Source organism: Spermophilus citellus (genome assembly GCF_964194105.1).
Source record: "Spermophilus citellus genome assembly, chromosome: 6".
Classification (NCBI taxonomy): domain Eukaryota; kingdom Metazoa; phylum Chordata; class Mammalia; order Rodentia; family Sciuridae; genus Spermophilus; species Spermophilus citellus.
The window spans coordinates 160,303,004-160,375,092 of NC_138187.1; the positions used below are offsets into that span (position 1 = coordinate 160,303,004).

Consider the following 72,089-nt stretch of genomic DNA (forward strand, 5'->3'; position numbering starts at 1 on the left):
TCATGAGATCTAAAAGACTGCACATGGAAGGACACAGCACCTGCATAAGACTCAGCATGTAAAGCTTCCTCCACAAATTTAAGTCTTCTTCCCTACTTCCAATACAACTCCATCTCTACCAAACCGCCTACTACTGTACCTATCACTTTTCACTGCTGGAATGTGTGCAAGGTTTGTGTCCTAAAGGTCTTGTAGTTTAAGGGCTGAGCACAGCGCCTGGAACTCAGTGAGCACTGGACAACTACTATAAGCAGACATCACTGAAGCCACATGCGTTGCCTATTCCACAGGGACGCAGAGACAGCGGGGCACACTCAGTGTCTGACTACTAAAAGACACTATTCCAATAGGGATTGTTAATTAAAGGATGCGCTGGGATGGGAGGCCTTTTCAACGGAAACCTTTCAGAGACTATCTGTAAAGTTATCTTTTAGCTAGAATGATGCACGGAATCCTGAAAGTGTGGTCCAAGCAGGGTCCTCACGCCTGCCCGCCCAGAGCAGGACTGCTGTCATCAGCTCCCACCTTTCCCAGTGCACACACAGGGCTGCAGGCCGCGCTCCTTACCCTTTCCCTGGGCTTGATGTATTTGTGTAGCACCCCGCACAGTTCCAGGTAGGTTCCGTACCACTCGAACGCTTTCTTTCCCCGCTGCTGGAAGAACTTCTCCCAATAGTCTGCAGAGCCAAACTCCTTGGAGCTCTTAGGTAAGAGATTCATGTTCCCACTGCCCAAGCGGCGTCCGGAAGACCACTTACTCCCTGCGAGGTACCATCTGAGGGGCTCCCCTCCAGGCCGGCCCGGGACTCGGCAGTGGCAGTTCTCTCCACCGACGAACCGCCACACTGACTTGTTTCCCCGACTCCAAACCCAAAGGGATGACGCCTACTCGGCAAAGCACGCACTAGACGCCGAACTGAACACACGCCACCCCTCCAGGCGCCCGCCGCGCCGCCCACGTGGGGAGCCCCTCACACTCTCTCCCAGCAGCGCTCCGAACCCAGCAACCACTTCCGAGTGCGAGGCCTCATGATTGGCCAGCCTCCGGGACCGACCCGGCAACTCATTGGTCGCGGCTTTTCATCTCTGACGCCCCATTGGCTGAGGCGCGGGCGCCCTTCGCTCCCTGGGAACGAGGCGGAGGGGGCGGGACCGCGGGCCGGGCCGGGGCGGAAGGGCGGCTGCCCCAGCCAATCGCGTCCGGAACCTGTGCAGCCGCAGCAGCCCGACCGCGTCCTACTGACTCGCGTCTTGGCGCGCTCCGAGCGCTGCAGGAGCACCCCGGAGAGAAGCCCCGTGTCCCGAGGCGCGGATGAGGACTGCACGGGCCGACCCGGTCCTCTCTCTGCGCTCCCCGCCGCACTTGCACAATTCCGGTCTCATTTGCAGCGAAAAGGCTGTGCGTTTTCTGCACCGGAATACGGGGCTCCGCTACCAAGGTGTAATCCGCGAACCTCCAAGAGGAGAAACTAACAGCTAGGTGTTCGCAGGGGCCTCAGTTCTCACCCCATAGCCAGGACGCGAGACTCGGCCTCCTGTGGTTGTCAGTCAGATAACTCTGTCTCTGGGCATTTGATGGACATGTTGCTCTTTTACATGTTTTTATGCTAATAGTGTGAGGAAGTTCGCTGTTCACAAAGGAGGCTATTTTTAAAAGGTTAAGTACGTGTGCCATTGAGTCTTTCATAGCAAAATACACTGCAGGAGGGACATACAGATGGAGGAGGGCAGGCGGTTCTTGGGTACTGGACAAACCCGCAGAGCGCGCACAGACGTTCCGAGTAGGGTAAAGTGGACCTAGTTTAAGAGTCGTCCTCAAGGTTAGGTGTGCATCCGAATCTCCTGGGGGACCTCTTTAAAAACGGATCGCTGGGTCAGAAGTGAGATCCAAGTGTTTGGGTTTCTAATAAGTTGCCTAGTGGTGATGATGACGTCGTCCAGGGGCCACCCTTGGAGAAGCACTGTTTTAAAGTACAGTTAAGGAGGAGTCAAAATGGAGATGGTTCTAGCTTCACGGTTTTAAAAGGTTAACCTAAAAGCCCTCCACAAGTAGCATCAAAGAAAATCTGTTTGGTGCTCCCCTCACCGAGTTCATATTGTTTCCTCTCCACCCAAGTAGCACTGGAAGGAGACTTGTGACTTCAGCTACTACATTGTGCACGGTTCCTAAAGATGATGATTCAGGTCCTGTCACCACAGTGCTGAGACCATCCCTGTGCTTGAAGGGCTATATAATACCCAAGACCGTGGCTTCATTCAATTCAACAAATATTTTAAGTGTCTGATGTGGCTGTGGTGGAAGCTCAGGGTGTGGATGCAGTGCCAAGCAAGGCAGGTACAACGAAGACACGTTAAACGTCCACAAAGATATCTGTGATGTGTTCACAGGCATCAAGGAGAACTGTAAGATTCCATGATAGCAGATACCTTTGATATCTCTCCTGATCTAGGGGATGGTCCGAGGAAGGGAGAAAAAGATTCTGTAATCTGCTTTGGTGAAACCTGAACACCTGAACTTGCTCTAATAAAACTAGCATGACACATTTAAGAACCAAAAGTCAGCTCGCCTCTGGTGACCTCATGAGAACTTTGAGTTTTCCTTTTGTCTTCATTGTCCTAACAGTGAAGGGCATGATATTGGAAAGAACACTAGCCGTGTACCACCGAGTGACTCTATCACACCACAGGCTTCAGCCCCTGATGTAACACCCTAAAACTATAATTTCTGTTCGCAGTAGGTTTCACATCAAGAAAGTAGCTTACTTTTCTCCATCAGTGCCTACCTTCCTTCTTTGAGCTTAAGAAAATAGAAAACAGACCCCTTTACCTGCTAGAGGTTTTCTAAAATTGTACAAATATTTTAGAGGGAGGTACTGGGGAACAAAATTGATCAAATTTTATTGTTCTATTGTGTGCATGTACAAATGCGTAACAATCCCACTATAATATATAGTTGTAATGCACCAAAAATAAATAGGTAAATAATTATTTTATTATTCACATTAGGTTCTGGCACTAGTCTTTTCAAATACTTATTTGAAACATTTCTTTCAAAGATTGTGAAATATGATTGATAGTATGTATTATCATTAGTAGAGTTAGCGTAAGCCAACTGGATGTTAAAATGCTTTGTTTTATTAGGATCCCCAGAGCCATTACCTATATGATTTAAAATACAGACTGAGTTTAGATAAAGCCATGCAGCACTGTAGAGTTTGTTTCTAAAAATATAAATTCAAACCCCTGCATATGTAATTTTTAGATCAATCTTCTTAATTAAAATATAAACATAAGGATTTGGTAACAATGTTCAGTTAGTTGTGCTAAGATTAACTGTGAAATATGGAATAGGAAATTAAAAGCATTAAAACGCATTGCTCACCATCTTGGGGGCAAAGGACGGGAGAGAACATGTGATAGGTGGAATATTCTCCAAATCCTAATCCCCAGAACCTGTGAATAGGTTACATGGCAAAAGGAAATTAAGGTTACACATGCGATTAAGGTTGCTAATCAGACGACATTAAAATAGGGAAGCAGCCTAGATAATCCAGGTGAGCCCAGTATAATCACAAGGGTCCTTTAAAGTGGAAGAAGGACAATCAGAGAGATGTAGCATGCGAAGGACTTGGCCTGGCATTGCTGGCTTTGAGAAGGGAGGAAGGAGCCCATGAATCAAGGAAAGCAGACAGCCTCTGGAACCTGGATAAGGAAAGGAAACTGATTCTCCTGTAGAGCCTCAGAAGGAACACCCCGACACTTGATGGTCCAGGAGACCCTTGTTGGACTCGTGGCCTCCAGAACTGTCAGGTATTAAATTCACATTGTTTGGGGCACACAGTTTTTGGTAATTCATTACAAAAGTAATAGAAAATTAATACAGAACATAAGAGGGGGAAACAACATGTATGAAGAGGTTTACAGGGAAGAAGTTTACAGTGGGAGAAAAGCAGTTTCTTTTTCATTGGTCTTTATTTTTTTAGTTATACGTGACAGTAGAATCCATTTTGACATGATTTATAAAAGCATGTAATAAATCTTGTTCTAATTCAGACTCCATTACCTCTCCTTCCCCTTCTCTTCCCTCTGTTGATCTTCCTGCCATTTATCCATACTTTATTTTTTAAAATTAATTTCCTGTGGATATACACAATGGTGAGACTGGTATATGTATATATGTACATATATTCATGTATATACATAGGGAAATTATTCAGATTCTTTCCACTGTCTTTCCTTTTCTTATCCCCCTCCCTTCCCTTCTTTCCCCTTTGTCTACTCCACTGAATTTCTCCCCTTATTGTGGGTTAGCTTCCACATATCAGAGAAAACATTTGACCTTTGGGTTTGGGGGATTCATTTATTGCACTTAGCATGATAGTCTCCAGATCTATCCCTTTACTGGCAAATGTCATAAAGTCATTCTTTTTAGCTGAGTAATATTCCATTGTGTATATCTATCCATTTTCTTTATCCATTCATCTGTTGAAGGGCACCTAGTTTGGTTCCACAGCTTAGCTATTGTGAATTGTGTTGCTATAAACAATGATGTGGCTGTATCACTGTAGTATGCTGATTTTAAATCCTTTGGATATATACTGAGGAGTGGGATAACTGGGTCAAAATGTGGTTCCTACAATTTTCTGAAGAAACTTCCTAGTGGGAAAGCAGAGTTAGAAACTGAGTTAAAGGGAAGGTCTTGAAAGGTCTTCAATTCCAGGCATTTAGCTTACGCCTGTCAGGCCAGCATAAGCCAAGAGTTTCAGGGTCATGATAGCTGGGAAGAAATTATCCAAGAGAGGTTCTTGGGGAGGACTGATGTGCTTGGTGACTAATTAAATATAAGGAACAAAAGACTGAGAGACTCAAAATGGTTCCCACATTGGCCTCTAGATGACTTGAGAAGTCATCTGTAGAAAGAACCAGCATCCTCTGTAGAACTATTGCTTGAAAGGAATGTAGAGGTCACAATGCCAGTGAAACCCGAGCCAGAGCTAGCAGCCAGTCTCCCCCCTGCACGCTCATCCTGGGTCATGCCCTTGTCACATTCTGCAGTGGCGTCCAATTGAAATTATGGTCCAAGACCAGAAAATGCTTCATGAGTGGGGTTTAAATTGGGTAAAGGAAAGCTCTCCTTGGAGTACAGGGAGTGGCTCATATAATACTGGAAACTATTTCGTCCTGGCAATCTTGGCAAATAGGTTTGTTTTCCACATTTGGGAAGTTAAGAAAGGAAGGCGGGCATAACAACCTGGGGTAATATTATACCCTTTTATTAGCTGGGTGTCAACACTTTTCTTGACATATTGCTGAACTAAGAAGTAATCCTCAAGCTTATATTGGATTACTAATATTGGAATAACATAAGAATATTTTAGTCTGTATATAGCATTTGTGATTTGATAAGAATGTTTCTCATACATTGAGTTCATGGGAAGGAGATTCAGAGCTGTAGTGTGAATTTTGACATTGGCAGATATGACCCCTTTTACTGGAAGAATATAACAGTCTTATAAAAGACTAGTGAAGTTAGCATCATCCTAGGAGATGACCACACACTGGTTTCTTAAATGTGTGTGTGTGTCTCTGCATATATATATGTGTGTGTGTGTGTGTGTGTATAATTTTCATGTGCACACAAGCACACTCATAGTTGAGGCAAATCTCAAGGTGATTGAAAGTAAACTGAAAAGTTATTGATGACTGATTGAGTGAATTCAGCCACAACCACCTCTGGCATTGTATTTGATCCCCAGGATTCTCCTGGTCACTGGCGACGTCTGAAGGTGCCCTGGTTTCCATGTGTGTAGACTGCAGACATTTGTATCCACTCTGACGGAGGAAGTAAAGAGCATATCATACAGGGCAAGTTGTTCACCTTTGGGGCCAGAGGGCCACAACACTTTGAAACTGGAAAGCCATAGGAGATGAGGGAATGACACCAAGGTCCATGGCCTGGGCCTGGGGCATTGGACCCTCCATGGGGGGCCTCAGAAGACCTCCTTTTGGATCCCACGTGCAGTCTGAGCACTGGGGAAGATTATAGGGTGAATAATTAGAATTTTTCTCCATAATTTTATCTAAAATTTAGTTTTTTTGCAGGGAAAGAAAACTTGGAAAACAACTTGTTTTTCTCTTAAACTCCAGCTCTCACCTCAATCAACCATGAGATCTCATGTGTCCCATATTTTTGGATGATCTCTGTCCTTAGCCCATAACAAAATATTTTTCTGGATTTCAAGGAAGAATTTAATAAATAAAATTCATTTTAAAACTCCACCCAACACATTTATTTTAGCATTCATATCCAGAATCGTCAAGAAGCAAGGAGAACAAAATTCCCTTTAGTCCAATAAAGTTGTTATATGCAATCTTTCTCTAAAGCTAAAGCTGTTTCCTTGCCATGAAGAATCTCAAATTATGATGCCAAAGTTTTTACTGTCTTTAATGCATTTCATATTTGAATAGCAATTTTTATCCCATTGCTCTGACACATGGTAAAAAGGTTTTGCCAGTATAAGGAAATTACATTCAACCTGCATCTCTACTGTTTGACGACTTAACAGAGAAATGTCCTGTGGCCATTCCTGGAGATAGATGGCAAGACAGCAGTCCCTTGGCTAAAATCCTTAGAGCATATAAGTCCAGAAGGTGGTATCTAGAATCAGAAACATCTACTTCTTTCTCACTGTGAATCTGGTCAAAATTCCTGACTGTGTGTTCATGCCTAATGACCTTCTTTGCTTTCTGTCTTGCTCACCACAATCCATTTACCACACAACAGCCAAAGTGGTTTTATAAAAATATAGCATTTTAAAAATTGAGACATAATCCATGTAACATAAATTAGTCATTTAAAAGTATATACTTAGGGGCTGGGGCTGTAGCTCAGTGGTAGAGCATTTGCCTTGCATGTGTGAGGCACTGGGTTCAATCCTCAGCACCACAGAAAAACAAATAAATAAAATAAAGGTATCGTGTCTGTCTACAACTAAAAAAAAAAATTAAGTATATACTTCAGTGTTTTGGGGGATGTTTATGATGTTTTGTAACCATCACCATGTGACTTCAGGACGTTTCCGAAACCAAACATGAAACTCTGTGTGAGCAGTCACTCCTGTTCCCCCTCCTGCTCTTTCTATTTTCCCTCTCTATAGATTTGCCCCAAGTGCTTCACACAGATACAAGTACGTGGTGTATGGTCTTTTGTGATCGGCTTCTTTCCCTGAGCACAATTCATGGTGTCGCATGAAGTAACAGAACTTCATTCCATCTTATTGCTGAATAATATTTCATTGTGTGAATAAATGCCACATGGCATATCCATTCATCAAGAAATGGACACTGAGTTTTTTTCCCACTTTGGGGCTGTTTATAAATAATACTGCTCTTAACATTCATATGCAACTGTTTTTGTGAACAGATGCTGTCATTATCTAAGATGCATACCTCGGAATGAGTATTCTGGATCAGATGGTATCCCTATATTGAACTCTTGAGGAACACATTCATTTAAGAGTGCATTCCATTTGTGTCACTCTCTAGTAGTTTCACAGTTCATTAGAATAAAATCTAGACTCTTGGCATGCACTAGAGTTCCTTCACCGCCCAGTCTCATATTCTACCATTCTCCCAATTTACCAAGCTCCAGGCAACTGGCCTCCCCTTTCTTTCTCAAAAATACCAAATTCACTAGTATTAGGAAAACTGGAAAAAACATGTCATACGATGAGTTAGACCCTTACCTTATACCTTCCACAAAAATTAACTTAAAGTGGAATAAGGACCTAAAACTATAAAATTTCTAGAAGAAAACAAAAGGGAGAAACTTTATAACATTGAATATGGCAGTGATTCCTAGAATATAACTCTAAGTATTGGTAACAGAATCAAAATTAGTCAAATAGGATTATTATTAAACTTAAAACCTCTATAGGAAGGAAAATAATAAAGTGAAAAGACAATCTATAGGTAGGATAGGATAAAAAATCTATAAATCATATCTGATAAGGGATTAATATGCATAATATGTAAACAGCTCCTACAACTTAACACCAACAAAATATTTTTTTTTAAATAGAAAAAGTTCTTGAATATATTTCTCCAAATAGATATACAAATATTCCACATCATCTGAAAAGATGTTCAACATCACTAGCCATTAAAGAAATGCAAATTAAACAATGAGATACCACCTCACACGCATGAGGATGGCTGCTAAAAAAAAGAAAATAGTAAATAACTGCTGTTGTTTAGGTTGTGGAGAAACTGGAATCCCTATGCACATTGGTAGGAATATAAAATGGTGCAGTCAGTAGGAAGGTTCTTCAAATATTAAAAATTGAGTTATCATAAGATCCTGGAGGCCCACTTCTAGGTGTGTATCCAAAAAAAAATTGCAAGGAGAATCTTGAAGGGATATTTACATATTTATACACCTATGTTCATAGCAGTATCATTTACCATAGGCAAGAGATAGATCCAAATGTCCATCAACAGAGTGAAGCATAAACAAAATGTAGCACATACATACAATGGAATATTATTGGGTAAATAGACAAAATGTGGTAAAAATATACTTTAGAATGTTATTCAGCCTTAAAAGAAAAAGAAAATCCTGTCACATGCTGCAACATAGATGAACTTTAAATACATGCAATGTGAAGCAAGCCAATTGCAAAAAGACACTGAGCTGGGCATGGTGGTGCATGCCTGTAAACCCAGCGGCTTGGAAGGCTGAGGTGGGAGGATAGCAAGTTCAAAGCCAGCCTCAGCAATTTAGCAAGGCTCTAAGCAACTCAGTGAAACCCTGTCTCAAAAAATTATTAAAAAGGGCTGGGAATGTGGCTCAGTGATAAAGCACCCTGGGTTCAATCCCCAATACAAAAAAATAAATAAATAAATAAATAATAATTTTAAAACAGACACTATGTGAATCCACTTACATGAGGTATCCGGAGTGGTCAACTACATAGATGCAGGAAGTAGAATTGTAACTGCAAGGGGCTGTGGCTGTGGAGGAGAAATGGGGAATTTTTTTCAACGAGTGTAGACTCAGTTTTGAAAGATAAAGAATACATGCTAGAGATCTGTTGCATGCCAACACAAATGAAGTTGACATCATTAAATTGTAGACTTAAAATAGTTAAGGTGTTAAATTTTATGTGATTTTTAATACAACTTTTAAAATAATGATTTTTTTTCAAATGCCAACTTCTGGGGCTGGGTTGTGGCTCAGTGGTAGAGCGCTTGCCTAGCACGTATAAGGCAGTGGGTACCACATATAAATAAATAAAATAAAGGTCGACTGACAACTAAAAAAAAAAAAAATTAAATTAAATAAAGGCCCGGGGCTGGGATTGTGGCTCAGTGGTAGAGAGCTCACCTTGCACATGGGAGGCCCTGGATTCTATCCTCAGCACCATATAAAAATAAATAAATAAAGATATTTGTCCAGTTACAACCAAAAAATAAATATTAAAAAAATAAAATAAAGGCCCACTGACAACTAAAAAAAAATTTTTTTTTAAATGCCAACTTCTTGGCCTGGGCTGGGCTGTGGCTCAGAAGTAAAGTACTTGGGCTGGGGATGTGGCTCAAGCGGTAACACGCTCACTTGGCATGCGCGGGGCGCTGGGTTCGATCCTCAGCACCACATACAAATAAAATAAAGATGTTGTGTCCACCGAACCTGAAAAATAAATATTAAAAAATTCTCTCTCTCTCTCTCTCTCTCTCGTCTCTCTCTTTAAAAAAAAAAAAGAAGTACTTGCCTAGCATGCGCGAGGCACTGGGTTCATCCTCCACACCACTTAAAGATAAAATAAAGATATTGGGTCCACCTATAACTAAAAAATAAATTTTTTTTAAAGAGAGAGTGAGAGAGGAGAGAGAGAGAGAATTTTTTAATATTTATTTTTTAGTTCTCGGCGGACACAACATCTTTGTTGGTATGTGGTGCTGAGGATCGAACCCGGGCCGCACACATGCCAGGCGAGCACGCTACTGCTTGAGCCACATCTCCAGCCCAAAATAAATATTTTTTAAAACGCCAACTTCTTTCATGCCTAACGGCCTTTGCTCTTGCTCCTCTTACTGTCTGGAACAGTCTTTCTCTTGCCCGTTGCATGATTGGCTCTTTTCATACTTCTAGTTTCAGCTTAAACACTATCTCAAACTATTGTTTGAAATAGGTCCCCCTTGACTCTCAGTCTCAGTCACTTATTTGCTCTTTTTGAAATACTTATCACAATTTGTTATAATTTATTTATTTTTGTCTTTCTTGCCAGAATATGAAGTCTATGAGGATAACAACTGTGCCTGTATTTTAAACAGCACACCTGTCTTAGAACTGAGATGTGCAGTAGATATCCAATATATTTTTTCTGAGTGATCAAATAAGTCTTTGTAAACCTGGAAGAGTAACATTTGCATCTTGGGGTTGCTTGGAGAGCCAGATACAGTCATATACATGACACAGGACCTGACATATAACAACTTGGTCATATTTTTAAGGCAGCCGCCCCGCAGTGGTTCTAAAGTTGGTTTAAATGTGAGGTGGCGCCCAAGAATTTTCAGAGTTGAAATGACTAGATTATGAGAGCTATAATCTAATGGATTGGCTAATCCACTGATACAGCTTAACTGTGCAGAAGGCAATAAGTATCTGGGGACGTGCCTTTTTTTCTGTGGTGCTGGAGATTGAACCCAGGGCCTTGTGCATGCAAGGCAAGCATTCTACCAACTCAGCTATGTCCCCAGTCCTCTTCGAGGTTTTTTGTTTTATCCTGTTGAGTGGAGCTTTCTCTCTGCTTCCTGGTACCACATCCTGAGCTGCTTTCCTCCACCACACCCTTCCACCATGATGTGTGGGCTTACCTCAGGCCCGGAGCTTTGGAGATGGCCATCTATGAACTTAGACCTCTGAAACTGTGAGCCCTGAAATACATTTTTCCTTTTCTACATTTTTCTTGTTAGGTCTTTTTGGTCACAGCAATGGACAAGCTGCCTAAAACAGACCCCAAGGCCCAGCACATGCTAAGCGCACACTCTACCACTGAGCTACATGCCCCTTCAGGATATTTTCACTACACCAGATGATCTTTAAATGTCAATCCAGCCCCAAGATTCTCAGGAATGATATAAAACAATCTTGTGAGGACTCGTAAGCAGAGCACCTGCATTCTAAGGAAGTAAACCTTGCCAACAAGTAGAATCTGTCATGCCGGCAACCTATAAATGCCAAAGTCTTTGTTCTTTAGAAGTTCAGAACATCCGAGTACCCTCAGGACTATCTACCCCTTGTGAAAAAGGATGAAACACTTAAAGTAAGAGTTATAAATGTAGGGGCCTTTTGAGGAGCCATGGATAGAATTCAAAGGGTCTATGAATTTGGATGGGGAAAAAAATGATGTTCTTGATGTCATGAAAATCTAATAAAAATTTAGCATTTCTTTCTATTATACATGTAACTCCCCCTCAAACAAAGTTAAAAGCCCTCAGTGATACTAGCTATATCTACAATTTTTAAAAAATATTTTTTAGTTGTAGATGGACACAATACCTTTATTTTATTTTTATGTGGTCCAGAGGATTGAACTCAGGGCCTCACACATGCCAGGCAAGCGCTCAATCACTAAGCCACAACCCCAGCTCCTGTACTTACAATTTTGTTACCAATAGAAATCACTAAGATTTTCATATAATCATAACTGCTTTGTAATATTCTTATGTTTATTAATAACTCAAAAATATGATCAATAACACTGTGTGAAAAAAACCCAGACTTTATTTTCTTTTGGAAGTCTTTATTTTCTTTTGTGACAGGGTCTCACTAAGTTTCTGAGGCTAACTTATGATCCTTCTGACTCAGCCTCTGCAGTCACTGGGATTACAGGCAAGTGCCACCGTGCCTGGCTCAACAGACATCAATGACGAGTCCTCATCTCTTACTACTTCACCCATGTATTTCCATACATCCTACTCAGAGCTAGTTAAAAAGAAAAATTACCTAAAAATTAGTTTAAAGTTCTAAATGGCTTTTTCTAGGGTTATTTCAAAGTTTTCTCACAGGACTCACACATAGGACACTTCTATGCTGCTCTGGTAAATGAAGCCCCTTCTATAATGGGGTGCTGTGAACCTCCAATTTTTTGGAAAACTGGCACATTTCCAAGTTTGATGACATGGCACATCGTTCCAGTAATTCCATTCTGCTTTGGTCAGTCCAAAGGGTGGCTTCCCTAAGCTCAGTACCAAGCTATCTTCTTTTCTTAGAATCTAGACCCATTTTTATGAGATCCCAGTGCCTGAAAATATTAATAAAAGCTATGTGCTTTTCCCCAAAAACCAATAGCCAATAGATGTTGCTGTTTAACAAACCAATTAAAATAGATGTTGCTGTTTAACAAACCAATTAAAATGCATATATCTCAATATATTACAAATTCTGTTTTAAAAATGTTTGATAACATTATAGAAATGTACTTGTATTACTTTGTGATTCTGTGTTTTATTTTAATGCATTCAGGAACATTCTAAGAAATCCATAGACTTTACCAAATTGCCAAAAGGGTTTTTGGTACCTAAATGTTAACTATACATAATGCTTGTCATGTAATAGGTTTCCATGAATGATTCTTCATGGTCATAAGAATTCATTTGATATATGTTATACCTTGGGTTCTACCTTGAATCTGTGCTTATATGAAGAGTAAAGCAAAAAGGCCATTTTGGTCCTTAGGGAAAACTTAACTTACTTTACACTTTCAAAAACCTTTTAGAGACTATTGTTTCTTTTGAATTTTTCATCCTCTGAAGAAAGTGTGGAATGTAAGGTATTTGCTGACACCATTCCATGCCTTCTAAATAACTGCTCACACCCTGCTCCTACCCTAGCACATGAGGAAGGAGCCATAATGGAGTGCTTGGTTCTGTGGTGTCACTTTAACTCAATGAAATGTCACAATGAGTCTGAGGCCAACTTTTTGTGGATTTGTTTTAGAATTTCAAAGCAACGTCTTTGCTTAAAAAAAAAAAAGGTTAAGATTGAAAACAGAAAGGCATTCTCTAACAAAGAGACACCACAGTGACCTATGAGTACGTAGAAACAAACGTGATGTAAAAGGAGCTCCTTCTTTTCTTCTTGCCATTGTGTTGTGCTTCTTTTTCTTTTTTTAATATTTTGTTTTAGTTGTGGTTGGACACAATACCTTGATTTTGTTTGTATGTGGTTCTGAGGATCAAACCTTCAATTTTTTGGAAAACTGGCACATGCTGGGCCAGTGCTCTCCTGCTGAGCCCCTAACACAACCCCTACCCCTGTGTAGTGCTTATTAAATGGTGCTGATTGGGGCTGGGGATGTGGCTCAAGTGGTAGCGCGCTCGCCTGGCATGCGTGCAGCCCGGGTTCGATCCTCAGCACCACATACAAACAAAGATGTTGTGTCCGCCGAGAACTAAAAAATAAATATTAAAAATTCTCTCTCTCTCTCTCTCTCTCTCTCTCTCTCTCTCTCCCCTCTATCTTTAAAATAAATAAATAAATAAATAAATAAATGGTGCTGATTAAGTGGGCCTCTATCTAGAGTGAAGAAACAGGATTCCTTCCTTGCTCTGGCTTACCTCCCAATGAGGTCCTATTATAAGTAACACAGAGGACCTGACTATCCAGATGCATCTGGAAGAACATAAGTGACTCTCCCTTTTTAAGACCTCTCTTTCCTACTGACCTATTCAGTCATTCAGTTGCTTGGGAGTCTGAGGAGTAGCTCAGCAGTAAAGCACAGGCTCAGCATGCCTGAGGTCAATCCTGCTACTGTTGGGATAGTGTCTCCCAAATGCTCATGGGTTAAAGACTTGGTTGACATCCTGTGGTGCTACTAGGAAGTGGTGGATCCGTTAGAGGTGGGGCCTTGTCACTGGAGGCATGCCCTTAAAGGGGATATTGAAACCCTAGTACTTTCTTCTTTGTCTTTTGCTTCTACCATGAGGTGAGCATCTTCCTCTGCCACACACTGACTATAATGTACCATCTCACCACGGGCCCAAAAGCCATGGGCCAACCATGGACTGAACCTCCAAAACTGTGAGCAAACATAGACTTTTCCTTTTCTTAACCTGATTACCTTAGGTGTTCTGTTACAATAATGGAAAGCTGAGTCAAACAAATCCTCAGCACAAAATAGAAAGAAAAGATGGATGGAGGGAGGGAGGGAAGAAGGGAAGAAGAGAAGAAGGGAGGGAGGGATGGAAGGAAGGAAGGGAGAGATGGGGGTGGGGTGGGGGTGGGGAGCAGAGCAGAGGGAGAGGGGAGGCTTGGCTTCAAGTAGGATGGAGTAGGTTGAAGCAGTCTATTTCTCCCTCTAAGAACAAATCGAAAAGCCAGATAAATACCAAACACATCTGTGTAAAGCAGTCAGAGAACCAGTAAGACAATAAATGAAGATCAAGATTCCAGACGAGGAACTGAGTAAAGGCAAGCTGACCTGCTCTAGCTACTTACTTTCTGGGGTTCTTGTAGGACAAGATCTGGGCTTTGCTTTGGCCAAGGCTCATCACTAGGATACAAAATTAGTGAAACTGAATTCTCACAGGGCTGGAAAGACAAAACTGGAATCTTAGCCAAGATCCCAGGAAAAAGGACAGAGTGAAACACTGAGGCTGACTCAGAGGATTTCTCCTCAAACCATCTGCTGAATTCTGAAGCCAGGTAGGGTAGAAGGTAGAGACACATCGTCCCTGTTTTCCAGAGGCTTCTGCTTAGCAGCACCTTTGTTTTCTTAGCAGAGGAGAGAATGACTCTTCTTTGGAAAAGGATACCACCACATGGATATTCTTTCTTATACTCAACATTTTATACTCAATTTTTAATATATGCCTATTTTATACATAATATTTTAGGTGCAATACTCAATGTTGAATGAATGTCAGATGCTATTAGGCATGCCAAGAGAGAGTCAAAAGACCCCAAACCAAGAAAACTAATAGACAGTAAAAATAAGCCCACAGGTAAACCAGGTATTCCATTAGCAGACAAGGCCTTTGGTTAAAATGTTCAAAGAAATAGAGTAGAAGATGGAAAATTTCACCAGAAAAATCAGAAACCATTTTATAATTTTTAAAGGAACTTTTAATTAAAAGAATATGTTTAAAACATAGAAACTGTGAAACAAAAAATAGAATAAAATAAATAACTAAAAGTAAGAGCACCCTGGGAAATCAGGTGAGGGGTGACAAACCAGGCCAGGCAGATGGGGACGGGTGGCCAGGCCTGTGGATACTGATGCTGAGTCAGTACATTGCTGGCTGCATCTCTCTGGAGCCCTGGGTCAGCGCCAGAACCACGAGAAGCAGTGCAGATTCAAAGGGTTGTAGACACATTAAGAAAGAAAAAGCATTTGAAATGTAGACTTGAACATCCTCAAGAGCACACTCCAATACTATGCTATAGCATTAAATGGGTGCCAAGACACAATGATGAGTTCTGTCGAAAATAATTCTTCAAAATTATTCTAAGCACAAGTATATGTTTAAATTTACTATCATTTTAGAAGACAGTGGGAACATTTGTTATTGTTGTATTTGTAAAGGATTGAGAATAAAAGGCACCGCAATTGCTAAAAAGCTTTCTGTACATTATTCCATAAGGATGGTGGCCACTGAGGACCAGATTTCCTCAGTTAACCTCTCATTCTGTGTTTCAGACTAGACTGTAATATCATGAATTCAGAACAACAACAAAAAAATCCTATGAAGTTTTCTAGTTAAATTATTCCCTTTTTAATAAGAGGATATGGGTATTACAACAAACAACAAAACCAGAGCCACAGGAAAAGTGGTTTATTATTAATGATGAAAGGCTGACATGCAATCTACCACAGCCCCAGGAAACTGGACATACAACATGGCAAACCGTGCTTTAGAAAATCGTTTTCCGGGGCTGGGCTCAGCAGGTGGAGTGCTCACCCAGAACATGTGAAGCCTGGGTTCGATCCTCAGCTCCAAATAAAAACAAATAAATAAAATAAAGCTATCATGTCCAACTACAACTAAAAAATAAATATTTTTTTTAACAAAAAGAAAATTGTTTTCCAGTTAGCACTTAAAAAATACTTTATTTATACTTTGTTACTAAAATACAAAAGGGAAGTAAAGTACCTCAAGGAAATAGATTATGAAATTAAAATGTAACTTCACATATACTGATAAGGTGGAATGACTGTATGGAGTCCCAATACAAATATTTTTTAAATAAAATTATATTGACTGAGTTTTAAAGTAGTCAATCTACCCTTCTGTTTCCTTTTATTTCTGTAAGGCACAAATTTTCAATGCTCATATTCCTATTTCCTCTGCTATTGTCTTGAAATACCAAAAGAAAAAAAAAATCAGTGCCACAGGCCAGACTCTTGCTAACCAATCTACAATAATAATAAAACAGTGCAGAGAAGAGAAGCAAATCCATAAAAATTCTATATTATCTTGTCTATAAGGTGGAAATTCTATATTATCTTGTCTATAAGGTGGCTAGAAGAGTTGCAAATATATTACTAAGAGCTTGTGATATTCTTAGACAAGAAACAGGCAGAGACTGTTCTCCCTTTCTGCTGCCTGAGAAATGACAGCAGTGTTGAAAAAGTCATTCTGTCAAAGTCATTAAGAAACTAAAGTACCTCTGGGCGACCTGTGCCCTGGGAATGCTAAAACACCCTCTTTGCCCCTCACTTCCTTAGTTTCTTGTTCTCTTGTCTTTTCCTCTCAAAAACAGACTAAATAACATCAATTCAACAAATATTTATTGTGGGCTTGATCTGTGCTAGGTACCATGGAGGCTCAAAAGGAGTCCAAGTCAGCGCCCTTGATTTAAGGAGCAGTTAAAACCACCAAGGAAATCCAACTTGAAGCCACCTTGTGTGTTTCCATTTCAAAATCTCCTATCACCAGTAGTTCCTTTCCCTCTAGCCTCCAAGGAAAGATGGTCCTTCCACCTGCCCAGAGCTCACTCACTCTTGCATTCCCAAGTCCCCGTCCTCTCACCTTTGCAGAGATGTCACCGGCCATTGTTTCTTGTTTTTTTATTTGGATTTATAATCTCAGTTTCATATGGGCCTCCTCCTTAGTAAATACAACTTGCTTATTTCCGATGGTACGTTAACCACTGCAAGATACAGCGTGCTATGTCTTTACCCTTCTCATTGAGTTTCTTGAAAAAGAAACCTGTGAATCCATTAAAAATGAAACCTTGACAATATTTGGCCTCCACTTCTGTGATGTTCCTGAAACACTTCTGGAAGATCCATCATGGGTAAGTCCGTGAATCAAAAGGGGTTCTCTAGCCTCTGATCCCACCCTCCCCATTTCTCTCAAGTTGGAGGGTACTGACCACTCACTGTCCCCTCCTCTTCTCCACACTGCCCCATGCTCACAGTTCTCCTCCAGAGCTCTGGCCATCAACTGCTTACCCTCTCACCTCTAAGTGCTAAGACATTCCCCTAATTCCTGCTTTCTTTCTTTGCTACAATTTGGATATGATTTAGTGTGTCCCTCGAGGGCTCCTGTGTTGAGAGCTTGATGCTCAGTGTGGCATGGAATCTTTAGGAGATGGAGCTTCGGAGCTTTGCATAAGGTGATTATGTCATTCAGGTGGCTACCACTGGAAGGGATTGATACTAGTCTCATGGAGTGAATTATTACAAAAGAGCAAGACTGGCCACTTCCTGTTCTGGCTTCCTGTCTTGTCACGTGACTTCTCCCTCTCAGAAATATTCCCAACATGATACCATCTACCATGATATGATGTAGCTAAGGGGGCCTTCACCAGAGGGCAACATAACAGGGCTGCCTGATCTTGGACTTTCAATCTTCAAAACTAAAAAGCTAAATGAGCATCTTTTCTTTATAAAGCATCCAGATTCCAATATTTTGCTATAGCAATGGAAAACAAACTAAAACCTTTATGTATATATTCTTCCTTGGCTTCTCTTCATAGATGATAGTTGGGAGGATTTCCAAGCTCTGAGAATACTAAATCACTGTCTTCAAAGATAAGTGCCGAAAAAGAAAAGGGCAGACTTCTTGCTTTCCATCTTCCATTACAATTCACTTAGTTGGCAAGAGAAGTGGGAAGAAAAGGTCAGGGTAGTGTTAGCAATGGCTGCATCCCTCTCTCAGCCAGGCTTTCTCCTACAGCCTTGACTTTTGCTTTGTTCTATTAACCCTATGCTTGCAGGAATAGGGTGATGCCTGGGAATTGTAACGGCCTCCTCCTATCGCTTTTCCCAAGATACAGTAGCATTCCTATTAGATTCCATTTGTAGTTTTATTTATTATCAAATTCCAACAAGTATATTCCTTCCATGGTTCATTTGATTCTAAAATTGACCTCATTAAATTTAGTCATGTGAGTCAGCTTTTCATCACAGAAACAAAATAAAAAGGAAAAAAAAAAACAACCTTAAAGGAGGAAAGATTTATTGGTTCACACTTTCAGAGGTTTCAGACCATGATCTGCTTGCTCCACCACATTGGGCCTGGCAGAGCAAAGCTGCTCACCTGATGTCAGCGGGAAGCAGGGCCATTGTGTGGGAGGGTGGTCCAGGGACAATATAACCTTCAAAGGCCTGCCCCCAGTAACTTACTTCCTCCAACTGGGTCCCACCTCCTGATAGCCCACTCTGCTGTTGAGAAACTGACGTGACTCCATTTTTTAAAAAAGCTTCTACCTCAAAGCCTGTCCAAGGAAGGGAGCGTGACCCTTGTCCTTGGAAAAATCCACAGAGAGCTCCTAGGCACATACCCACCCTGCTGAGTTGTTTGTCTGCAAATAACAGGAGAGATCTGTGGCACCTGGTGTCCCTGACTCAGGCTAGGTGAGGACCCATAGCAATCCCCTAGCAACCACCAATCAGCATGAGACAGGGAAAATACCTGGGATGCCAGATGACCCCCCAGTAGCTTATGGTGGTTGATAACATGCTGGGGCACGTACATCCCTTATGGCTTAAACCAATCTGTTCAAACAAATCCCCCTCTTGTACTAGCCAATCACCCCTACCCAACTTGTTCCCGCCAGTGAATGTGCTAATCAATGTTAAGAGCTGTTGTTTGACTTTTCCGAGGTGTGAAATGATTTGCTGTGTGATATTGTGATGCATAGAGTATCCCCCAGAACCTATAAAATCTCACTGAACAAAGGACCAGGGCTCACTCCCTGGGACCACTGCATCGGAACAGTTGTGAGTCCAGGCTCGAGCTTGCAATAAAGACTCTTGTGTAATTGCATTGGATTCGGCACCTGGAGGTCTATTGGGGTCCCATGAATCTGGCATTACACTATGAGCTCATCAATGGATTAGTCCACTGATGAGGTTGTCACCCCAAAGCCCCACTCTGCTGCACTGGGGACCAAGCCTTCAACGCATTAACCTTCAGGGAACATTCCAGATCTAAACCATAACAGTGCTCTAATTTGGATCTTAAACGCCCACTAAAGGCCCATGTGTTGGAGGCTTATTCCTCACAGTGGTGCTATCAGGAGACGTAGAGGCTTTAGTAGGTGGGACCTACTTGGAGGTCTCAGGTCACTGGGAATGTATCCTAAAAGGGTTTGGGGCTGAGGATGAGAGCCTCAGCCCCAGACCCTTTTAGGACAGTCTCTTCCACTGTCTTAGCTTCCTAGCCACCATAAGGTGAGCACCACAGGCTCCTTGTCATGATATGCGGCTCTGCCACAGACCCCAAAGCAATAGGGTCAAACAATTGACCCTGACTGAAACCTGTAAAACTGTCACTCAATACATACCTTCTCTTTTTTATGTTGATTTCACAGATTCCACCCCCCCACACACTGTTTTTTTTTTTTTTTTCCTAGTACAGGGGATTGAACACAGGGGCACTTAACCATGAACCACATCCCCAGCCATTTTTAAAAAGTATTTTATCTAGAGATAGGGTCTTGCTGAGTTGCTCGGTGCCTCGCTAAGTTGCTGAGGGTGGCTTTGAACTTGCCATATTCCTGCTCAGCCTCCTGAGCTGCTGGGAGTACATGCATGCACCACCACACCCTGTGGTTATCTCAGATTTTTAATTCCAGTAACAGCAAACTAACATATTAGGCTTGTTTTCCTGTGTAAAATTGTTTTTTGGAGGACACCAAACACTCTTTACCATCTTTGCATCCATAGACTTAAATAGAATACCTATCATACATATCTGATGAATTGATTCATTTTGTTATACCATCCAAGATTAATAGTACTACCTTCAACAACAAAGTAATGTTGTAGTTGACCTTCAGACTAAAGCCTCCTAAATCAAATGAGATCATTACATTAAACTTGATAGAGCTCATCCATATGATGCTTTAAAAACCAACCAATTTCTATTTTAGGGCAGAGTATGTGGCCCATTTAGATGAAATATTTATCTTGCCTTAATTTAAGCATATAGCTATGCAATATTTACTAATGTGTCCATTCTCTAACCTTGGACAAATTACATTATGTCATCTTGTAACCTTGGTTTCCAAATCAATAAAATGAGGAAAATTATAACATCAGAGGGTAGTTGTGAAGAAATACAGTAACACATGCTGATCATTAAGATAATGCTTTAAAAGAGGCATTTGATAAATGGTGGCCATTTTTAACTTTCAGAGAAATAGTAAAATAAATTTGTAACACAATTAAAGCATATTACTACACAAGTGTCATGATGTTACCATCTTTGTGGGAAGCAATTTTTCTAAGATAATATATTTGTGATGAATCCTTACATCAACAAACAAGAAGAGTTAGGAAAGAAACAAGTACCCCTGTGGGTCCATCTCACAATGTCACAGCTAACATTTTACAAGGAAGGTATCAGAGTACACCTTATATATCCTTTAAGAAAAATTAAACTATAATCAAACCTGTCTGTAAAGAACAGATTCCACTTACCATTTGCTCTTTTACTCATTATTCTCCATAACTGAGATACTGGCAAACTTTGATGCTTTATTAGAAAGAATTAATGTATCAATGTCTGAATTAGACAATTGTCTGAATTAGACAACTGAATTGCAGTTATGAAGAGAATGTTCTTGTTCTTAGGAAACACCTGCTGAAGTACTGAGGGATAAAGAGGCACGATGTCTACAACTAACTCTCAAATAACTGGTGGGGGGAGGGTATACATTTAGTGGAACAGAGAATAAACAACTGATGTAAAACATTAAGAAGCCACAGAAACTCTCTGGCCCTCAGTCTTCATGTTAGAAGAGGGCTGTTTTATTCACACTGTGAGTGATGATACCCATCTACAGGTTAAGGTCAGCATTAGAAAAATGTTAGTCTGGATACTGGGTTTACATCAGTTCTTGGTACTTATTCTTCAGTAACTTTTAGACTGTTTCAAGATCAAGACGAAAACACTTCCTAACTCAGTCGGCTGAGTGCAAGAGGCCCACGTGCTTCTCTCCAAACCACAGAGCTGGGTGCTTTCAAGAGCTGGTTTATATTTGTACCCTAAAATAGCTATGCCTAGTAGAGTCTAATTAAGTGTTTAAGCTAATGAAATATATACAGTTATTGCTTCATGAAAATTCAATCCATAAAAAGTGAAAACAGGAAGTGGGTGGAATGAAGCAGACATTATCACCCTACATACACGTGTGCTCACACTGCCCGTGTGACTGCACCAGGTTCAGGCAGAGCAAGGCGAAGCTGGGCTCCGTTTGTGTACAGTGTGTCAAAATGCATTCTGTTGTCATGTGTAATAACTAATTAAAACAACCTTTTTAAAAATCTCAAAAAGTGAACAAGAAATTACTATAGAGCTAGACATGGGAAAGACAAACCTATACAACTCTGGGAAAATTTGTTCAAAATCCCGACCAGCTTGGCAGTCCATTTCCTGAGATGTGTGTGAGTTTTTATTCTACTCTGAGGAAATGAAACGGGAAGTCCCAAGCCTGGCGGATCATAACAAAGGGAGGGAATGAATCCTGGGCTGCCGACTGCAAGCCCGGTGGAAAGACGGTCTCGGAGCTGCTTCCTAAGCCTTCCGCTGGGCCTGGCCGCCGGGCTGCGCAGCGCCACTTCTCGTCTCCCACGCCGCCCCGAGCCACCCGCGCACGGCCGACCCAGCGACCCCGGCGACGCCTCCCCAGCACGCGACTCCCAGGCTGCGGAGGAGGCCTGGGCGCAGAAGAGGCGGGATCGACTCGCTCGGCGGTCTCCGCCCCGGTCCCGCCCCCCGCCCGCGCCGCCGCCGAGCGCCGATCGGCTCGATGAGCGGGGGTGCTGCGGCCGAGGCGGTCGGCGCCGCGGCCTCCCCTCCCGCCTGGCTCTTCGCCCCGCTCGGCTTCCCTCTCCCCGCCCGGCGCCGCGGAGCTCCCCGGCTCGCAGGTACCGGCGCCGGCCTGCCCGGTAGGGGCGGGCGAGCGGAGGCGGGGAGGAGGCGACGCCCCCGCGCCGGCGCCAACGTCCCCGGCCTCGGGTCGGGCGCTCGGCCAGACGGGGCCGGGGGCGGTTGAGAGGCCCCGGGGCCGCGGGGTGCAGGGCGGCGGAGGGGCGGCCTGGAACGCGGGGTGGGAACCGGCGCCGCCCGGTGCGCGCAGGAGGACGGCCTCCGCCCAGGGCCGGCGCCTGCGGACGCGGAGCGCGGCGGGCGGGTGGTCGGCGGTGGTGGAGCAAGATCAGTGAATAGGTGCGAGTTGGTGTGCGCAGAGCCATTGCGGAGGCCCGGGGCCGCTCCCGAGCACGCGTGCGTGACGTTCCGGGCGTCCGGCGGGGCGGGCGTGTGCACACGGGCCCGGGCGGTGGGCTTCTGGGAGGTCTTACCCAGGACGTCCACGCCGCCTCCCCGAGCGCGACGCGTTGCCTTGGTGGGTCGGTACCCATTGCGTCGGTTGATCCGCCGGTGGCGACCTGCCTGCTGCTTTGCCGGTGGCCCTCTCTTTGTGGAGCTGGGCTCACTCTGTTCCCAGCTGGTCCCCTGGCTCTGATGGCGGGGTCTGCTGTTTAAGGTTTTAGCTTTGCTGTGCGTCGCTTGCAGACTTCATAGGAGTCTGTCTGGTTTGTCGGGGGGCTGTTGAGCACCCTAGCACCCTTTTGTAGGATTTAAAATACGATTGAAGAAAAGCTCACGTTCTCCGATGGTTTGCTGTCGTCTGTTTTCCCATGCATTCTGTAACATTTCTGCATGAGTGAATTATCCTGAAATCAAAGTATGAGGCATAAAATGGGCCAGGTGTACATGATGGAAATATTGTGGAATGAGAAACTCTGGAGCTGTGATTTAGGTACAAGAGTTTAGTGAGGTTACAGAAGGTTAAATTTCTGTTTAACATTTCGTTGAATATGAAGCTAGACACTTTTTTTTTAAGTGAATGACATTAAACAACAAACTAATATCTAACTGTACTTAATCTGAAGATCTCAGATGCTTCTTCCTGAAGAGGATGTAGGGCTACTGGGTTGTTACAGGGAAGTATGTCTTTCTCAGGTAGAACTGTGTGATCTGATGGCAACCAATTGAATAAATACTAAAACTGATAACGCACAACCATTGATTTAGGCCTGTATCTCTGCTATTTCAATAAGTGAAGTGACCAACACTTTTTTTTTTTTTTTACTAAGTCTTTTCTCTTAGTTTCTTGGTTCTTACCTCAATGGTATGCATAAAAAATAAAAGAAAACATGCATGTGTAACTCTGAGCACTAAAACTGCTCTGCATCACTGAGAAAATTGCACTTCTATGTGCCCAACACAGAAAGCATACATTTGAGCTATTCTGAGTTCTTAGGTGTTCAGCCATCATCTGATCCAAAAATACTGAAAATTCATATTTGCATATGACACTTTTTCTCAAAACATTTTATTGTTACATACACATTTTCTTGGAAAAAATCACAGTACTTATTAGCATGTAAAAAGCTGTGAGGTGGTTCTATAACAAAGAAAACTGGCTTTGTTTAACTCAGTTCTTTTGATGTGAGAGACAAACTGGTTTTCTCCTACTTTCATAATACATACACCTCTGTGACCCCAGAATGTGTGGAGATTTTTCTCTACCAGAAAGCAAGTAATTTTTGCAGCAGATTCTCTAGGACATACCATCTGGGTGTCCTCTAATTCATTTCATTTCTAACACTATCTGGAGATAGCAGTCCATCCCACAAGTTGAGGGTTCAGTCCTATGAGACTGCCCCCCCCCCAGGTGTCAATCACAAGCTCCAGGATGTTATACCTGTGTTTCTGATTGGTCTGCTATGAATTGGGGCAGCCACAATCCCTTTTGGAGGTTCAATTAATTTGCCAGAGTGGCTCACAGAACTCAGGGAAACACTTTACTTATGTTTACCAGTTCATTATAAAGTTTATTAGGAAGTATACAGATGAATAGTCAGATGGAATAGAGGTACAGAGCAACGTATGCAGAAGGAACCAGGAGCTTCCATGGCCCTTCAGGCACGCCACCCTCCAAGAACCTTCATGTGTCCAGCCATCTGGAAACTCTGGAAGCCTGTCCTATTAGGTTTTTACATAAGCTTTATTATGCAAAATAGACTACTGTTATTGGGCTGTTGGTGATTGACTCAACTTTCACAACCTTTAGTCCTTCTGCCCTCCCCAAAGTGGGAGCTGCAATATCCCAACCTTTTAATCATGCCTTGCTCTTTCTTGTAGCTAGCTGCCTTTCTGAAGCTAGTCATCTCATTAGCATACAAAAACAAACAAACAAAAACCACACTTAGGACTCTCTGAGATTCTGAGGGTATTAGGAATTGTATGTTAGGAAATAGGATGAAGACCCAAGGCAAATGTATCTTAAGTTATGTGTGTGTGTGTGTGTGTAAAATCAAAGTATCAAACCAGGACTTAAGAAACTTAACCCTTTTCATGGAATACCAGTGGGACACTATGTAGGTTGCAAATTTTTTTGCATGTATGATCTGATTGGACCACCTCAATTACATGCAAAATCATAGAAATTCCTATTTTACAGATGAGGAAATAGAATCATTACTTAAGCTTCTGACTTCAAGTTAAAATCATAAAGCATTTTAGGATTTTCAAGGAACTTCTTTCTATTTTTTCTGCTCCTGTACTATCTGCGCTTTCATTTTATAAAATCCTTAATTCACTCATTTCTTCCACATGTTTTCTTTGGGAAACTACTTGATTTTATCATGTGTTTAACTGTTCCTTACGTGTTCAGGTGTAAAGTCACTGGAGTAGAGCAGGTGACAGGGGAGTAGCTGAAGTCACCAAAATGGGGGGGGGGGTGGCATCGTCTCTCATACAGGCCTTCTGTCTGCTTTAAGTACTTTAGTTTACATCCAAAAGTCTAATGATTGTTTTTTTTTTCTCCTTAAGGTGGTGAATATTTTATTCAGCTGGGAAATAGAAGAGTACTCTGAGTAAAAATATGCCTCCCAAGTTCAAACGCCACCTCAATGATGATGATGTCACTGGTTCTGTGAAAAGTGAAAGGGTAAGTTTAGAATCTTAAGTTTTAGAACAAGAAAGAGTCAACATGTTTTCACCCCCTTTGTAAATAATAGAAAAGAATCTAAAGTTTATGGCTACTGTAGGAGCAGCAAAGTAACGATCCTTTCCTGCTCATACTGAAGGATCATAGCTGATACCCCATAACAAAAAACAGGTTAACAAGAGGAACATTGAACAGATTTATATGTTCATAGTTTTGTATGTGTCAACAGGACCCAAAGACCCAGAGTGAATTATACATTTTTATGCTCAGGTTTGATGAAGTAAGGGCAGCCATGTAGAAATAGGGTTGAACTAAAGGGTGTTTCTAACAGTAATAGACTCAGGGGAGGGAGGGAGGCCAGCAAGGCCTGTCTGCTCGAACTTTCCTTGGCCTCTCCGCAGCAGTCCTTCCTTCTGAGTATGGGGCAGTCAAAGAAGGTAGGTTAGTGAATGTTTTATGGCCAACTTTTACATAGAAAGGAGAAGATTAGGTTAATATTTTTAGGTTTTATGACAGTATTTGGGGAAAGGGGGTTCTGGGTTTTGTGACCTACTTTGGGGAAAGGAACTGTGGTCCCTGTAGCTTGCCTTAGGGGAAAACTTGATAGCAGGGGACAGTCAGAGAGAAACCTTGCTATGAGGCTGCTTGTGAAGCTTTTACTTCAGGATGTCAATTTCTGAACCCTATCACCACCGTATTCTAATCTTACTTTTTTCAACTTCATAGTAAATGTATTAAAAAATATATGTTGCTTAGATTGATGATAGTATTTCAAGGAAAAAAAAATTTTGGTACCTGGGATTGAATTCAGGAGCATGCGACCACTGAGCCATATCCCCAGCTATTTTGTATTTTATTTAGAGAGGGGGTCTCATTGAGTTGCTTAGCACCTGGCTTTTGCTGAGGCTGGCTTTGAACTCATGATCCTCCTGCCTCAGCCCCCTGATACGCTGGGATTACAGGCGTGCGCCACCATGCCAAGCTCAGGGAAAATTTTATACAACTATATAATGTCTTATTCAGAACTCTGGAGCCAAATATATTTGAAATTTAGAGTTTTTCAGATTTAAGAAAGGTAGTTGAGTATATAGCCTTTAGGGGTCTGAACTAACACCTCCAAACATATTAATATTTCTTAGTGAAATATATGGGTTATCTATATAAATAAAATAGCTAAAGTCAATTCAAGTCAGGTTTTCCTCCAAATGAGTTTTTTTTTTTTTTTTTTTTTTTTTTTTTTTTTTTTTTTTGGCAGGGATTGAGTACTGGGGATTGAACTCAGGGATACTCAACCGCTGAGTCACATCCCCGGCCCTATTTTGTATTTTATTTAGAGACAGGGTCTTTCTGAGTTGCTTAGCACTTTGTGGTTGCAGAGGCTGGCTTTGAACTCATGATCCTCCTGTCTTAGTCTCCCAAGCCACTAGGATTACAGGCATGCACCACTGCACCCAGCCCAAATGAGTTTTGACACCTTATCAAAGCTTTTTGGCTTATTGAACTTTTTAGATTTTGAAATTATATATGATAGATCCTGGACCTGTGACTGTCTCAGAGTCTAGAATGCCTTGTTCATGATGCTTCAATTTCCAGTTCATTTTAGAAATACACTATATTTAGGGATTGGGGGTATAGCTCAGTTTTAGAATGCTTTCCTAGCATGCATGAGGCCCTGTGTTTAATCCACTTCACTGCAAATAAGAGAGAAGGTGGTGGGATAGATAGATACATAAATAAATAAATAAATCAGGGTATTGTGCAGCATCTTGAAAGACAGCTTATCATGTGACTATTATAGATAGAATAATTCTATAGATAGAATAAGTGTTCTATCTATAGAATATTTTTTGAGAGAAGGAAATATATTCTTTTCCTTTTTTAATCTGGTAAACGGAAGCCTCCCTTACTTCCTTTCTTCTTGTCATCCTTCTGTTTACTGATCCATTCCACAAGTACTTATTAACAACCTACTGCGTGCTAGGCATGGTGTTAGAACCTAGGGGGCTCAGTTGCTGCCCTTAAGAGTGCTTGGTCTGTTTAACTTTATTTATTTATTTTTAATTTTAATTTTTTTAATATTCTCATTTTTTTTAGCTTTTTTTTTTTAAGAGAAAGAGAGAGGAGAGAGAGAGAATTTTTTTAATATTTATTTTTTAGTTATTGGTGGACACAACATTTTTGTTTGTATGTGGTGCTGAGGATCGAACCCAAGCCGCACGCATGCCAGGCGAGCGCGCTACCGCTTGAGCCACATCCCCAGCCCGTTTGACTATTTTATATACTCCTTTTTTGTGTAACTTTGGAACTTGATATTAATCACTCAACATATTATGATTTAGAAGTATCTTTTAATATAATACAAAAAGCATTTCTCCTTAGTTTGTTTTTGTTTATGTTTTTGATGGGGAGAAGAACACACCAAAAGACTAATTGCTATTTAGCTTTTTAAAATGAGCTGAACGTATATATTTAAAGATATAAAATGTACAGTCTCAATCAGTACTACTACTGAGACTGTAACTGTGACTTTCTCTTTACATGTGGGTTATTAGCACAATTGACTGTAAAAATTGGATATTGGACTTGTGAACTGAACAAAAATCCACTGTTTAAATAGAGCCTGCCTTTGGATATTTATGAGATTTTGAAGTTTCATAACTGATTGGTTCTAATAATTGCTTTTTAAATTTTTTGTTTTGTTACTCTTTCCAATTATAATTTTTGCAGCTTTATTGAGATATAATTTATATAACATACAACTCACCCATTTAAAAGCTACAATTTAATGAGTTTTGATATATTCACAAAGTTGTGCAGCCATCACACGGTCTAGTTTAGGGTTTTTTATCCTCCCTAAAAGAAACTCTGTGCCCTTCAGCAGTCATCCCCATTCTCTTCATTCCCTCAGCCCTAGGCAACTAAAAACCTATAGATTTACTTATTCTGAACCTTCTTTTTTGTACTGGGGATTGAACCCAGGGGTGCTTAACCACTGAGCTATATCCTCACCCCTTTTTGTTTTTTATTTTGAGACAAAATCTCTGTACGTTGCTGAGGCTGGCCCTCAACTTGCATCCTCCTGCCTCAGCCTCCCAAGCAGCTGGGATTACAAGTTGTACCATTGCACCTGGCTATTCTGAACCTTTTACATAAATGAAATCATACAATATGCAGCTTTTTGTGACTGGTTTCTTTGACTTCCATAATGTTTTCAAGATTTGTCAGTGTGGTAGTATGTATCAGTACTTTATCCTTTTTATTAACTGAATAATGTTTCATTGTATGGATTTACCACATTTAGTTATCCATCAATTGATGATGTTTGGAATTTTTCCTGACATTTTGGCTATTGTGAATATTGCTTTTATGAACATTAGCATACAAGTTTTTGTTGAACACATTTTCATTTCTTATACTTACATACCTAGACATCGAATTACTGATTGTTAGAGTAACTCTAATGTTCAACCTTTGTAGAATTGCTAAACTGTTTTCCACATGGTTGCACGGTGTTTTATATTCCCACCAGCACTGTGACGGTTCCAGTTCCTCCACACCCTCAAACAGTGCTTGCTGGGTGAAGTGGTATCGCATTGTATCCCCAACATTCATGTTTGTTCAGTGGATATGTAAAAGGCATTGGTTTTCATGTGTGTTTCCAGTGTAAAACTAAAATAAACATACATTATATCTTCTAAACCAAATAAACTGGATCATAAACCATTATATTTTTTCTGTTTTTGGTGCTGGGGATTGAACTCTGGCACTTGACCACTGAGCCACATCCCCAGCCCTGTTTTGTATTTTATTTAGAGACTGGGTCTCACTGAGTTGTTTAGCACCTCACTTTTGCTGAGGCTGGCTTTGAACTGGAGATCCTTCTGCCTCAGCCTCCTGAGCCATGGGATTATAGGCATGTACCAGCATGCCTGACTTAAATCATTGTACTTTAATCAGCTTTTGTTTTATATATTTTGAAGCCATATTGTCATGTATATAAACTCATTGCTGTTAAGTCTTCTTGGTGGATTGTGTATTTTAAAATTATAAAATTATTATTTGATTGTTTAATAAGTCCTAAAAATTTCTGTTTAGATTGATAGTTTTTTGATAGAATTTGCTAAGATTTCTTTTCTACCACTTTTTTATTTTTCATTTTTTTGACCTCTGTTGTAGATAATTTTCTTGAAAACAGACACAGGCTGGAATTTTTTAACTCTAATCATATATAGTTTTTGTTTTTGGTCAGGGCCACTCAGACCACTCATTATTTGATGACCAATACATTTGGACTTGTCCTGTGCCAGGTAGTCCTTCAGCCTGCAGTGGATGTTCTTTACCCTGATATTTGGCTGTCTCTGTTATCAAGGAGCTTTGGGTCTCAGCTTAAATTTCATTCACCTGTTGAGAATGATTTTCATGACCACCTAATCTCATGTTGTCACACCATCACTTTCTGTCCCATCACTGTTTTAGTTTCCTGCACAGCATTTATCACAGTCACATTTTTCTATGAATGCTCAGTCAAACCTTGACTGTCTCATTCAAAGCTGGTTTGGATCTTGGATCTTAGAACAGTGCCAACCATGTGGGAAATGCTCAAAAATACATGCTAAATGAAGGTCAAATACGTCCTTCTTTCACTGTTTTACTGTTCATGTTATGGAGTATTCAGTTTACATATATGTGACGATATTCTTTGTATTCTAATCCTTATATAATCAATCCTAGATTGATTCCTTTTCCTTATCTCTCTCCTTATCCTTGGAACCACTAGGCAGTTGAGAAATTTTACTGCCTTTCTCCATCCATTCCTCTTTCTGTTATTAACTTTATATTTTAACAGTAATGTTTAAATCTGTTCTTCATCAGCTTACTAGAAACGGTGACCTTCTGTTGTGTTGTCTTTCACTCTAGCCCTATCCCCTCCCCCTCTTTCCTGCCACTTCTCCCTGGGACAGGCGTGTTGGTCACACTCCATGTCCCAGCCTCAGAGCTTTGTTAGAAAAAAGTTTTAGGCTCTTTTTAAGCTTTTCCTTGATTGTGCCTTTTCCTTTTCAGTAATCCTAACTTACAGTTCACCGTCACATTACCATCAAACATTTAAACCTGACCACACATCAGATTCTTTGATGATCTCTGTCTTAAGAGGTTTGTTCTTATTTTTCTTTTTGGCTGGTGTAATTTTTTGAGCAATTTCCTCAGAAAAGGTACCTGAGTGGTATATTGGTTTCCTATTGCTACTGTAAAAACTTTTATGATCTTGATTTCTGGTGACCTGAAGTCCAAGATGAGTCTTACGGGGCTGAAATCGGGGTGCCAGTGGGGCTGTTTTCCATTCAGAGGCCACAGGGCAGAAACGGGTTTTGCCTTTCCCAGTTCCTGTCTTGGCTCATCATGTCCTTCTTTCATCTTCAAGTTTCAATCTCTCTGTCTCCTGCTTGCATTTTATAAGAACCCTGTGATTAGCTCTGGCCCACATGAATAATCTGTCATGAATTTGCCCCTTTGAAGACCTTTAATCACCTCTGCCAAGTCCCTTCCTACACCCTTGCTCACGCAGTCACAGGCTTTGGTGGCTAGGACATAGGCCTCCTTGGGGAGCCATTATTTTACCTGCAAGCAGTCATATTCTGTTTGAGTTCTTGTCTGAAGGTCTGGGTTTTGCTCTTCTATAGCCTCCTTTTGGGACTTCATGTCTTCCCATTTGGGGGGTGGGGAGAGACCATCTTCATTTTAATGAAGAATGTCCTATCTGGTGAGGTAAGAATATAAGCTTGTTTTTGTGTGGGAGTTCAGATTTGTGTAGAGTACTGTTTATGGACTTAGCAGCTAGAGGGTGGACCAAGCCAGTTACGAGGCCTTTGCTCCCAGCTCTGGTTACCCTCCTGTTGTCCTCCATTGCTGCGGTTGGACTCCACAAACTACATTCCTTCTCTGCCGTCTGGTTCTCTGTTAATTTCTGCCAATAGAGAGACACTGGGAGGAATGAGAAGGGGCTTCTTTCTAACTGCCTGCAGCATCAGTTATAGGATTCTGGAATTATAAGTATTTTCTTTGGAAGGTCTGTAAACAGTTCCATATCATTTAGCTTCTATTGAAGCAAATGTGATTGATCATTCTTCCCTCTGTCTGTAAGCTTGGAGAAATTCACTATATAGAAATTCACTAGTATAGAACTTGTTTCATTACTTCTCCTTGACATTTTATAAACCCTCTGAATCTGAAAAGTCTTTTTCTTTCTTTCTTTCTTTCTTTTTTTTTTTCTCTTTTTTGACAGAGAAATCTTTTGGAAGATGATTCAGATGAAGAAGAGGACTTTTTTCTGTAAGTTTTTTGAACAACTTTTTCAAAGTATAATTGACAATCAAATGCATATATTTAAAGTGTACAATGAGTTTTGACATACAAACTATGAAATCATCACTAAAATTAAATAATAAATATAGCTATCACCCTAAAAGTTTTCACATACCCCTTGATAATCTGTTGCTTTCCTGGTCCCTAGGCAACCATGATATGCTATCACTGTAGTATGTATTTTATATAGACTAAATCATAGAGTATGCCCCCTTTTCTACGGGCTGCACTTGCTCAGCATGATTATTTTGAGATTCAACCATGTATCAATAATTGGGTTTCTTTTTTTCTGAATGGTATTCCATTGCAGAATATACTGCAATTATCTGTCTATTCACTTGTATATGGATATCTAGGTTGTTTCTAGTTTGGGGTCATTACAGATTAAGCAGCTGTACACATTTGCATAAAGGTTTTTGTGTGGACATATTTTATTTATCTTGGATAAATATCTAAGAGTAAAATACTTAATGTGCATTTACAACTGTTTTTCAAAGTGTTTGAACTATTTTATATTCTTTTTATTTATTTAATTTTTTTTAGTTGTAGGTGGACACAATACCTTTTTATTTTTATGTGGGTCTGAGTATCGAACCCAGTGCCTCACACATGCTAGGCGAGTGCTCTTCCTCTGAGCCACAACCCCAGCCCTATTTTGTATTCTTATCAGTACTATATGAGAGTTTTCGTTGCTTCAGATTGTAACCAACTATATATGGTCAATATTTATTATTTTAGATATTCTAGTGGGTGTGTAGAGGTATCTCAGTGTGTTTTTAATATGCATTTCCCTAATGAAAACTGATGTTGAACATCTCTTGATGTGCTTATTTTCCATCATTATGCCTTCTTTGACAAAGTATATGTTTAACTCCTGTGTGTGTGTGTGTGTGTGTGTGTGTGTGTGTTTTGCTCTGATTCAATCAAACCCAGGGTTTCATACATGCTTATTTTCTTATTATGTTGTAAGAAAGATACAAGTTCTTTGTCATATATATGTGCTTTGCAAATATATACTCCAAATCCGTAACTTAACCTTTCATTTTTGGAACAGTAGCATTTGAAGATTAATTGGGTTTTGATGAAATCAATTTATTGAATTTTCTATATTGTTTTTCTTTCTTTATATCTTATTAAAAAAATCTTTCTCAAACATAATGCACTATGATTTTCACCTATGTCTTTCTAGGAGTTTTAGAGTCTTGGCTTTTAAATTTAGGCCTGTAATCCATTTTAAGTTAATTTTTATACATGGCTGAGGTAAGGATGAAGGGTTTGGGGGTGGGGGTGTAAGCCATCTAATTATTTCATTTGATGAAAAGGTTTATTCTTTCCCTATTGAATTATCATGGTACCGTACTGAAAACTATTTGACCTGGCTAATCTTTTTTTTCAGTTGTAAATGGACACAATATCTCTATTTATTTATTTTTATGTGTTGCTGAGGATTGAACCCGGTGCCTCACATGTGTGAGACAGGTGCTCTACCACTGAGCTATAGCCTCAGCCCCCTGACCAATCCTTTTAGTTTTAATTTGAAATCACTCTCATGCAGCCTAGGTTTGTGTCTGTGAAGCAGTGTTGTAAGAGTCTTCGCTGGGAATTGTTGCCTGAGGGAAAGCGCTTACCTTCTACTTCATTAACATATTGTGACATGTTTTTTGGTGGAGGCTGATTTTTGATGAAAACATTTTATAAAATCAATTGAAACCCATGAAGCAGTGGGCAAGAGCTTATAGGATAAAAAGCAAATACAGGAAATTGTATTATTTTTGGCAGGAATGTCATAAATATGGGGATGTAATTTGCTAGAGGAGACAAGCTTTCCATAAGCTACTTGCCTACAGTACCTTTTATGGTGAGAAGTCTTAGATGAAAGCAGTAGTTACTAGGAACTCAGTGTTGAAAAGAAGGGCAGATGATTTGGGTAAATAAGTGATTTTCTGAATGTAAGGTAGATGCCCTTGTGAGAAATAACAACTCTTTGGGCCAAAAATGTACTGATGTCCACTCCCATATAATGCTGTATGCCTTCCAAAGGGCCTGACACCCTAAGTGGCACACCCCCTCAATATCCAGCTTCCATATCCGGCTTCCCCTACATGTTGAAAGGAAGACAAATAAAATTCTCAAAATAATATTTAAATATTATTTAACCCCCATGTTTATAATAGCAGTATTAACAATAGACAAAAGGTGGAAACAGCCCAAGTGTCCCGCACCAGATGAATGTGTAAACAAAATGTGGAATATACATAAATGAATATTGTGTTGAAAAGGAAGGGAATTTGATGTCTGCTGCAACATGAATGGACTTTAAAGAAATCATGCTAAGTGGGGGCTGGGGTTGTGGCTTAGCGGTAGAGCACTCGCCTCTCCTGGGTTTGATCCTCAGCACCACATAAAAATAAATAAACAAAATAAAGACATTGTGCCCAAGTATAACTAAAAAAAATATTTAAAAAAAAAGAAGTCATGCTAAGTGAAAGAAGCCTGTCACAAAAGGAAAAGTATTTGCATGATGCCACTTATATGAGGTCCCTAGAGTATAGTCAGGCTCAGAAAGACACAAAGTGGAATGGGGGTCGCCAGAGCTGTGAGGAGGGGAGAATGGAGAGTTGTGTCTAATTGGAAAGATAAAAAATTTCTGGAGGTGAATGGTGATGATGGTTGCAGAATAATTGAATACACTTAATGCCACAGACCTTTACATTTAAAAATGATTAAAATGGCACATTTTGTTATGTACTTACTGTAATTTTAAAAACTGACAAAAATATTGACTTTTTATACTTGTGGCACTATTTCTAGACTCTCTTTACTTCATTGATCTGTATGTCCATCTTACATCAATACCACACTTCCTTGACCACTGTCACTTTTTAATAAGTTGCAAAGTAGTATAGTGTATGTCCTTCAACTTTACACTTCCTTTTCAATGTTCTTTTGGCTAATTGGGCTTTAAAATTTTTAATGTAAGTTTTAGAATCATTTATTTGCTTCTACAAAAGTTCCTGCTGGAATCTGGGTTGCAGTTGCATTGAATCAGTATACCCATTTGGGGAGAGTTAATGTCTTACCAATATTGGGTTTTCTGACTCATGAATATAGCTTATCTTTGTAATTATTAAGGTCCTTAATTTCTCTCAGTTATTTATTTTTTAATTGTAGTTGAACACAGTATCTTTATTTTATTTATTTATTTTTATGTGGTGCTGAGGATCGAACCCAGGGCCTCGCACTTGCAAGGCGAGCACTCTACCACTGAGCCACAACCCCAGCCCCTCAGCAATGTCTTAGTTTTCAGATTCAGATCTTTATTTATTTATTTATTTATTGACAGATTCGTCCATAAGTATTTCATGCTTTTGTTTCTTTCCACATTTTTATTGGTGAGTTCTAGTTACACATAAGGATAGGATTGTAGTTACGTGTTCATACGTGCAGTGCACACAGTAATAATATGGTTTGGCCAATATCCCTCCCCAGCATTTCTCCCCTCCCCCTTCCTCCCATCCCCTTGTCTCTTTCCTCTCTTGATCTACTTTTGATTTTCATGGGATCCTTACCCCCATCTTCTTTTTCTTTTTTCCAACTTCCATATGAGAGAGAACAAAATATTTCATTTAGATTTTTTCAATTTCTTATTATTCATTGCTAGTATGTAGACGTAGAGTAAATTAATGCTAAACCTTGCTAAGCTCTCTTATTTATTTCAATAGTATTTTTATGAATTCCATTGGGTTTTCCACATAAATACTTATATTGTCTACAAATAAAGACAGTTTTACTTCTGCATTTGTATGACTTTTGTTTCTTTGTCTTTCCTGTTTTGCTCTGGCAAGAACCCCAGTACCATATTGAATTAGAAGTGGTGAGAGAGGGCTGGGGATGTGGCTCAAGCAGTGGCGCGCTTGCCTGGCATGCGTGCAGCCCGGGTTCGATCCTCAGCACCACATACCAACAAAGATGTTGTGTCCGCCGAGAATTAAAAATAAATAAATGAATATTGAAAATTCTCTCTCTCTCTCTCTCTCTCTCTCTCTCTCTCTCTCTCCCCCCCCCCTCTCCCCTCTCTCACTCTCTCTTTAAAAAAAAAAAAAAAAAGAAGTGGTGAGAGAGAATGCTCTTCCAGAGCTCCCTTAGGGCGAAACATTCCTTTTTTTTTTTTTTTTTTATACCATTAAGTTTGATTTCATTGCATTTTTTTTAAAAGATGCCTTTTATCAGGTTGAGGAAGCTCCCTTTTGTTCCTAATTTGCTAAGGAATAGATGATGTCATTTATCATAAATTTTGAAATTTCAAGCCAACATTGTATTTCTGGAATAAATCATGTGTAGTCATTAAGCCATTGTTGGCATTAGTTAAGATTTTGTGAAGAATTTTTTGCATCTATGTTCGTTAGAGATATTGTTGCTGGCTACTGGTTTAAGATAAGGTGGGCTCCATATAATGATTTGGGAGATGTTCTGTATTTACTTTTCCAAAAGAGTTTCTGTAATATTGCTATGTGTCTGCATTGAACATTTGGTAGAATTCATAATTGAACTCATCTAGTCCCCAAATTTTTTTGTAGGAGTTTTTACATGATTTTATAATAATTCTAGATTTACAGAAGGGTTACATGGTTAGACAGAGAGTTGCCATGTGTCCTTCACTCAGCTCTTTGTAGTAAATCCTACACGACTATAGTGCATTTGTCTGTAGTAACGTCCCCACTTTGCTTCTGTTAGTAATTGTGTCTTCTCTTATTCTGTACTTGCTGCCCTCTCTGTTTTTCCTGTATGATCTGACCAGACGTTTATCAAAGAACCAGCCTTGGGTTCGGGTTTTATTTTGTTTTTTCCTCAGTAACATTCTAAAGTCTCATGTTATGTAATAAGTGAAAACAAATGTAGCCACTGCTGCTTTTTTTTAACCTGTAGTTGGAATAATTTTAATTTAATAATTTTCAGATGGCTGTCTCACTTTGTGGTTTCCTCATTGAATGACTACATTTTTATGCTTTTCAGTTGACCCATTTGTAGTTCCTCTGGTTTAGAATATTAGTTTTCTCTATGGAATTCAACATTTAACTTGTACTTTGGGATGAGATACTGGTCCAGTTTTTGTGTGTGTGTAGGGCGGTGGTACTAGGGATTGAATTCAGGGGCACTCAGCCGCTGAGCCACATCCCCAGCCCTACTTTGTATTTTTTTTAGAGACAGGATCTCACTGAGTTGCTTAGTGCCTCGCTTTTGCTGAGGCTGGCTTTGAACTCACAATCCTCCTGTCTCAGCCTCCTGAGCCCCTGGGATTACAGGCATGCGCCAGCCACCATGCCTGGCTACTGGTCCAGTATTCTAAGGCTTAATTGCAGTTTTAAATACTTGGAGGAAGAACTTAGAGGAATTAAGGCAAGTTGATATTTTCATATTTATTCATTATGTAAATAAGTTTTAATAGGCAGTTTAACCTTTTTCTCCAAAATGTTTTTCTTGTCATAAACTGGATTTTTTTTCACCTCCTTTAGAAGTTACCCTATGTCTAGAAATTTAAGAACCTTGTTTCTTTTGAGTTACCTTATTCACTACCTTCAGTAAAATGATAATTAAAATATTTAAAATATCTAAAAATTTCCATTTTAAGAATGCTAAAATGAATTAAGGTTATATACCCTTGACTTTTATAAAGAGATAATAATTTAAGAAATGTTAATATTTTTAAGATTCTTGTTTTTCCCTTTTGCTGTTGGTATATTTAAGATGAGTAATCAAAATACATACCTAAAATTTTTTAGTGTTTTGAGTGAATAGTTTTCTCTATTCATCTCTCAATCAACATTCCTAATTAGCAATGTCCTAAATTCAAGGTGATTTGCATTTTTAGTTAATTGTGGCCAATGGTAACTACCAGTGAAGTAAAGACCAGATTATGTATCATGGAGTTCACCAATACTCGTAAAATGTCATTCCTTCTGGTAAATGACTGATCCATGTGTATCCCACATGATTGCATATATGGATGTGTGGTTTTGGTTTTGTTTTTGTTTGATATGACCACTACTAATATATACTGGCTATTTTATTTTCAGAAGGGGGCCATCTGGACCAAGATTTGGACCTAAAAATGATAAAATTAAGCAGTAAGTTCCTGAATGCTTATTTAAATCCATATTTTCATGTGAACTGGGGTGTTTTTGTAAACAGAATTTTATTGGAATGCAGCCATGCCCATTTGTTTTCATATTATCTGTAGTTGCTTTCTAGCTATAATGGCAAAGTTGAGTAGTTATGACAGAGAATTGAAACAAAGAAATACCTTATGACCCATGAAATCTAAAATATCTTGACCCCTAAAATAGACAATATAACTACTGGGTTATAGAAACCTAATTATATTTTCACAAAGTCACTTTGGAATTATAACTCAGCAAATGCAGAATTGATGGCTTCTCTTAATTGCTTTATGTCAAATCCACTTATTTAGCATAATCTGAAGGTCTCTTTTGGTTTTGGTTTTAATTTATCATTTGATTGCCATTATCAGAATCATAATAGATTTTTTTTAATGTACCGCAGCTTTTATTTACTTCCAGAATTTTTTCATCTCTAATATTTAGGCTAATCCCTATATTGATCTTAGTTTCATGGCTAATTTTTGGTTTAAAACCTTTGCTGTACATGTGTTACTTGGTGGTAGAAGTATGACATGAATAACATGCTGTAGTGAATGTACCTGATGTTAGATAGATGGGGCCTTGTTGAAAGGGAGAGGAAAGTCAAGCAGTGAGTCACGCGAGGCCAGGTCCTGGAAACCAACCAACCTGCAAAGACTAACTGTGGAAGATAAACTGAATAACTCATGTTCAGGACCTAAGGAAGGGTAATAGCCACTGCCCTAATTCTGGGTGTAGTTGAAAAGGTACTGACTGGAGTCTGTAGGAATTGGTGAGGCAGTTGGATTTAGTCAAGTACCATTGATGTAATAAATATATCCATACTTAGCCTAATCCTGACCTTACTTCATTCTAAGATACAGAACCAAAGTACAGGCCGAGTATCCCTTATCTGAACTGCTTGGGTTCTGAAAGTTTCAGATTTCAGATTATTTCTAAATTTTGGAACATTTGCATGTACATAATAAAAAATATTGGGGATGGGACCCAAGTCTAAACATGAAATTTATTTGTAATTCTTACATCCTTAGCTGGAAGATAATTTTATACAATACTTTTAGTGTGCCTGTATTTTGACTACAACCCATCACAGGATGTAAGGGAGGAATTTTCCATGTGTGGCATTATGTCAGCACTCTAATAAAAGTTTTAGATGTTGGAGCATTTTGGATTTGAAATTTTTCAGATTAGGGATATTCAGCCTGTACCAACATGTTGATTAGAGTAGTGGACTTGCTGAATTAACTTTCTACTGCTGTGTAACAAATTATCAAGAGCTTAGCAGTTTAAAACAACACATATTTATCATCTCAGCTTCTATGAGACCAGAAGTTCAAGCACTGCTTAGGGGTGCCCTCTGCTATAGATTTCACAGCCTGCGGTCAAGCTATTAGTAGGTGTGTAGCTCACTTGCAGCTTATGATCAAGCTCAGGTGGTTGACAAAATTCACTTCCTTGCAGCTGAAAAACTCATGGTACTCACTGCTTCTAGACCAGCAGCAGAGAGAATGTTTACTGCTTCCAGTTTCTGAATTGCCAGTAAAGATACAAGCTGCTTTTGGGTTCAGGCCATCATTACATTACAAAAGAAAGAGTAACCAGAAATACCAGCTTCTAGGATCATTGTCCCACACCCCAAAAATGATACCAAATGATATCCTATTACAAAGGAGCTATTTCTCACTGCAGCTAAGTGGTTTTTATAGTCTGCAGATATAAGCTGCGGGAAGTTTATACCTCATCAGTACCTGGGAATGATGAGAAACTATCTGTGTCAGTCCCCTAAGGAAGACATGGAGGTTGATGGGAGATGGCCTCATGAGCCACTCATTTGGTCAGTGTTCCACGGGATTCACAAGATATTCTGCCAGGACTCAGATGAAAGGTGATTCAAGCATACATGGATGCTGCAAGGGTGTCATTGAGTAATGGCTGAGAGTAATTCCCTACTTGGAGCCAGGGTAACTTCTCTATTTACCTACATGGTTGTTCCTGGTGTGATATACTTCCGCAGAGTGAGCCTGGTGCAGGACGTGGCCTCTTGGGTCTGTGGAAAATGATTTTACAGCTAAACCCTAAAACCATTGCCATTACAGAATATGTATGTGTGTTAGTAACTGCCAGACACACACACACACACACACACACACACACACACACACACACACATGTACATACTTAAACTACCACAATAACTGGAATCACAGGATTGTAAAATAATAAAGAGTTGTGGAGTAAGTGTACTAGTTCTTACGGTGGAGCTGAAGATGTGAGTAGATTTAGTTAGAAGTCAGCTTTGAAATGCAGACTAAACCTTGATGGCCCAGCTTCATGAAGGGGACATGACTCACCAGTGTGTCCAACCAAGGTGGCAGATACAGCTTGATACACCACTTACCCAAGAAAAACATCCCTGGTATTAGTTTAACATCCAGAATTAGTCAGTTTCTTTAAAGATAAGTTATCACCACTTAATTTGTAACATTTAGGGCATTTCTTGACTATATAGATTAGCAGTATTATTGGTTTATTTTAATTTGACCACTAATTATTAATGTTGATAATAGATTAATACCACAAAAATTACACCATCCAGTTTTAGGGAATATTTTTTTGGGGGAAAGATTTTTTAAACATTCACATGTCTATATAAAATTGTATTCTCTTTGAATTTAAAAGCAAAGGAAACATTCCAATAACAACACTTCAAATGCCATTTTGGTGACTTTAGACATTCTCTGTTACCAGTAGGGAATCTCTCAACTAGAGCTTTGGTCCAGATCCCCAGAGAATGGTTCCATGATATAATAGTTATATATGTGTAGTTGCAAAAATACAACATAAATTTAAAACACTTGTCAACAATACCTTAAAAGGCCACAAGATGGGGATGTTAACTATGAAAATAAATATTTACAAACTAAGGATGAGTGTATGTGTGTACGCGCACGTGTGCACATCAGTATGATTTTTTTTTCTTAATGGAAAAGCACTGGCATTTATCACTCTCACTCTCATGTCAAACGAGACAATTTATCGTTTTCATTTTAAAAGTGAGAAAATACAAGACTAAAAGGCTCATGAGGTGACTTCCACAGTTACGTGCATAGCAAATGGCAAGTTGGATTGCAAATCTGGTTCTGAATGAATATAAAACCCATGATTGTCTAGACTACACCACTAGCTTACCTACTGATGATTAGATTAGAGGACACTTGAGGAATCCTGTACTATCAGACTCAAAGAAGATTTAAAACTGCATAAAGAATTCCTTTTCCTCTTTGTAGCTCCTCTTTTCCTAGGTATTTTCTCTTTTGTGTCCTTTCTTCTACCATGTGACTTTATAGTCATGATGTAAATCTCTTACCTTCCTTTACAAACTTGCTTTTCCTTTGAGTTCTTAATTTTCTGTTTCACCCATACCCAGTTAATCACTTGGTACTTAAAATAGCTCCTCCTTTTAAATATATTCCCTTAGCCTCGAGCTTTCCCACTTTCCACCATCTCCTTCCAGGTCATTCTTTGTACCCTCAGGACTCAGCAATGGAATCTGGATGTCATCTCTGACTTAGGCTGAATTTTTCTAGGCTACGTGAGTGATACCCAGGGCATCCTTCATAATAGCACTTAATACATGTCAGTAGAATCACAGATACCAGTTTTCCACATTAAATTGTAATCATCTAAATATCAGGCTCATTCATGTACGTATCCTTAATGGAAAACATAACTTCTGAATAAGTGTTTTTTGAATGACAGAAATATTTAGATTAGACAGTATTTGCTGAATGCTTGCTTAGGCAGGATTCACATGAGCTGGGAAATGAAAAGAAGGGGGCTGGACAGCGTCTGCTTCTCTCTTCTACATTTATAGCATAATAGGAAAAAACAAATGTAAAATAAAATACAAATCAGAGGGTTGTAACTACCATGGAAACATAAAAGGTCATGGAGAAGTGTCTTATTGCTGTTTTGCTAAAAAATCATCTTTCATATTAAATAGTATTTTCTTCTACAAAAGTTGTATTCTCCCTAAAGAAATCAAAGAAAACCTCAGAAGATGGAAAGATCTACTTTGCTCTTGGATAGGCAGAATTAATATTATCAAAATGACCATACTTCCAAAAGCACTATACAGATTTAATGCAATTCCGATCAAAATCCCAATGACATTCTTCATAGAAATAGAAAAAGCAATCATCAAATTCATCTGGAGAAATAAGAGACTCAGAATAGCTAAGCAATCCTTAGCAGGAAGAGTGAAGCAGGTGGCATCACTATACCAGATCTTAAACTATACTACAGAGCAATAGTAACAAAAAACAGAATAGTGTTGGCACCAAAGCAGATGGGTAGACCCAGAGTACAGGATAGAGGACACAGAGACTAACCCACAAAATTACAGTTATCTTATATGAGACAAAGGTGCCAAAAACATACATTGGAGAAAAAAATAGCCTCTTCAACAAATGGTGCTGGGCAAACTGGAAATCCATATGCGACAAAATGAAATTAAAACCCTATCTCTCACCATGCACAAAACTCAACTCAAAGTGGATCAAGGACCTAGGAATTAAACCAGAGACCCTACGTCTAATAGGAGAAAAGTAGGCCCAAATCTTCATCGTGTTGGATTAGGCCCAACTTCCTTAATAAGACTCCTATAAAGTGCAAGAATTAAAATCAAGAATCAATAAATGAGATGGATTCAAACTGAAAAGTTTCTTCTCAGCAAAGGAAACAATCTGTGAGGTGAATAGAGAACCTACTTCTTGGGAGCAAATTTTTACCCCTCACACATCAGATAGAGCACTAATCTCTAGGATATATAAAGAACTCAAAAAGCTAAACACCAAAAACACAAATAACCCAATTAATAAATGGGCCAAGGACCTGAACAGACACTCCTCAGAGGAGGATATATAATCAGGCAACAAACATGAAAAAAGGTTCATCATCTCTAGCAATTAGAGAAATGCAAATCAAAACTACTCTAAGATTTCATCTCACTCCAGTCAGAATGGCAGCTATTATGAAGACAAACAACAATAAGTGTTAGAGAGGATGTGGGGAAAAAGGCACACTCATACACTGCTGCAGGGACTGCAAATTGGTACAGCCAATATGGAAAGCAGTATGGAGATTTCTTGGAAAACGGAATGGAACCCCATTTGACCCAGCTACCCCCCTCTTCTCGGTCTATATCCAAAGGACTTAAAAACAGCATAATACAGGGACACAGCCACATCAATGTTTATAGCAGCACAATTCACAATAGCTCAACTGTGGAACTAACCTAGATGCCCTTCAGTAGATGAATGGATAAAAAAATGTGGCATATATACACAATGGAATATTAGTCAGCAATAGAAGAGAATAAAATCATGGCATTTGCAGGTAAATGGATGGAGTCAGAGAAGATAAAGCTAAGTGAAGATAGCCAATCCCAAGAATACGAATGCTGAATGTTTTCTTTGATATAAGGAGACTGATTCATAGTGGGATAGGGAGAGGGAACATGGGAGTAATAGATGAACTCTAGATAGGGCAGAGGGGTGGGAGGGGAAGGGAGGTGGCATGGGTTTAGAAATGATGGTGAAATGTGATGGACATTATTATCCAAAGTACATGTATGATGGAGACATATGCAAATCCATATGGAAATCCATATGCAACAAAATGAAATTAAAACCCTATCTCTCACCATGCACAAAACTCAACTCATAGTGGATCAAGGACCTAGGAATTAAACCAGAGACCCTGGATATTGGTGTAAATATACTTTATATACAACCAGAGATATGAAATTGTGCTCTATATGTGTAATATGAATTATAATGCATTCTGCTGTCATATATTTTTTAAAAAAGTATATCCTGGGTGGGGTTGTGGCTCAGTGTTAGAGCACTTGCCTAGCATGTGTGAGGCACCGGGTTCAAGTCTCAGCACTGCATATAACTAAATGAATAAAGGTAAAAAAAAAAAAGTTGTGTTCTATGTATGAAAACGTCTTGAAATATAGAAATACATGAGATTTTCTATCACTGAATAAAGGTTATAGAGTTTCTAGAGTGTTATGCCAGTAGATGGTAATCTATGAAGAAGAGAATATTCATTGATCACTTAATAAAACAATTAAAATGTTGGAATATCCCCATTAGAGATGTGTTACATTGTACCATGTTCTTGAGGTACAATTCCTAGGTTTATGATAATCTAAGAATTAATCTAGAATTTTATGGATTCTTTCCCAGTTCATCTGTGTGCCTGTTATCTGTGGAGTCTTTTGCTTATGGAGCCTCTGGGACTTTAGGTTTTGTTTTTAAAACAAAATTGTGTAGTATAGGTATGTAAATATCCGTAATAACAATAATCTGATCCTGTGGAGAAGCAGTAGTACATTGTGTCCACTCCTGTCCTGCCACACTGTCTTACTTTGGCCTATTGACTATCATTGCTTGTTTTAAATGGGGGGAAAAAAAAAACTACCTGGAAGTTTCAAGATTGGCCCATGGTGAACATTGGATTAGCTTCCATTTCATAGTTAAATGAAGGGCTCTGTAATCACTGCTTTGTTTCTTTCAAGTAACTAGGTATGCCTTGCAGGATTCGTACTTAAATTACGCACTTATTCAGCAAACATTTATTGAATGTTTATTTATAAACATGTATTGACTACCCCAAGCACCCCTGTAGGTACTGTGGTTGTTAGGTAAATGGACAAAATAGGCAAGGTCTCTGCATTCTTTGAGCTTACCTTCTAGTGGGGAGAGGTATGTAAGTAAGTAGGTACATGCACTTACTGTTAAATGCTGTAAATAAAACAGTAATGGGATTGAGCAGGCTGTTTGAATGAGGTGCCTTCATTGTACATTTGAACATAAATTCTTTGAGGAACAGAATTAATGTTTTGTTATTTGTTGTTTTCCGAGTTTCTAAAACAGTACATAATAGGTGCTCATTAATTATTTGTTGAGTAAATTGATTCATTGTGTAAGTACGCCATTGTTAATAAGATACACATCTTCAGCCCTCTGCTTAGATACTTAGGAGTTGCCTCAAGACATCTTAGAGATTGGGGTGGGGGGGTTAGATCTGTTTGGGCAGATGAGAATTCTGCATATCCCTGCTTGGTTGAACTTCAGTCTTACATCCTTCAGTGGGTTATAGTGTGGGAGGCACAGAGCTCTGAGAAGCTGGATGCTCCTGAACACTGTGTGTAGATAATCAGTGGGTCACACAACACTTATCACATGGGAGGGAGGTGGTCATCAGGCGTAGAGAGTTCTTTCCAATCCACCTGTGTCTAAATGGGCCTTCGTTGTATTTTTAAAGTAAATGTTTTGAAGAAATGTTTGTGTTAGGCAAAGGGAAGAACTCTTAAAAATTACACATGACCATGCCTCACCCCCATTTTTTTCAGTTAGTTTGGAGGATAGAGGGGGGTAGACAGAAGAGAAGTGTTTTGTGAAAGTTTTTCAGAAGTTCCCCAGGTGGAAAACTGATTATTCTTATGTAGAATGGGACTAGATCCTTATCACCCTGCACAAAAATCAACTCAAACTAGATAAAAAACCTCGGAGTTAGAACAGAAACTACCTAACTTCTAGAAGCAAACGTAAAGTCAACACTCCAGCACATAGGCACAGGCAATGACTTTCTCAATAGGACCTCTAAAGCTCAGGAAACGATGCCAAGAGTTAATAAATGAGATACCATCAAATTAAAAGCTTCTGCACAGCAAAGGAAATAAGAAAATGAAAGAGAAACCACAGAATGGCAGAAAAAGCTTTGCTACCTACTCTTCTGACAGGATTAATATTCAGAATATAAGAAACACTCAAAAAACTTAACACCTACACACACACACATACGCGGACAAATGAATTAAACAGATAACCCTCACAAGAAGAAATACAAATGGCCAACAAACTTGAAAAAAGTTCAGCATCATAAAAATTAGGGAAATGTAAATCAAAACTACACTAGGATTTCATCTCACTGCAGTCAGAATGGCAATCATCAATAATACAGTAATGTTAGAGAGGACATGGAGAAATGGAACACTTATATACTGTTGGTGGCATTGTAAGTTAGTACAGCCACTATGGAAATCAGTATGATGTTCCTCAAGAAACTAGAAACAGAGCCACCACATGACCCAACTATACCACTCTTCAGTATTGATGCTGAAGAATTTAAGTCAGTGTACTATAGTGATGGATGCATACCCATGTTTATAGCAGTACAATTCACAATAGTCAAACTATGGAACCAGCCTAGATGTCCACCAGTAGATAAATGGGTAAATAAAAATGTTGTTTTATTCAGCCAGAAAGAATGAAATTTATGTAATTTGTTAGAAAATGTTCTAATTCCTAGGTTTTTTATCTAGTTTGAGTTGACTTTTGTGCAGGGTGATAAGGATCTAGTCTCATTCTACATATTGTTAGGCAAAATAAACCAAACTAAAAAAGTCAATTGTCATGTTTTCTCTCCTATGTGGAAGCAGGAGAGAAAAGGTGGGGGAAATCGTTGAGGGCAGGGGATCTCATGAAAATGGAAGAGCGATCAGGAGATTGGAGGAAGGAGACCAGGGGAAGGAAAATGACACTGGGCAAATTATATTGTTATAGTGTATGCATGTACTAATATGTAATAACAAATCTTACGTACAACTATAATGCACCAATTTTTTAAAAATGATGGGAAGAAAGTTCCCATTCTCCAACTAGAAACACAATTGCATGTCCGCATTTAAATATGCATATATAATACTTGTTTAGTTGCCAATTATCTAGTGCACTTCAAAAAATTTTTGTGAGTTATAAGAGCCATAGGTTTCTCCTTTTAAATATTTCATTGTCATGACTTATTTCATAAATTAAGATAATGCTTTCTCTAGTGTTTAAGTGCTGAGTGACAGTAGTTGAGGATCCTTAAAGTTAACTTTTAAGTTGGGTTTTCACTGAACAGTCTTAAATTTGGTTAGAGTAGGCCCCTGTCACCTAATATAAAGGAGGAAAAATTTTTTTGTTTTGAAGAGACACAAAGAAATTGTCTTTTTTGCTTTCTGGTGAGTGCTTCAGAAAGTTCCTGGGTGTTCACAGTTATCTTAACCCTGTTAACGTTTTAGAGAACTGATGAGCAGTGAAGTGTTACATTCACTGGGCAACAGTGTCCCCTAGGGTACACCTTACATTTCCATTTTGGAAACTTCTAACACACCTGGGCAAACACCTTTGTCAGCCGTGAAACACAGCAAAGGTAGGTTATGATTGTGTCCGAATGTTGCTTCAGCAGAACATGAAACCTTATTTGAAAGCTGTTTGACTAAGTTTTGCGGTTAATGAGCATTCTGACAGTACATTTAATCTGCTTGTAGGTTACATTATTAGAGGCAGGACTAAAGTAAACTCTCAGTTAAATATTACCTTAATTTATATCATTTTGTTTTTAATTACTTGAGTACTCAAGGCCACAGAGGGAAGAACATTGCTTACGTATATTTTATAGTTTAATCTCTTAGAATGTGCTATTCTCTGTTGTTTAATAAAAGTTTCAAAACTGTAAACATTCTTAAAAGATATATATCTTTTTTTAAACTAGTGTTCAGAATCAAGTGGATGAAGTTATCGATGTCATGCAAGAAAATATTACAAAGGTAATTGAAAGAGGGGAGAGACTAGATGAACTACAGGACAAATCAGGTACAGATACTTCATATTTCTTGATATTATTGATCTGTTTTACCAATTTTTGTCTTCCTTCTCTTGTCTAGCCAGCATTTAGGAATTTTGGCTTAGGAAATTAGTATTTGATTCTTAGATGTATGACCTGTATAGTTTAATTTTCACTCCCTTTATTTGAATCCTCTTATTGTATTATTTCCTTACTGTTCAGTGGAGAATTTAAAATTCTTATTGAAGTATGAAGAGTAGAACTACGTTTTCCTTTTGCCCCATTATGTGGATATGCTTTATGTTTCTCATGATCTCAAGACATAAAGGTCTGTACTAACAGTTCCTGGCACTCACTAGGCACTCAGATACTGTTTGATGACTAGCAGAATATCTGGTAACTTACGAGTTCTCTGGTAACTTAGTGTCAGTCTTTGCGCTTCTAACAGTTCCTGGCACACGTTAGTCCCTCACATTGTTTGAATGGTGAACAACTGAATACCTGATTAATTCTCGACAGACTTGCTTGACCAAAAGACTTGCTTGACCAAGAGAGTTGCTTAATTGCTTTAAAAGTTCATAACATTTTCTTTCAAAATCAGTTTTCTAAAAATCTTAACTTTCTTCACTTGTAATTTTTTCTTAGCAGTGTACCAAGTTTTTGTTGTTGTTTTGTTATGATTTTTCTGGTTCTAGGGATTGAACCTGGGGCCTTATGCATGCAAAGCAGGTGGGTGCTCTACCACTGAGCTATACCCAGTGCCCAGTATTTGTTTTTTTAAGGACTATTTTCTCACCAGCATTTATAAGTTTTTGTAATATGCATCCAGCCCCTGGGAATGCGTCTCTCATATCACAGTGAAAATGAATTGAGCTAACTGACCTGCAGCTGTGTTTTGCTTTTTAGTTTTAACTAGGGAGAATGGTGGAATTTGTGGGTGGAGGATGTTTTCATGCTTAAGAGGGAACAAATTTACAGAAGTAGAAATTAATATTTTCTTGTCTTTGTGTGACTAGATAAAAGAATCCTGTTATGTCGTTTAATCCTTCTCTCCATCCTCTGTGTGATATAGAAAGCTTATCGGATAATGCAACTGCTTTTAGCAACAGAGCCAAACAACTTCGAAGGCAAATGTGGTGGCGTGGATGCAAAGTAAGTGAATCAGAAGACACTGGGTAGACTGGCTAGACTCTCAAGGGGCAGTCCACGACAGGAAGGAAAGGGGCCTGTATAGGATGGGCTCTGTGAGGACAGGGGCTGTAACCGTCTTGCTTATTATTGTTACATCTCCTGAACCTGGGTATGGAAGGAGCTGGGTAAATATTTGTTGAATTAATGAATTCTTTTGGGGCAAGAATCAAGGAATCAAGTAGTCCCTAAAAGAATGTTTTTAAAGGGGTTTATCAGGCCAGACGTGGTGGTACACTCCTGTAATCCTAGCAGCTCGGAAGGTGGAGCAGGAGGATCCCAAGTTCAAAGCCAGCCTCAGCAAAAGTGAGGTGCTAAGCAACTCGGACCCCGACTCTAAATAAAATACAAAATAGAGCTAAGGATGTGGCTCAGTTGACCAAGTGCCCCTGTGTTCAATCCCCAGTACCACCCCCCCGAAAAAGTGGTGTTTTTCAAAATCTCTTACAGCAAATGGAATTAAGAAAAATCCCATATCCCTCATTATTCCAGAGAAATAAGGAAATTTTCTTAAACGTTCAGCCATGTCCTGGGAAGCAGCTTGAGACTAGAAGTCCAACAACCTGTTTTGTTTCCAGTTCTTCCACTTAACAAGCATGACCCCTTTGACCCCAGCACCTTACCTGTAAGGGACACTGATGACTTATTCTTCAATGGGACTGATGAGCATGGCCATGACTTCCTCCCTCCATGAATAAACAAATAACATAAATAATAACAAAATTTTAACAAGTTAAAAAAACTGGAATCACTATATGCTACTATATTCCTGCAGAACATTTTATGGAAATGAATTTACCTCATAGTCAAGAATGGCTAGTAATCAGAAAACTCTTGTTCATTCAGGTGTTTAAAAATCAGTACCAATATTTTCATTTAAATTTTTTCAAAAGTTAATTAAGTCTAGCTTTATATTAACAGGGCAAAACAATGTGCATTTTGGGCAAAGTGGAAAAACTACCATAAAAGTCCAGAAATTTTTCAGGTTAAATAAAGGATTAAAGAACTTTAGTTTGGGGCTGGGGTTGTAGCTCACAGGTAGAGTGTTTGCGTAGCGCATGTGAGGTACTGGATTCAATCCTTAGCACCACATAAAAGTAAATAAATAAATTATTGTGTCCATCTTCAATTTAAAAACATATTTTTTAAAAAAAGAACTTTAGTTTTTAGTATAATGTGGGCCCTACTGAAAATATAGCTCCTATTTCCGTTAGTTCTGAGTCTGTTTCTACTTTTTTTGATTATTATTATAATGAATAATTTTTATAGGACTGATCTCCAAATTGCTGAACCACTAGTTGTGGTCTAGTCAGTTGTCAGTTAACTCCAATAAGAAGGGGCCATCCTAGTGTGTGTGAATAAAATCCACAGGAACTGCCCTGGGTCATTTTGTTAACTGTCATGAATGGAATGCCATAGACATGTCACCATTAATTCTACTTTTAGAAACATTAATTATCACTGTTTCTATTTGTGATACTCATTAGATTTTTATCTGTTTATAATAACTGGGTGTCTTCTTTCTGAATGAACCATTTTTAATCAACTATTTATAAAAATGATGAAAATAAATAATTTTCAGCAGTGAATTGAAATTTATAATTTATGCATTTTAGGATTAAATGATGAACACGACAGTTTTATATAGAAAGATAACATAAACTTCAAGTGTCAAGTAGCTGACAGGAAACTGATTTAAGATTTCTTCTCTTGGGGCTGGGGATGTGGCTCAACTGGTAGCGCACTCGCCTGGAGTGCGTGCGGCCCGGGTTCGATCCTCAGCACCACATACCAACAAAGATGTTGTGTCCGCCGAGAACCAAAAAATAAATATTAAAAATAAAATTCTCTCCTCTCTCTCTCTCTAAAAAAAAAAAATTTAAAAAAAAAAAAGATTTCTTCTCTTGAATATAAAACTGATTCCAAATAATCTTAGGCAACTTACTAAGTGAGGCTGTTTGTGACAAATCCAAAATATATTCCTTGAGATGGAAATTAAGGCACCATGAAGAAAGAGGGAAGAGAACACTAACATTGTTCTCCTGTACTTTCAGAATATGTACTATAAATATGCTGCTTTTCAGAATTCCAGTTACCCACAGCCAGCTGTGGTCCAAAAATGTTAAAAATTGTCTCAACTCTTTCAAGAGAGAGACTGAATTCCCCTGACTTTTACTACAAATATATTGTTATAGTTCTGTTTTATTATTAGTTGTTAATCTCTTACTGTACTAATTTGTAAACTTTATCTTAGGTATTCATGTTTAGGGAAAAACATAATATAATATATATAGGATTGGGTACTCTCCATGGTTTCGGGTGTCCATTGGGATCACATTCATAAGAACATATTCCCCTCCATCAGAGAAGATCTCTGTGTATTGACTGCCCGTGCTAACCGTCACATCCTGACACTTGGACAGAGTTGCTATCATATATTTTTCCTGGCCTCAGAGACAAATATGTGAAACATAGACAGAGGGTCCAGATCCACGAAGGTGTTACTGTATAGCCTTGAATGGCATAAAGTCCAGTGAGGCAAAGCACTTGGGTTTGGGGGGACTCAAAATATTATTTATGAAAGAATGCAAAGCAGCCGTCAAGTTCATATGAGAAACAAATTGAAACCTTTCAAGGAATGTACCTGTTCATTAATGAGTTAGAGTAACATGGCAGATAGCAGAACAGATAGTCCTTACTTTAGGCTTTATAAATGAGTCAGACAATGTCTTTCATGTGTCTTTTTTGTGTGTTGTAGATAAAAGCCATCATGGCTTTGGTTGCTGCCATCCTTTTGCTAGTGATTATCAGTAAGTATTTACTGGATTGTTACTTCTTGGGGTTATTATGTGTTTGGGAGGTCATTTAATTCCCTTTTAATTATTTTCAGTTAACCTAGAATGTAATGTCAGGACTGAATGACTTGCTTAACTAAGTCAGGAGCCCTTATCTATGATCTTTAAAATGTTGTAATGTGTTTGTGAAATTTTTTGAGAATATGCAGATGTACATTTCTACAGGGAAAGAGGCAGATTCTCAAAAGGAAGCCCTCTCTGACCTCTCATCACCACTCCCAAATAAGGGCTAAGTGACTTGTTCAAGGCCAGGACTGGCTCCTGTTCACTGAGGATGAAATCTTCATCTTCTGTTTATTGTTAGCTTCCAGGTGCGTCGGTTAGCAGCCAGCATGTTGTTTTAGAAGGACAGATCCAGTGAAATTCTCTAGATGATGTGTCTTTAGTTTTATTTGGTTGTGGATTTGAACTGAACTACAGTCCTTAAAACATAACTCCTTTATTTCCTTTTTTCCTTAATATTACTTTTTAAAATCAACTCATTTTTAGTATCTGAGTTTCTTTAAGCCCTCTTTACCCATGTTCACAGAGATTTTATTAAGTAGGTCTTGAAAGTGCCTCAGAATAATCATGTGAAAATGTTTATGAGGTTATTTTTTGTTACTAAGAAAAGTTGTCTCATCTGGCCTGGTGGCGCAGACCTGTAATCCCAGCTGAGGAGGGAGGCTGAGGCAGGAAGATCAAGTTCAAAGCCTCAACAATTTAGGCCCTTAGCAACTTAGTGAGACCCTGTCTCAAGATAAAAAGGGATGAGGACATAGGTCATTGGTAAAGTGCCTGGGGTTCAATCCCCAGGATCAAAAAAGAGAAGTACAGTTGTCTGTTTAGTTGTAGGTTTTCAGTTTGTGAAATAAGATAGAACTTATTTCTGATCCCCAAATCACTACTGGTGTTGCTCTTACAGTCATTAGCAGATGCTTTCTTTGAATCTCCTGCATGCAGGTTTCCAACTGAGGTCAGACAAAGCCATCTCTGCCCCCTCCTTTCAGCTCTTTTACATAAATAAGTAGGCTTTCTATAGTCTACAAATCCCTGTTTTTCCCTTTTTTGTACTTTTGGTGATTTCCTAGTTTTCAATGCCCGTGGCCACAGTTCTCCAGTGTCCTCTAATGCAGTAAAGTTTAGGAAGGCCAGGCTGTGCCCGAAGAGAAAGCCATGTGTTGGGCAGGCTTTGTTCAGCATGAGCTGGTGCTGTCAGCCTTGAGTTCAGTGTCATTTGAACCAAAAGTACATATTAAATGTCTTTAAACAGAAACACAGAAAACAGGGTTATGTATTAATTGGTTGACAAGAATGGGTTCCTTAAAGGAAAGAAATTAAACAGACTTAGAAGATGAAGGGAAGAAGGCACAGGCACACAGTTTTGGAAAAAGAAGACTAGACCTATACTGAAGATAGGAAGAAGACAATGAACTGCTATGAAGGCTTCCTAACAGAGAAAGAAAATTTCTTTTGTTGTTAATCTAGTTGTTAAAAGGGGTAGCTGTAACTTTCCTAGGTTAATATACCACAGTGGATCTAAGCATCAGGTACATCCACAAGAAATTAATTTTTAAAATGCTATGGTTAAATGGTAGAAAGATTAGTAGAGGAAAGGGAACAGAAGATGGGAGAGGGAAGGAGAAGGGGAGGTACCGGGAGGCTGAACTGGAACAAGACATATTCCATGTTTTCACAATTACGTCAAAATGGATTCTACGGTCATATATAACTAAAAAGAATGAATAAAAAGACAGGGGTAGCTACAAAAAAAAAAAGAATGTCCTAGCCAGAGGCTCATGAGAACTTGGGACTGTGTTTTCCCTAGGAGCTGTGATTCGTATTCACGAATTTAGTGTTTATGGTAACTTCATAGAACTCTATATCACTGTATCAAATAACAAGATCAACCACATATGGTGTCAAAGTGGAAAATAAGGAATAGCGTAAAGAAGAAAATAATCTTACCATACAGAGATAGCTACTCATTAATAAAACTGTTGTGTAGTTTCTAGTCTTTTCCTATTATATATAAACATGTTTTTCAGAAACTAAGATCATATTGTATATATTTCTTAATAAATATATTATGAACATTTTCTCATGTTATTAAATATGTTTATAATATTTTGGCAGTGACATGCTGTTATGCCATAATTTGATCAAAATGCCTGTGTTAGATATTTGAGTTATTTTGTGATATTCTCGTATTTTTTTTTCTTGTTTTTAAGTTGTATAAAGTCGAGCCCTTGTTACCCCTTTCTAAAAGTAGACATAACTACATTTAGGAATATTGCTTCTATATGAATCTGATTTTGACTTCTTTTTTCATTTTCTTTCTCTTACAGTTCTTATAGTTGTGAAGTACCATACTTGATTTGATGACAGAGATCTTCATTAAACAAGATCTGGGACAATAATAATTAAAAGATTGCTGTATAATTTAAATGGAATATATGTATATAACTTTCAAAACTTCTTTTCCAAGAAACTAAGAGTCAAGTATCACTTCAAATTGGAACATTGAGAATGTTCAGTTAACTGCTTCCTTTCTAACAAAATGTGCTTATGATAATTATGTTTAACACAAAGATAACTTTACGTTGCTATATTCCAAGGTCTAATTTGAAACTAGATACTTGCCAGTTTATTATTTGTGTATATAGTTAAATACTGATGGCAGTGTTTCATACCAGTGTTTTAGTGGCACAAGGACTTGTATTATTGCATGGAGATGGGGTCAGTCTGGGGTCAGGAAGCCTGTGTAGCATACCAGACTATTAAGCTAAGAGATGCACAACCACAACATTTGCAAGAATATCATTCTTTTCATTTTACGGTTGCTTTGAAGCAGTTTCCACATATTTATGGGTGTAACAAAAGCTAAATGTTGTCAATGTTTCTGCCTTCAGCTATAACTAAGAACATTCCAGTAAACCCACTTCTAATTGTACAAGGGAATGGATTATAGAAATGGGAAATTCAAACAGAAAAAAGGCCTAGTATGGCACCATAATCTGGAGACAATAAAATTATTGGAGAATATTGTTGACATGTTTGAAAGTGACCAGTACTCATAGCTACCAGTTGTGGTCTAGTCAGTTGTCAATTAACTCCAATAAGAAGGGACCAGTCCTAGTGTGTGTGAATAAAATCCACAGGTAACTTTTTCCTTAATTTCACTTTGGTTAGTAGTTTTTCTCTTTGACTTCAACCTTTTTGCCTGAAATGCTAAGGTGGGCCCAGTCAGCTGTTCGGATTTCCTGTCTGTGTTCTGATCCTCCTCACAGGAGCAGATGTTGCACAGTCTAGTCAGAAGAGCCGACAGGAGTGAGTAGTAAAACTTGGGGGCGCAGGCCCTTCTGTAGACGACCAGTCAGCAGCCTAACGCTACGGGGTCACCGTTAATCTCAGCCTGTTTTTATAATGATAAAGTACATTAATTTAAAAATGCACCAACCTCCTTGTACTGTTCAAACAAGTGAAGATGCAGAATAAGCGTGTTAGGAGGAAGCATTGTGATAAAACCAGGTTCTTCAGGAACTTGTGCACATGGACATCCTAGGTTGGAGGGGGCAGAAATAGGCTCCTGGAATTCACCGATATTTAAGAGAGTTAATGAACAATCCAGTTTAACAGATTCATTTCTTTGATCATTTTAATTTAACATGTCCAAAACATAGAATTTGAATGTGTTTGCTTGATTAATTCTACATTATTTGTACCAAGAGGCAAAATGTTCTATTTAGAATAGAAAGAAATTTGGAGAAAGTGGGTCAAAAAATACTTAGGACACTTAAATTATGAAGATCTAAATAGCTAAATTTTATAATGTGCTTGAAGCATTGGAAGAGATCTAGGCCTTACATACTGAGGGTGAAGTTTCTGGTGTCCGTCTCCTTCTCTGGGTGTCAGTTATACAAATAGCATCTGAACTGCTAGTAAATCCTGTGACAAAGGAGGGTATGCAAAAAAAATGAGCACTTTTAGACTTTCAGTAGCTAATAGTTCAGGAATGGAAATGTTTTAACTGAATTGGCAGAATCAATCCTGATGTATGTATGTATTTTATTTAGATTGGAACAGACTTATAAATGGTTAATTTTCCGTTAGTTGGTGTGGAAATCTGGTTTCTTTAAAATATATATTGGCAAAGATGAAGATTATTTCTTAAAGACTCCACATTTCTAGTGTTTCTCTTAGTAAAAGTCTGCCACTTTCAAAGACATAATTATTTAAAAAGTAAAATTATTTTTAAAATTTTTAATCATAAAAATAAAGGAACTATTTATATGGCATTATTGTACATATGCAGTTGTGTTTGTATTTAAATATATTGCTGCTGGGAATACTGGAGGTGGACAGGTGACTCTGGGAACTTTGCAGTAGTGGTGGCTTGGTTCACAGCTTATCATTTTGTCTGTCCTGGTGTTGATTAATCCTGAGACCCTTAAACGGGCTGGCACTTTTGTGATATTATTGTGGTAACACTGGAGACAGCCATTTTAAGATCAAGAAGCAGAGTGGTTCACATTGATGCCACACCTACGTCATTCCTCCCTTAATCACTCTTTTTCTCATTTAGCTCAGATCATCCTGCACTGGAAAAAATGAAGTTTACCTCCAAAACTGTCAGAATTTAACAACAGTGAAGAGAACACAGAAATTCAAATAGCTTTGTAAATAGTGGTTGGTACTGGGTGAAATCAGGTCACTGTTTTTATGTGTGAAACTTGCCCTCGTGACTTGTGTTTAACTGCAGAGACCTCGTCTTGCAGCAGTTTTGAGGTTATAATACTAACTGGTCCTCCTCCTGATTGTTACAGTAATACAGGTGGGCTTTTGCTCCTCTCTTCTAACAAAGCTCACTAGAAGATGCCCTGAGATGTTATAAACGGGGAGATTTCTTTATTAAAGGGAAGTTCAATATCAAAGCTAGAACATTGCCTACAACGGAGGGAGGCTAACTAGTACACCCTCGCGATAGCTCCCTGTGGACTCCTGCTGGTGTAGTCTTTCTGTGCATTTCTGTACGCTGCGTTAGGAAATTATAATGTTGCCATTCTTATTACACAAATTGGCATCTTTGAGTCCTGTGTGGCATGCGGGTGTCCTGTGGCTGCTTCTGCGAGCATGGACTGAGGTCTCTGTTGCCAGCACCTTCTTAGCGGGCTCCATGTGCTGTCACCACCCTGGCTCTGTGTCCACATCTGGAGCTACACTGTGGTGAAAGTATGCAGGAACATGTGCCACTAGGTGTCTCTAATTGTGTCGTGTCAGAGTATCGCTCAGTCCAGAGGTGTTCTGTTCGTCTAATTTTGTCTTCACGTGAAAATGATCTTGGGGCTGTGACCGGGGAGTCAGTGTGAATCAGCATGAACACATTTGAGAACGCTGTGTGGTGTTGACATCAGTGCAGGAAATTGCCACAAAGCAATTTAAAGACACCGTGGCTCATCAGAGACTGACAGGTGCTGGACACCTTGATCCCTACGTAGTTGTTTTTTTTCATGCCATAGACAAACTGGCACCAGCCCTTAGATGCAGGGTATGGGAGGGGTTTTTTTGGTTTTTGTTTTGTTTTTGAGATGGAGTCTTGCTGTGTTGCCCACACAGAGTAGCCAGGACTGTAGGCATGTGCCACCATACCTGGCTTTTTAAGTTTAATGTTAGTCTTACTCAATCTTTGTTTTTGTTTTTCCTGTCCCCCCACCCAAAAAAAGTCAATTAGAATGAGGGATATGGACATAAACTCTTTGATTCTGAGTGTGAGGAACACATGGGTAGACCTGGTTTTAGGGGAATACACATAAGCTGGAGAGCAAGGACTGCACCATGCTCCCGTGTCTCCCCAGCTCCCTGCACAGAGCTGCATGCTTGGCAGGGGCTAGATAAGTGTGCACTGCTTGAAAGTCACAAAAACTCTGGGCTGGGGATGTGGCTCAAGCGGTAGCGCGCTCGCCTGGCATGGGTGCGGCCCGGGTTCGATCCTCAGCACCACATACAAACAAAGATGTTGTGTCCGCCGAGAACTAAAAAATAAATATTAAAAATTCTCTCTCTCTCTCTCTCTCTCTCTCTCTCTCTCTCTCTCTCTCTCTCTCCTCTCTCACTCTCTCTTAAAAAAAAAAAAAGGCAAAGCACTCTCGCTTTAAAAAAAAAAAAAAAGTCACAAAAACTCCAGTGTAAGAGCCGACTGTGACACTGTTCCCTGGAGAGGGGACATGGTTGACAAAACAGTGGGACCTTCAGCTTTACCTAGAGAGAATAGTTCTTACACTAACTCAGTATAGAAAATTCTGATTTTACAATATGCATTAGGTTCTTTTCATTTGAAGAGGTCATGAAATCAAGTCACATATTAATTACTGTATGGCTACAAAGTAAATTGCATAAATCAGAGATTTTAGTCAGTAAAATGTCAAAAAACAAACTGAGAAAATTCAAGCACTTGATTTTATGTCTTGGGTATATGTCTTCTTTTTACCTTCCACCTTCCTTCACTCAACTGTTTGCTAAGTGCCTTTGACATTTTAGATGTATGCTGGGAGTTGACAAATGTAAACGTCGTGTGCCCTGTTCTTCAGCTTCTTGATTCCTTATAACCATTTTTTACCAGTGTTGCCAAGTTTGGTCCTTTGTGTGCATATAAGATATGTATTTGTAGCCTCTCCGTAGTAAACAGTGAAATAAACTATTTCATAGAAAATGAAAATTAAGCATTTTGGCTTTTCAGTATGTGTCACCTGTTGCCTAAATTTTAAAGCACAGTTTATTTAGAGTAACATCTGCATAATCACCCCTGGTTTAGTTCATCCCAATTTGCCAATAAAATACATGGAGGAAAATTAAGAAAAAGAAAAGGTATTCCTTCACCAAAAACTATGCCAGTGTACAACCTAAGATGAAATCGAGAATTTCTCAGTGTGAAGTCACTGAGTCTCAGTGGCGGGGGCGGGCAGGGAGAATCGGTGGAACGCTCATGCTTCATCTCCTGACGTCTGTTTGAAAGACAAATTAATCTATGTGTCCCAAGCAGAAAACTCGGCACCTTTCCCTCAGCTTCATGGTGCGGCTCTCATAATAATGTGGACATCGCACATTCCCTCCAGACTCACTCTTTCCACACACTAAACTATGTCTTCTTGGTAATTTTTAAAAGCATAGGAGGAGGATATTGGGGCACCTGTACCCTGAGATGTACAGTCTCTCACGGGGCTCTCAGCAGGACTGGAGACGGCAGGCACCCTGGTAAGTGCATCCTGAGGGTGTATTAAGTGAAGTCCGCCCCTTGGCATGCGGAGAAGCAGCAGTACCAGATCCTCTGCAGCCAGCAGTCACACCTCGTGAATGTCCATTAGATGCTCAAAACTGCTGTGGAGCAGGGAACAGCCGTGGGTGTGAGGATCTGGACTAGTCGCCAAACGCAGAGCTGAGCAGGGCCAGGGCGGCACCGTACCCTGTTATGCAATGGGCCAGACCCCGGCTGAGGGTGTGTGACAAGGTGCACACCAGGAGGGCCAGCACCTCCGGATGGTGCCAGGTATGTGCAGACTCACTGCTCTTTATTCCTTAACTCCCCTCGTGCCCTGTCAGCTTCGCCCTGCGTCTCTGTCTTCTTTGTAGGGGTGGTCCTTGGCCTATTGACCCTGGCTGTTTACAGTTCTTTTCTTAGCTCATTCTCATACTTTAATATACAACCAGGTCATGCCATTCCTTTGCTTAGGCTCCCCGATGGAAAAGCTGAAGGTGTGATGTTGTGCACCTGAGGTCCCAGCACCCAGAAGGCCGAGGCAGGAGGGTCATGTAAGCTCTCCAGTGTGAGACCAGCTGGGCAACACAGTGAGATGCCGGGAAAAAGGAAAAACCTGCTACGTCTTCATACCTTCCCTAGAATGAAAGCCACGGCCCTTCTGCAGCCTGCGGGTCTCGGGTCTTCCTGAAGCCCTTTGTGACCTCTGAGCCTGTCCCCTGGCTGTGCTGCGCTGTGCTGGCCTCACTTGTCCTGCCTTGGACAGTTTCCCTGAATGGCTTCATGACTTGGGCAGACTTTGCCTCTGCTGACTCCCAGGAGTGCACCCTGCAGGCCCTCCCCTCCACCTTCCCAGAACATTTAACCCTTCTGACAATTGACACTAAGGGTGAGCTTCGTGACAAGAGGGACCTGTCTTGTTCTCTGATGGCAAGTGTCATAGTGAGTGCTCAGGCAATTCAGTGAATGGGTCGGTTATCTGAGATACAAAGGGAGACCATGATTTTGAAAATGATGTACCGCGAGAACCAAACCGACTTGGCGTGCATCAGCACCTGCAGTGAGATTAAAAGCACGGCCTCCATAACTCAGGAAGTCACAGAAAAGCAAAGGTCAGGCACGATTAATGCATCTGGAAGACAATTTAGGTCCAAGAAAAGAAGAACAAGATAAAATAATTTGCCAGGAGGCAGTTTGCACAAATATTAAGCCCTTCACTGAAGCAGTAAGTGGTGGAATTCCCTGAAGAAAACCAGTGATGCAGAAGAGAGGCTCAGGAGGCTGCCCCAGAGCAGAGGGGAGGTCACCCCGTAAATGAAGAGGGTGAGGACGGAGCTAGGAAGGGAGAAAAAGAAGATAACAAGAATCACACGGTGCCCCCCCCCAAATAGAATGAGCATCGTGGTTTTTTTCTTATTAAAACTCAAAGTCCTATGAGACCAAAAGCCTTTGTCAAATATAAGAACAGGTGAAGATGCGTTGGAGGCTGAGGGCACAGCTCTGCAGAGCGTTTGCCTGCCATGCATGGGGCCTGGAGACCAATCCCCAGCACCAAGGGGAAAATCCTATGAGCACTGAGGCTGGAAAAGTTGGTTGTCTCCGTCTTCTCCATCACCAAACTGCAGACACGAGCAGCATGTATAGACTTCCATTCCCAGCCAGTTATCACACAAGATAATCAAACACAATATTCTTAAAAACATGAGGGTTCAGAAAATATGACATCCTGCCTCTCTCCTTAAAGAAAAATTACTGGAAATTTACATAGTACAGTCAGCCAAGAGAGAAATGGAAACTGAGTGTTAATAAAATCAGATCATCTCATTCTTAAAACCCTGTGATGGATTCTCATTGCCCTTACAGTAAAAACTAGACTTCCTGTCTTCCTTGGTCCCACCAATTGTCACCAGCTTGGTGTAGGTCACAGCTCAAACAATTTAAAAAGTTCACTAAAAGTGTGGGTAGGACCTGAACTACAAGGAACAGTGTCTCCTGGGCTTGAAGGGGTGTGGGAAGGGACTGGTCACCAAGACGGAGGGAGGAGATCTGTGGCAGGAAACAGACACCTGACCTCTTCTTTCTTCCTTATGATCTGATTCCAGGACTCCCCGATTTTAAGCCAAACTAGAAACCAGAGGGAAGGAATCCGAGTGATCTGTGTAATCCATGCCGGTCACATTCTAAAAGGGTCAGAAGTGCATCTGGTGCCCAGACACCATTCCCACTATTCTAGATGCTGTGGAAGCTGAATGTTGGCTGCTAATGGCTCACAGCTGCCCCCTTCTCTGGAGAACTGCTCTCAGCCGAAGGGAACATTTCACCTAGGAACTGTACTCATCCCCGGGGGGTACCCTGGAGCCAAAGACTGGCTGATGCGGGGACCCAAAGACTGTGACCCCCTTGTCTCAAGGTGGATCAACTCATGTTGTACAAGCTTCAGAGGCTGGACAGACACACACACACACACGCACACGCACACACCCTAGACTACCTAGATAACTACATCCTTGCTTGGCTATTTCCCTCCTTATCCTGCATCCCTTAATCCCTTAGAGATGTTGAGCCCTCCCCGCCAAAATCACACACCCCTGCATCCCTGCATCCGACTATTCCTAAGGAACTGTAGGTGGTTGGTACTAGAGGTGGTCCTAGAAAACCAGACTGAGACTCTGGAGCTGATGGCCCTCTGCTGGGAGTCGTAAGGACGGCACCGCTGGCTGGTGTGGTTTGAATATCAAGTGCCCCCTAAGCTCCTGTTAAGGCAGGAGTGTTCAGAGGCGAGATGGTGAGCGCGTAGCCTAATGCGTCCCTCCTCGTTTGAATGGACTGAGGGCGGCAACTGTGGGCAGGAGGGGTGTGGCTGGAGGAGGAGGGTCCTGGGGTGTCCCAGCAGGGTGCATCTTCCCTGAGGCCCCTCCCCACTTCCTGATACACCTTGAGCCGAGCAGCTCTTCTCCACTGGGCCCTTCCCCCCACCACCACCATGTGCTGCCTCACCTGGGCCCAGAGCAAGGAGTCGGCCTTCTGTGGACTGAGACCTCTGGGCCCATGAGCCCCAGAGGAGCTTGTCCTCCTCCTAGTTGGTCCTGTGAGGTATTTTGGTCACAGGGACATGAAAGCTGACACTGGTGGTGAGTACTGATACCAGTGGCCCCTGACCCACAAATGTTCACCTCCAGTGCAGTGGGAGGTCCCGGGGAGGGGATGCCGAAGAGCAAGCCCAGAGCTGGCGCTTGGCAGGAACGGGAGATACAGTAATTGTACGGACTTGGGAAGAGGTGGCTGCTGCCAACACCAGAGCTTTGAAAAAAGAAAGTGACAGGTGCAGGCCATTATCAGGATCGAAAGCAAAATGTGAGTATTAGAAAAACTCACTGGAAGTGTTTAAAGAGACCTTCTATTTTTGTTCCCTGAAGCTGGAGAGCAGGCAGCGCTGCAGGCCAGACCCAGACCCAGCGTAGGGCAGCTGACTTTGGAAAAGGACTCCCTCTCAACCTCAGGGGTCCCCTCTGCCAGGTTCCAGGCCCCGGTTGGAGGGAACAGTGCCTAGAGATAAGATGGGGTGTCTGGGTAGATGCACCTGAGAACCTTGAATCCTCAGATTCCCCGGAGCCCTCTGGCCTGCAGAAGAGAATCCCCTGGTTGAAAGGTAAAGTCCTGTTTCCCCTTCAAGGTTTAAAGCCATGCCATGGCCTCAAACAAGGCCAGAGCCTTCCAAGATAATGCTGGCCCACCTTGAGACCAGCCCCAGCTCCCTGCCTGGCCACGCCCCACCACCCCTGGAATCAAGGCTGGGAGTTCACAGTTTGCTGGCACTTGCACAGATGGTGGGTGACAGAGGGGAGGCGGGAGCCCAGGAAGCAGCCACCAATCAGTTCCCTTCAACTTACACAACACTCCAGGTTGATGTGGCCGCAGGGCCGTGCTGTGCGGGGCAGTGGGCAGAGGCCGCGGGAGCCTGATCTGAGAGCTTGCTGGTTCTTCGTCTGCCAACGCCGGTGTCATGGCAACCCTGTTGCCCATCAACCACTTGCTGCAGATGTTCCTCATTTCCCAGCCCTAAGTCTCCCTTCTGAATCGACTCAGACCCTGGTAAGACCACGTTTGAGTCACCTTTGCTCCCAGCCCAAACCTGACACACAGTGGGTGCTTTACATGTGTTACATTGGTTAATTATTTTAATCATCACAAAAATAAATATCCTGAGGCTGTACCTCTACTTGTCACTTATTTATCCAGTCACAAATAATTACTGACCCCTCCCCCCACTTGCCAGATGCTCTCTCTCCTTTGCTGAGCTCCTCTTTGTCATTTCTCCTTTCCCCTTGTCACTGGATCAAGGATGACAATGGTGGCAACTGTCATCAATGCCAAGGTGCAGAGCAAATACGACCATATTCCCACTCCCTGCTCTCAATCTCTTCCTGCAAATTATTGGCAAGTTTGTCCTCTTAGTCCCCCTCCTTGGGGTGGCCTGCAGAATTCTATAAAGATGTCCTTCTTTATAGAATGCAGTCATCAGCTAAAAGCATTAAAAGCACTCACCCAAGGCAGGGTAATAGCCCAAATCTTAAAACTGGCACAGCAAGGAGTGGGGAGAACTGGGCATAGGCCCCGGGGTCCCTCGGGGGTCCAGGGCAGCCACTGTCTACCGAGAGAAGGCCCTCATTCCATAATTTAAAATCAGTACAGCTTGCTCACGTCTACCCACAGCAGACATGAGCCCAGGCAAGGTCCGACTGCCATCCCAAGGGTCCCTCACTTTGAGAGGACCAGCTGAGTGGTGGCACTCACAGTGCAGCCAGGTTCCAGGTGGGACTCCATCCATGGCCACCTCTTCGACTCTGGCTCCTCCAGCAGCACAAGCAAGAAGCAGGTGTCACTGACGGGCCCCAGGAACCCCAGAGGAGGGCAGAGGAGGAGAGCAAAATGACGGAGGAGGAGCCGGAACCCACCCTCCCTCGGGAGCAGGGTGGTGGCTCTGTTTGGTTTTAAGCGTGGACACTCCCACGAGCAGCACGAGGACCTGTGGCGGGAAGACCCGAGCTATCCCGACAGCCCGCTTATCCGGAGTCTCGTGGTTTCCCCTGAAACGTGCAGGACAATGATGACCCCAGGAGACCCTGCTGTCACTGCAGTAAAGCTGACCTGTGTCAAGCTGGCTGTGCTGAGGGCCTCACTCCAGTGAAATATTTGCTGAATGTCTGTGCAAAATGGGTGGGGACCTCATTAAGTCTAAGTGCAACACGAGGAAGCCTGAAGTGTCACTAAATCACTGAATAACACGACATCTTTTCTCCAAGTCTGTCCTGGAAATAAATCCTGTTTTGTCTGATGGGCGTGTACTTTTCACAAAGCCAAGTCAGTATTAATTGCTACCAGAGATGCTTGTGGATAGGGAAGTTAATCTTTGGAATAACTGGAACCAGAAAACCCAGGATTTTGATGAAAAACCTTCAAATCCCCCCACTTGGCCCCTCTGCTCCACCTCCTCCCTGGTCCCAAGCCAGCAGCGCAGAGGGAGCATCGGAGTCGGCTGATTCCCCACCCTTCCAAGCGTGGGGACACAGCACATGCCCCGTCCTCCCCTCCCTTCCTCGTCATCCTGTCCCTCCTTCCCATCACCTTCAAAGCCACCATCATCGTATCATCACTAACTCAGTCCAGTGAGTGCTGCAGGCGTGCCTCGAAGTCTGGGTGCTTGATCTGTTTATCTCCATCTGTTCTTGAGGGCACTTATGGAACAAAGCACTTCATTTCTCCTCTAACAGAAGGTGAATCTGAAGTAGTTCTTCTTAACACCATCACGATAAGCCAGCAGCTTGCAGGATGTTTGTCACTGTAAACATTTGTCTCTGAGCCATTTTTGGTCCTCGTAGCTGCTGGTGGGACACTGTTGGAGTCTGGTTGGGGAGGCCCTAAATGCCCCACTGTGCACATAGCACCCCCTCTTCAATCAATGATCTGACTCCGAATGCCCAGGGAGCTGTGGTCCATCAAACTCGAGACACACTAATCTTCTGTAGGGATGGAAAGGAAGAGACACCTGAGAAAAACCCAGGTTACCAGTCGCTCCTTGATGTCAAATCGTATGAATTTAAAAATATCATTCAATACCTTTCTGCAATCATCAGAACTGTGTTTCAAAGCACTTAATGCCTTAAATGCTTCAAAGGCTCTGAGACAAAGTACATTGTATCTCCATAAAATGAAGACCAAAAAATGTAGATCCTTTAGCACTATGAAAAATAGTTTTTTTCTTTAATGAAACAAAAAAAATGTTATTGACTGGCTCAGTGAACAATGGCTTGTTTTATACCGAAACTGAGGAAATATCAATTTTTGCAACTGTTTCCCTTTAACCTCAATCTTATTGATAGACACTAAGCTGAACCTGTTCACCTTCAGGGGACACTTCTGTTTCTCATTTGCCTTCCTTGGTCAAGGGGCTTCTTCAGCATGATAAAGGTGATTTAAAAGTGTGCAAGGCTCATTTCAAACATCAGCAGCCAACAACAACAGAAGGCAGCCATGTTCTCAATGTTCTTCCAACTCTATATCTAACCTCATGTTCTCCTTCTGATTTTTCTTCCTCTGTACCTTTACTTCAAGTAGTATCCGTTTTTTTCCTGGTTTTCCTAAAAAGCTGGTTTTTCCCAAAAGTTTACATTGCCCCACCTTCCCCCTAAGCTCAGGTCCTGTGCCCAGGTTGTGTGGCCAGAGCCCAATCCCCCATTTGATGCCTTCCTGCTCGGCTCTCCAAGTGCTGGGCCAGGTGGCTTAGTACTGCCTGTGCCTCAGCTTGCCAGAGACAGAACCAGGCATCCACACCTCATTGTTTATTGTAAAATTTATATTTGCTCTAAGAGCTCCTCTTCCTTTCCCTTCGCCCCCATCCCCAAACTAGATCAGCTTCAAGTCAGAGCTCATTCTAGAGGCACAGAGTCTTGTTTGTCCTGGAAACTTGGCCAGCAGCTTTGAATTCTGAACAGTCCGCCCTACTTAAGGGGCGGGGTGGGGGGCGCTCAGCGGGAAAGAAAACAGCTTTCCCAGAAGCAAGCTGCTCAAGTTCTGACTGGTCCACTTTTGAAATCTGGAATGATTTCTTCCTCCTGTATTGTGTTGGAAGGGCTGTTGGAGGCCACCGTCCCTTGATGTGATCCAGCCTGTTTCTGTAAACAGGTGGCCTTGCTGAGGGCCCTGGTCCTCTAGTCCTCCTGTCTCCTGCCTCCGCCGCTCCGCCAGGGAGTATGTTGTTTCTGAAGGGACTCCAAAGAGCCCCTTGCTGCACTATGTTAGTCAGAGGCACAGGTCACCTCTGAAGAGAGCTGGTTTCCTGCTTGGCACTCTGCTGGGATCGCGGTGGACAGTACCCAGTAAATATCGAATCCTTGTATCTGGCCACAGCCCCCAGTGACAAACTCAATCCAGATGTGACTGAAAGTCAGAAGTATGACTTAACCATAAAAAGTTCAAACATGATTGTAACTTTCCCCGTCATTGTTTTGCTTACTATTAAAAAAAAAAAAATGGGGAAGAAGACTTAGAAGAAATATAACCACCCAGGTCAAGTTAGGCTCTCTTCTCCCCTTAAATTCAAGCAGTAAGTATCTCCATTTGACTCTTATTTGTTCCAGCCTTTCCTAGAGATGTTTAAAGCTTTGCTCAGAGTTGGGCTATGGGAAGCCTGCGCAGACCCGTCTACTCTGCCATCCGTCTCCATGGCACTCGGGTCCCCAGTCACCTGGCTGCCTGCTCTCATTCTCTACTAAAAGACTCCCACAGGATCTCACTGTGACATTCCCAAGTCAAAAGCCCTTAAGACTGTCCTTTGTGGAATTTTAAGTAAGTAATTTTTTTTCTTTGTTGCAGTGCTGGGGAGCAAACCCTCGGCCTCAAGCACACAGCCAGGCAGGAGCTCTACCTCTGCGTCGCACACACCCTGCCGCTGTAGTTTTCTTTTCTAGCTCACAAAGCAGAGAAAAAGAAACAGCTTCCTGCCCTAGGGTCTCCTCTCCACTAGGAGGAGAACCAGTCAGGGCCACACCTCAGAAGAGCCTGCCACCCCTCCTCCAGGGCCCTCTGCCTGGCCCACGCCTGGCTCCTGATCCTCCAAGACGCAGTCTTTCATGGACTTTGAACTACCTTTTTTTTCAGACATTTTTTTTTTTTCCAAATCTGCCTGTTTGTTTATCTTTTCCTCTTCTCATGTCCCTTTTTACTTCTGTAGCATGAGATTTCCTGTTTTTCTTATGAACCAAACTTTGCTTTGAAAGTGGCCTTGTTCTGTTGTTTGCAGCTTTGTAGTGCTCACGTCTCATCTTTCCAGAACAAAATAATTTAGCTGAAATTTTGGGTAAAAAATACTTCATACCACATAAAGAAACTTTAACCCAAACGGATCCTATATATAAAAACTAACATAGACCACTTTTAGAAGACAGAGGGAAGAATCTCCATGGGTTGAATTAGGCAAAGCTTTCTCATAAGACACAAGCCAGGTGTAGTGGCATAAGCCTGTGATCCTAGTGACTCAAGAGGCTGAGGCAGGAGGATCATAAGTTTAAGGCCAGCCTCAGCAGCTTAGTGAGACCCTGTCTCAAAATAAAAAATAAAAAGGGTCGGGGTTTGCCGCAGTCTTGGCTGGGCACAGAATCATGAGCCACCACACACCTTGTAGATTCAAACAGCAATTCTTTATTCCCGAACTCACACCGGCCTCCACACACGTTCTGGGGCAATCCCAGTTCTGCCGCACAATTCACCTACTCCACGAGGCTTTTTTCCAATACTTTCTGAATCTCATGAGAACTCAAACAGGAACTCAAGGATCGGGCGTGCCTGAGGCAGCAGGATACGCCCTATTCCCCCGCAGGGTACACCTTAAACCTGGAACTTCCCTAAACCCAAGTTGTCTTAAACCGGACGCCCTAAAACCAAGGAGCAGGATACTTCCTAAAACCTGCAGGATACACCCTAAACCTGGATCCACCCTGGTCCTTGAGCAGGGTCACCTTTCTCAAACACACATGCAATGTCACAGCGAATTTCCAAGGCAAGTCCATTTAACATGGGGTACGCTGGCAAGGAAATTTCGATGCGTCATTCCTACTTGGCAATGGCCCTCAGCAGGGGTTGTAACTCAGTGGTAGAGCACCCCTGAATTTAATCCCCAGTACTAGGAAAGAGAAAGAAAAAAAGACAAAAAGCATAAACAAAAAATACTTAAAGAAAATAAATTGCACTTTATCAAAATTTAAATCTTCTGCTTTTCAAAAGGTATTCCTAAGACTGAGCACAGTATTTACAAATCACGTGTCTGCTAAGGGACTTGGATCCAAAATATATAAAGAACTCTCATGACTCACCAATAAGAAAATAGGCAACCCAATAAAAGAAATGGACAAAAGATAAGTAGATGCCTTATCACAGAAAAGTTCCAGGTGATAAATAGCATCATTGGTCTTTAGAGAGACAAATGGAATTAAAATCACAACAAGGTGGCGCCACCCGTGTGACCTGTTGGAAGACTACAGGTTTTAGAAACCTGACACACCAGCATACCAACCCTCCGCGGACGTGGAGAGCAGGCTGCTGGGACACAGTATATCACATGTTCTCCAGAACAGTCGGCTGTTCCTCATCAAGTTAAATCTATATTCATCCCATCAGGGCCACTCCTGCATGCTACCAAGAGAACACGTGACTGCACAAAGACCTAATTGCAAATGTCCTCCACAGTTTTACTATTATTAAGAGTGGGATCAAACCCCCAGCCCAAGTCATATGCTGAAGTCCTAACCCCTAGTTCCTCAGAATGTGGCATTACTTGAAAATAGGTGATTGCAGATGCAATTAGTTAAGGTGAAATCCGAGTGGAGGCAGGCCCTCAATCCAATGTGACCAGTGTCTTTGTAAAAGGGGGAATTTGGAGCTGGGCACGGTGGTGCATGCCTGTAATCCCAGGGGCTCCAGGAGGCTGAGGCAGGAGGATGGTGAGTTCAAAGCCAGCCTCAGCAAGTGAGGCACTAAGCAACTCAGGGAGACTCTGTTTCTAATAGGGCTGAGGATGTGGCTCCATGGTTGAGTGCCCCTGAGTTCAATCCTCGGTACCAAAAAAAGAAAGGGAAAGTTTGGACACTGGCACATATGCCAGGAGAAGGCATGAGAACATGGAAATGGCCATTACAAGGCAGAGGGAGACCTGGAGCAGATCCTTCCTCACAGCCTCTGGGAGAACCAGCCCTGCTGCCACCTTGACTTTGGACTTCCAGCCTCAGAACCAGCAGACACCCATGTCTGTTGGTTAAACCACCGGTTGTGGTCCCCAGTTATGGCAGCCCTAGGAAAACCAGTACATTCTTATTAGGCCAACACTGAAAACTACCCAAATGTCCACCCACTGATAACAATATAAGCACAGTCTGGCACATCCACACAGAACATCACTCATTTATCAAAAGAAACCATTAGAAAACACAGCAACAGGGTGAATCTCTGGAGCACTGGTGCTGATGGACAGAAGCCGGAAATGAAAGGTTGCATGCTGCACACTCTCACTTACATGTCATTCCTGAAGAGGCAACAGCAGTCAAGACAGAAGTCAGATCAGTGGTAGCCAATACCAGAGACCAAGGACCAGGGGAGGAGCTTCCTGGGCAGAGGAAATGGTCCCTGCAGACGCTGTGGGGCACATTCCAACAAGCCCAGCTCAGGTTGGAAGCGCATTGAACACACCAACCTACTGAGCATCCCAGCCACCCCCCATGTTGCTATTTGGCCTTGTGATCATGCCCAGAGCAGCAAGTCTCTGCCGCCACCACGCGACAGTGTCCACTGTGAAGGCTGGCCCGGAGGAAACAAAGCCAAGAGTCCAAGTAGTTTCTACAGAGGGCCCATCACTTTTTTTATTTTATTTTTTTTAAAGAAACTCTTTTATTTTTTTAAAGAGAGAGTGAGAGAGGAGAGAGAGGAGAAAGAGACAGAGAAAGAGAGAGAGAGAGAGAGAGAGAGAATTTTTAATATTTATTTTTAGTTCTCAGCGGACACAACATCTTTGTTGGTATGTGGTGCTGAGGATCGAACCCGGGCCGCACACATGCGAGGTGAGCGCGCTACCGCTTGAGCCACATCCCCAGCCCCAGGGGGGCCCATCACTTTTACATGATCGTGAGGTTGAAAAATTATGAGTGGAAACATTGCCAGTCGGGGACCATCTGTATTTAGACTGTGATACATGACTGTACATATGAGCCAAGACACATATACGGAAAGATGATGGATTTTGCTGTGTGCAAATTATATTTCAAATAAACCTATTAAACTTACATTACAAAGACTTTCAAAGATTGAAGTCAAAGTGTCATATAGTTACTATGAACATTTTTGCAATCCTTACATCTATATTTTATAATTAAAATATATGTTTAAATTGAGGGTAACATTTCCTTATTTTACTTCTTAATTTACTTATTTAGCAAGATATTTTAAATGATCATTTTTTGAAACTTTATTTCTGACTATCCTTTTTTTTGACCAATCCGTTAATGTTTGAAAATAAGGGTTTCCCTGCAGTGTTTTGCAATTATAAAATAATACCTAATTGATATTTTTAAAACTTGGTTGTTATTCACATATATAAAAATACAAATGGAATAATTGTTTTATGAAACAACAATGATAAAAGACTGATTGAAATTACTGGTTTAAAAAGTGCTGCATTTAGGGACCGGTTGTGGCTCAGCGGTAGAGCCCTTGCCTAGCACGTGTGGGGCCCTGGGTTCGATCCTCAGCACCACATAAAAATAAGTAAATAAAATAAAGGTATTGTGTCCATCTAAAATATATTTTTTAAAAAATAATAAATAAATAAAGTGCTGCATTTAGAATACATCCCCTCTGCCTCCTTACAGTAGAAGTACGTGGGGACTGGGCGGGGACCCGGGTGTGTGCTGCAGCGGTGCCCCTTAGAGGCTGAGCGGTTACAAGAACACACACAGCTTTTCCCTCTGAGCGCGTCTTGCCCCCCTCCCCCCCAGATCTAAGGCTGGAAACACCAAAGGACCCATTTCTGACCTTCCTTGGGGAACAGGACAGCTGGAGAAAGGCCGGGCGCAGCTTTGGTTTTCTGGTAAAAGCAGAGCTGTTGCTGGGGTCCACTCCTCCCCCCCCTTTCTCCAGCCTTGACCACAGAAGTGGCACCTGGAAAGTGGCACGACCATGAGGTGACTGACGAGAGGCCACAGGATGAGAACAGGAGCTGGTTCTTGAGGACTCTGCTCGGCTACTGCCCCAGTGCCCCGTCCTCTTGTGAAATGAGAGAAACTACCTCCCCTGTTTACCCCCGTCTGTGTCCCTTGAGGAGGAGGAGGGCTGGGAGGAGGCACTGGGGATGGCACTTTCCAAAACAGGACCCACCAGCACTTCAGGAGCCGCCGCGGGTTCAACGTGAGGCGAAGGACAGTTCACTGTCCTCCTCTCGGATCCTCCGTTCGCTCCAAGCTTCTCGTTCATCAAGAGTCTCTGCGACCTTCCCTAGGCTCTTCCCACATATTTTCCAACTTGTACTAATTACTTTGAAAAATGTATACGATGAAACCAAAGTATTGCGTAGAGCATAACTTTTAAAAAACTACAAAAGAAATCCAGTTGCCTTGTTCCGTGAACGAGTGCTGCAGAGGACCAGCCCATAGCGTGAAGGGGAACTGGAGCTCCATTGTCGAAAGCCACTGATAATTGCCAGATCCACGGGGTGCTCTGGAGCCACTTTAGAAGGGTGGTTGGGGCCTCAGTCCCAGCTCCCAGGAGCACTCTTTCCTGAGCCCAGAGCTCTGCCTCCTCCCTGATGGGACGCAGTAGGAACAAGGCTGGCCAAGGCGAGGAGGAGGACTCCCTTTGCCTTAATCCAAGGTAAGTGCGAGGGCTTAGAGGAAAAGGATGCAGAACTCGGTCACCAGCCACCAGGTCTCACATTTAAAATGGGGTGACCCGTACCCCTTCCCTGGTAAGCGTCACTATTAGAGCATTTCCTGGGTGCTGGTTCAACACTCCCGCTTGGCTTCCACAGCAGCGAAGTTCAGACCCCGTTGCTAAGTCACCGCTCAACCTGTGATCTTGGACACAGCTCACCTCCCTGT

General features: G+C 41.0%; 2 protein-coding genes across 8 annotated transcripts in view; one reads left to right on the forward strand and one right to left on the reverse strand.

Annotated features, from left to right (window-relative positions):
- METTL13 (methyltransferase 13, eEF1A N-terminus and K55) overlaps positions 1-1,013 on the reverse strand; it is a 13,442-nt gene extending 12,429 nt beyond the window's left edge. For 2 of the 4 annotated variants that reach the window (XM_081297023.1, XM_081297021.1), the window contains exon 1: positions 759-1,013. Coding sequence is in view for 1 of the 4 variants with exons in the window: in XM_081297020.1 (XP_081153146.1) it covers positions 568-720 (153 nt within the window). In the remaining 3 variants the exon portion in view is untranslated. Of the gene's footprint in view, positions 1-567 lie in introns of all 4 variants that reach the window. The other 2 variants (XM_081297020.1, XM_081297024.1) reach the window with 2 other exon arrangements.
- Positions 1,014-22,206: 21,193 nt separating this feature from the next.
- VAMP4 (vesicle associated membrane protein 4) lies at positions 22,207-57,786 on the forward strand. Of its 4 annotated transcripts, none has more exons than XM_081298150.1 (8): positions 22,223-22,409; positions 25,363-25,480; positions 31,761-31,807; positions 37,915-37,965; positions 47,608-47,708; positions 48,752-48,831; positions 51,626-51,677; positions 54,050-57,786. In XM_081298150.1, the coding sequence occupies exons 2-8, from the start codon at positions 25,415-25,417 to the stop codon at positions 54,076-54,078; spliced, it is 426 nt and encodes a 141-aa protein (XP_081154276.1). In that variant the 5' UTR covers positions 22,223-22,409; positions 25,363-25,414; the 3' UTR covers positions 54,079-57,786. The 4 variants fall into 4 exon arrangements, with proteins under 4 accessions (XP_081154277.1, XP_081154276.1, XP_081154275.1 ...); XM_081298149.1 differs by having other exon boundaries at positions 22,228-22,388; XM_081298151.1 differs by lacking the exon at positions 37,915-37,965 and having other exon boundaries at positions 22,207-22,388.
- The last annotated feature ends 14,303 nt before the right edge of the window (positions 57,787-72,089 follow it).

Coding starts and splice junctions, on each gene's coding strand:
- VAMP4 (XM_081298150.1), top strand. CDS start 25,415: ATGCCTCCCAAGTTCAAACGCCACCTCAATGATGATGATGTCACTGGT. Junction 37,966..47,607: donor AAAAATGATAAAATTAAGCA/GTAAGTTCCTGA, acceptor TTTTTAAACTAG/TGTTCAGAATCAAGTGGATG. Junction 51,678..54,049: donor CCTTTTGCTAGTGATTATCA/GTAAGTATTTAC, acceptor TTTCTCTTACAG/TTCTTATAGTTGTGAAGTAC.